Genomic DNA, 65,905 nt, shown 5'->3' on the forward strand with positions numbered 1-65,905 from the left:
GCTGCGTTTTCTTATAAAATAATTGCTAATAACCAAAACCAGCTTTGTATTTATATCATACTACACTCCCCAAATTCAGGAGAGCCTTATCTCTAGCCAGATTTAATGTCCTCCTCATAGCTGTTTTGGAAGGGAAATACAGGAAAACCCTATATGAAACCCAATATTGCCCCTGCAACACGGGTGCCATAGAAACCACAGCCCACGTTCAACATGTATTATCAGTTCTACAGGGACATCTGCCACCAGTTGATTAGCCCCCTGTTATTTATATTCCTAGGGCACTCTGATAATTTTTATTTGCATTATCTGTTAAACAACCAAGATAAACCTATTTCTCTAAAAGTAGTAAAATTCTGGCACATTATATGTAAGCTTCACCCACAAATGGTTGCCAACAATTATTGATGTTAGAGGATAATTTTGCTTTGTTTGTTTTATAGAATGTATTTTTATTGGGCAGTGACCAAAATAAAGTTTCTGTCTGTCTGTCTGTCTGACTACATTCAATGGAACCAATTTCCTGGTAGTGTAAGGCTGCAACAACTGATTTCAGTGAGACTTACTTCTAAGCAAAAATAGATATAATTGTTCTATAAGCTGAATTTATTTGCTTATTCATCCAATTATATCCCTTCCTTTTTCCCAGAGGGCACAAATAAAACAATGCCGTTAAATGAAACAATAGTCAGGATGAAATATCTGTCCTTACTTGAAGCATCTTTCTTTTGAAGTCCTGTTAATGAAGGGAGTGAAGAGTCTCAAAACAGTATAAAATGTTTGTAAGTTTCAAAAAAGTATGGAAGAGTCCAAATTGAAAGATAGCCCTATAGCCTTCTAAAATCTGCCAGTTCAACCTGTCTACCAAGCTCAGTGAAAATGATGCAGATTGTTTTGTTATTTTATCAGGAAGTGGCTGAAAGCAGTGGCCAGCAATAGTTTCCTGGCTTGCGGTAGCAGTTGGACGATCAGATAAAAAAGAGCGTTTACTTTTGAATACCTGTTCAGAGGAGCAGATATCAACACGTGCACTTTATCATGCAAGCTAGAACAGCTGAAATCCCCAATTTTCTATTGTGACTGATGATGTAGGAAGGAACTGCATCTGGTTATTTCAGGTAGCAGAACCCACTGGTGAGATCTCACATCACCGTCTCTATTGGGGAACTGGGCCAGTTTATTATTACAGTGTGCCAAAAGAGAGAAACAAGCAATCTTCTTGTTTGCAATGAAGAGGCTAAAGAGTTTGTGGGGCAGACTGTTTTCCCTCCTGGCTCCTAGGTTTAAATTAATCTATCCCCATTCTTTACCAATTTATCTGCCATGGTGTCTTGGCAGCTTTGAATTCCCCTTTGTAGCAGATGGGTCTGCATTTCCCCCTTACAAATAACATCCAGTCTTTCGTGATCCAGGCAAATCACTATAGGAAGTAAAGATGGGGTGCACAGATGATAGAACAACTGGGACTATTTTTTACACTCTATTCTTTACATTGCTGAAATGACTAACTGATTGACTGACACTATTTCTGGTATTTTAAGGTCAGTGGTAGTAAATAAAATCGCAGGTCAGCTTCAAACTGCTTCTGAGGGAACTATGAAGATGGGATGGGATGGAGATGCCCTTTGAATGGATGCAACTCAGTCCTACACACACATAAGTCCTAAGTGGTTTAAGGAGCAAGGGCAGATAGAATTGCTTAGTTCTTTGGGAGTGTTTTAATGGTTCCCTTAGCACTGATGGACCTGTACAATTGTCATTCCTAGATTATCCTTTTTAAAATCACACCAAATGGTGCAGAAGACGCTTGACAAAAAGGGTGGTCTGATGGAAATATAATGCTTGAGAGATATGAGCAGCAAATGATTTCTGAGGAAAGAAATAATATTAAACTGATGACAGCTGGTTAGAAATGTGCAGCTATTAAAAAATAAACATTCCTTCTGAAAATATCGATGTACAGATTGCTTCAGCTGGCATTCTACTCAGATGATTTGGTGTGACTGTATACTCTGAGGACAATTCTTAATATCAAAGCAGAGAGAGAGAGAAAGAGTGTGAGTGTTTTTAATAATAATAATAATAATAATTTAATTTAATTTAGTAATGGCTGTTTTTAGCACACATTGTTAATTTTTTCTTAAAAAAAGAAAGAAAATGGAGCAAATTTCAATGATTTTCACCTTGTTCACTATAAACAAAGATAATGGCAAGGTACTGTCTCTTTGAGATTCCATTATTTTCCTCAGAATGTCAAGCTTTCATTCTAAAGATGTTTAGACAGCTCAAGTTTAAGGTGAAAGGCTTGCAAGCAGAAGCAATTAAGCAATTTTATTGGAAAGTAAAACAAAAAACCCTCATGCATTATAACTAAGAACATGTGTCAAAGTGCAGTGATTATTTCAAGGTTAAAAAAGGTATTGATTAGCAAAATTAAACCACATTTTGCACAAACACTAATCAGTTTATTATCAAAGTTTTGCCAACAGCAATTTTTTTGCATCAAAAGACATACTGATCTCTTGTGTACTGCATGAATGGTTATATAAATGAGAATGACCATTTCTCCCTAGTCAGAGGAGGTGACATTTCAGATTTTTTTTATGGGAATCATAACTTTTTCTCCTGTCTGTACATATTTTCCTTTTTCTTTCTTCTGAAAGAGAACTGAAATATTTTCAGGTGTTTGTACATGGCAAATGGATTGCTTATACAAGTCCTTGGTAGCCAGCAGTCATACATTAAAACATATGGCCTTTTAATCCAGTATGTTGTTTGGCTATTCAGCTGTAGCATTATCCTTAAAATTCATCCAATTGCATGTTTGAAAAAGTGTAAGGAGGCCTCTATATGGAAATCTTTGCTTTATTATCCTTTACTGCAAACAGACTTTGAAAAGATAAGCAGAAGTTGTAAGAATTCACTGAATTATGTAACAGTGTACTTATTTTTTATTTATAATTTATATGTCATTGTCTAGCTCCAATTGCACCATCAAACAGATATTTACATCGGAAGATGGAAGAAGCCTGTTAAATTATCTCTAAAAAGTTAAACAGTTGATTTGATGTGCAGATATAATTGCTGATGTTTATTTTGAGAAGCAGGCCCCTTTTTGAAAAAGTATCTGTTTGCTAAAAATAATCATTGCTATTTTACTTATATGGCTGATATTACTGTATAGAACCTCTGAATCAGAGCAGGAGGAATTACAAAAATACATCCCATTAAATTGAATTGATTATACACTTTATCCTAAGGATGCTCATTTAGAGAACTGAAGGGGAAAGAGAAAGAGCCAATTTTATATTGGATTTACAAAAGAAATCTGTTAAAGTTTTGAAAGGTTTTGCGAGAAGGGAAAAAGGAAAAGAAATCAAGTTCTAGGACATTATTTGAAGAGATTAAATATCAAGTTTGTCAGAAGTAAAAGGAAGGAGTATAAAGTTGGTTACTTTGATCAAGGTTAAAATAGATATGTTGCTATCTCTGGTAACCCTTAATGGACTTTTGCTGACCAGCTCTGAATGATGAGGCTTTAAAGTTTTGTTTATAGATAAGCGGGAGATATGGGAAGAACAGATCATTTGTTGTATTTTAAGAAAAGCTGATAAGTTACTAAAATTGTTTATACTTGTAATGAATAAGTTATTTCTTTACATATCTCTTTTCTTTTTCTTTACTACATTCTTATTTTTTCTTTTTTCTTTTTCTTTCTATTCTTTTTTTCTTTTCTGCACTATTTTTTCTTTTTTCTAGTTTGTATTAGCTTTTATCTTTTTAATTCTAATGTTTAATAAAATTATTATTAAAAAAGAGAAAAAGAAAGAACCAATTTTTTTCTAGGTTTGTTCTGAAAGGAGTAAGCCAGTATCTTTAGTCTGGATGTGGCAAACTAAGCATCAATGAAGCTATTCCTGTTTATTAGTTTTACTCACTGGTTGGAGGACCTTGGCTACTATCAGAGTAAGATTAACTGGAACACTGCTTGTGGGTTGCTAAGCCACATTTTCATTTAATGTGTGATGGCCATTTTGTTATCGTCTGTTGTAAAGATGCAAATGGCCCTTAGATTCCTTGCTCAATATGTGAAACAGAAAAATTGATGATCAATTACCAAAAAACAAAAATCCTGACCTTTAACAAAAGATCTAAAATTTATAACTGGTACATTAATGGAAATAATATAGAGCAAGTCAAATGGTTTAATTACTTGGGAGTTATCTTTCATTCACTGGGACATTGTTTTGCCAGTTGTCAAAGCACTGGCCAGGTGCAAGACAAATGGTTCTTTTAGTTCTTTTAGATCCAGAGACAATGAACACACCATAGGTAAGGAGATTTTAATAAAAAGCCCTGGCATTACCCCTGGAATTTGGAGCAATTCATTGTAAATACATTTAAGCAGGAATACAAGAGCATAAGAGAATTAAACAGAAATATATAAGCACAGTATACAAACATAATATATCAAGCAAGATTATAAAACTCTTCCCCTACTGTCAGGAGTCACCATATGGTGGCAGCAGAGAGACCCCAAGATGGATTAGATAACACAGCACCTAGTCCCAAGGCCTGTGTCCATGCTTCAAATTCCAGAGGCAATACCAGGGCTTTTTATTAGAGTCTGGCATTGCAAAATCCCATGACTCTGTTTTGGAGTCAGGGGCTCTAAAGGTGACCTTGACCAGATGTAATACCTGCTCATCAAAAAATTCCAGAGCCTGGGAACTGTATAGATAAGCTAGTGCTTAACCTAAACAATCATGAGAGTTTTTCTCCCCTCCCCTTAAGTAAAAGTGAAAAACAAGCCAGCTAAACTTTATTATGAGTCAAAGTGAGCTTTCTTAACATGTGCAGGAGAAATCAAACTATGTCACCTAAACTCCTTGAAATAACAATGGTCTTCTGCATTGCCATTACAGACATAGACACCTACACTTGGCCACATATCACTACAGCCATACTGTCTTCTTATTCCTTTAAATGTGGATACTCTATTCCAGCTCCCTAAAACTATTTGAGGCAAAAGTTATGGCCCAATTACTACATAGGATTCAACTGGGGCCTTACACTAATCTAACTGCAGCAGAGAAGGTACAGTCCAAGTTTTTAAGATTAATCATGCAAGTCCTCAGATGTGTGTCAAATGCAGCTTTAAGATTAGAACTAGGAATTACAAAGATAGAGGACAGGATCTGGACTGTTATGTTTAACTACTGCCTAAAGCTGCTGTTTAACCCACAGGCTTGACATTTCTGGTTAACAAAGATAACTTCCAATCCACCTGGAAGATATCCATCAGAGGAAAAACTAGCAACTTATGGCTTCAATGAGGCACTACAAAGGATGGGATACAATCAGGCAAAAGGATCGCTGAAGGAGAGGATCCTTGATATAAGATGAAAACAAAATATTAGTTTAGTACCAAGGCAACATAAGTCTTGGAGACTGTCTTTTACCATCAGTCCAGTTGATTATTGCCAATCCTTAATAGATTGTAGACAACATAGAGCACTTGCTCTGGCTAGATTCAATGCACTCCCTTCAGCAGTCATTGATGGTAAACACCAAAAAATTCTCTTTCACAAATCACTTTGCCCTGTGACTCCCACACCATATGTTGGGTAATGAGATTAAGAGGAGACAAGGTATATAATATCAACCTTTATATCTACTTAAAATATACAAAAGGTAAACTTAAATATAAAATACATCCCCAACAATACAGAATTAACAACAAAGAATATAAATAATACTATACAAATATATATACCAGACAGCAGGGTAAAAGCAGTGAGCATAAAAAGGTAAAATCAGGAAAGCAGCAGAACAAGTAAGAGGAAGGATACTTCTCTTATACAGAGTTTGCCAGCTGATTCTAATAGTTCATAGCCAAAAACAATCACTATGGTTAATACTGTGTAGGTGTAGATCTTGCAAATGTCCAACACCATAGAGGATATGCAACATTGCGTTGTAATTTCTATTCAAACTTGCATGATGTATTAATTTGGCCTCTCATAAAGGAACTTCCAGGAAAAGATGATCACTGATACATTTTCTACCTTCTAGCAGATCATAAGATCACTATTACCTATAATGTAGCCAAATTATGCTACGTGGTTAAAGCAATACATATTGTCTAATAAAACTGCATTTTTGACATCTTCAAAATTGAATCTTCTCCCCTCCTTTTTCTTTTAACTCTTTTAACCTTTTTTGTTATTTTTATAATCTATGGAGAACTTAATCTATATGTCCATGCTGCTATACATGCAAGTCTAACGCTGCAACAAAGTTTACTTACTATCACAACAACATTATTTGTGATTCTGAGCTCTTTAAGGAGCCAGTTTTTTTCACAGTGGCTGGCCCTGAGTTTGAGAAACTCTTATAAAGGGAAACTGATTCTATCATCTACCTACTTATCTATCTATGCCCACCTACAGCTATATATGGCTGCCCATCTACCAAAGCACTCTGGTAGCAAAGAAAGATTAAAAACAGAACCAAAGTTACATCTATTGCAGAAAAAGTCAAGACCCTTAAAAGAAGTCTCAATAACAATATAACGGATACTCTCATACCCTCATCAGTGCTCCATTAACACCCTGATTCCAGTGCCTGGGGAATGGCTAGGTCTTCATGGCCTTCCAGAAGACAACAGGGTCAGGGCTGTCCATATCTCAGGAGCAAGGTTCTTCTACAAGACAGGCACCATGGCAGAGAAGGCATACTTCCAAGGACACATCAAGTTATGTACACTGCTTCACCCATGAGACCCAGAACATGCCCACCCTGCCCAATCTGTTTGGATGGGCAGAAACAATTGGGGTAACGCAAGCAACCAGTCCCCATTCCATGTAGGCCTTTAAAGATAACCCCCAGCACATTTAATAGCACCTGGAAGTCTACTGGGAGCCAGTGCAGTTCACTTAGTAGAGTCAACATAAGTGTGTCATGGAGTGCCCAATACTGCACCTGACTCTGCATTCTGGACCAGCTGAAGCTTCCAAATGCTCTTCAAGAACAGCCCCATGTACAGCATGTTGAAATAATCCCAATGGGAGGTGACTAAGGCATGAGTGACCATGAGCAGTTCTTCCTCATCTAGGAACAAGTACAACTGATGTAGGAGGTGTAATTGTGCAAAGACTCAAGACTTCAGCCAGGACAGTACACCGTGGTGGCAGCGTGTGCACTTGGGTGTCTGCTGCAGGAGTACCCGGGCCAGCTGAGCCACTGGGCCACCCATGTACAGTGACAGGAGCCATAGCCATTCATGGAGCGCGGAGGGCACGAGCAGCAGTCCCTCCACAGCAGCCGATAGATCCGCCAGACTCGCGCCGGGCCCATGCTTGGCAAAATGCGGTGGTGCTTTCCCAGAAAAGGGTCCCTTGACGCTGAAGTGGCCGGAGCTCAAGTGCAAGTTGGCTGGCAGCTCTTTCGCCCACTCACCTTCCCTGCCTCTTGGGAGACGCTCCCTTTCTCCACCGAAGCCGTGGCGCTTCTAGATTTCCCCTGCAGGCACCAATTCCCTGCCCTTTCTCACCTTGCTTGCCTTGCTCCCACCCCACTTCTTCCTCCTTCACAGTGACAGGTGGACTTGCCCATTGTGCTGCTTTCGTCGCCGCTGACCTTCAGTGGGCGAGAGAGCAAGCGAGCAAGCGAGCGCGTGTGCAGACGAAAACGACAGAATCACAAATTGGTGTTTCCCCTTCTGGATCTGAACATAAGTGGCACGAATCTTTGCCCCTTTTAATTAAGTTAGTTAATTAACTAACTTAATTAACTTTAATTAATTAGTTAATTGTAGTGTACAGCTCATCTCTGGGATGCGCGTGCGTGCGAGCTCTTTATTTTGGAAAAAGCACACACTCAACGCCCTGCTTCAGCCAGGCCGAGGCTGTGCGTTCTGGTTAAGTCCCAAGCCGGCTGACACATGGCTCCAGAGTCGTTTGACTTGCGAGAGCGCAACAGCCGGCCCCGATCAGTTTGGGTGTGACGTAAGGAAAGCCCAGTGGAATTCATAAGTTGTTGTTGTTGTTCAGTCGTTAAGTCGTGTCCGACTCTTCGTGACCCCATGAACCATATTGCACGAGGCCTTCCTGTCCTTCACTGCCTCCCTGAGTTTGCTCAGTTTCACACTCATTGCTTCAGCGATGCTATCTAACCATCTCATCCTCTGCCATCCTCTTCTCCTTTTGCCTTCAATCTTTCCCAGCATCAGGGTCTTTTCCAAAGAGTCCTCTCTCTGCATTAGGTGACCAAAGTATCTGAGCTTGAGCTTCATTATCAATCCTTCCAATGAGCAGTCAGGGTTGATTTCCTTTAAGATTGACTGGTTTGACCTCCTAACAGTCCAAGGGACTCTTAAGAGTCTTCTCCAGCACCACAGTTCAAAGGCATCAATCCTTTGGCGCTCATGGATAAATCTGTGGCTTTCTATTTGCCATACCCCTGAACCTTCTGCTAGGCTTGGTGCCTGCAAAGAAACCGGGACCCCTTCTACAAATCTGGGGCGGAGCCATTGCTGTAGGTTCTATATCCCATTCCTCTAAAACCTTCAGTCGCGGGATTGGCTAAGGGGCCATTTCAGGCTTAACTCTTTCCCGACCTCTTTCCCTTCCAACAGGGTTTCTAACCAATAACCTGCTTGAACTGCCTGACTTGGGAGGTGAGTTTATAAGCATCATGTTAGAGGCTGCAGAATGGGAGATCAAGGTCCATTTCTTCCAAAATCTCTCCTTCCCCCACAGTACAGACGCATGGCATGCATTGTTCCAGAAATCCTTGTCTCAAATCTAAGTAAATTACATTCATTCACTGATATGTAAATAACTGCTAATAGGTTTCGCAAAGGAGGGGAGAGTAAAGCTTTGCAAAATGTCAGTGCAGGACACATAGATGCGGGCAGCTAACCTAAAACATTATATGAGAAGAAAACAATAATATGGCTGTAGATTTTAAACATCTTTCAGGAAGGTTGTGTAATAATTATACCCAATTAGGACCGAGGTTCTAATTCTTGTCAACCGCACGCTAGTGCAAAACATTTCGCTGTATTCAGGATGAAGTAATCAGACTTAAAAAAAAAAAAAAGAAATAAAATATTCCTGCCTCTTTTGTATTGTTTGTCCGTTGGATTTTACTCCGGGGCTGCTGGGAGCCTCTGGTCTGTCCCAGAGTAAACGTGGACGGTTGGGGAAGGGAAGAGTTTTTAACGTTCAGCAACTCTTGCTACTTAACCCTGAATCGGAGTGGGAAAGTGGGTGCCCACTCGAAATCCCTTTCTCCCAGATCCTTCAGAATCCAGGTTATCCAGATCATTTGAAGGGAAGGATTTAAATCCTGGGGAACGAGATCAAAGAGGATTGGGCATCAGCCTCCGAAGATAAATGGACAGAAATTTAAGAAGGCAAGGAAAATTCTTCTCTAACGAAAGGCGCGCCCCATAATTCGTAACGGGGAGAATATTAATTTTTGGAAGCACAGTTTGGAGAAATGATTCTAATGAAATTAGCCATTTTTTTAAAAAAAAGTGACTACAAGGCCGCCTATTCTATAAATTAAAGTTTAGCTTTAATGTACTATTTTAAGAAAATACAACAAAGAGCCATTGAATCCCAATGATATTAAATGATTATACTGTACATCGATCCTTACAAACATAAATATCTAACTTTGCCCGGGGATGCAGCATCCGAAGTCTGAAGGATCAACTCTGTTGAGCGAGGAAAGAAACCGAGGGGAGTGGGGCAGGAGGTCAGGCAGGCAGGCTTTGTCCGGCCCTGGCAGGAGTGCAGGTTTAGCTCCACCCCTTCGCCCCCAGTCACCCGGCGGTGTAACTTCGGAGTTCCAGTTGGCCGCAGCGGCTCTTCCAGACAAACGCAGCCACGCCTCCTGAAAAGAGGCAGCCCGAGGGAAGCCGCATCGCTGGCTGGTCGGCCTCCCCCTGCAGACTCTCCTCCGAAGGCAGCGGGAATGGGTGCCCCACCCCTTTCGCAAGCCCCGCGCCCTTGAGTCGGGCCGCGGGGCCTTGTTCTTGCCTCTTTGCTGGGAATCAGAGTTCTGCTGCCTCCCCCTCCCCCCCCACCGCACCACTCCACAACCCCCCTCCCTTATTTGACATCATCTCCCCACAGATCCTGGTTGGCATTTCTGTGAGTGCCATGTCCCCTACCGGAGACCCTATTGCAACTTACCACCTGACGAGAACCAGTTCCATTGCTGATGGGATCCCAGCAAAAGGCTTTTCAGAAGCGGGGCCCAGGATAAACTTGGCCACATGAACTGCGTTTTCAGAGTTGTGAAGCTTTTAATTGGGAAAGGAAAGGAAAGGAAAGGAAAGGAAAGGAAAGGAAAGGAAAGGAAAGGAAAGGAAAGGAAAGGAAAGGAAAGGAGGCAATTTCAAGGTGACTAGAACGTGGTTGCTGTTTGCGCCCCGGAGAATAGCTTGAAAGGGGATGAATGGGCCAAACATGGATCCAATCAGTACAAGCAGCAGGGTGGGGCTGGGGGAGGGGGAAATGGGGTTGGGGGGACCCTAGCTCACTTGGCACAAAAGCCAGCCTCCCAGGCAAGTTAAAAGAACGGCTGAGGCAGCCAAAGTCCGCCTGAGCCACCTTTTCTTCGAAGGAAGGGTGAGAGGGTCGCCTTGATCAGGAAGGAGTAATGGAGCCCTTGAATCTGAGGCCTAGGATCCTAAAATCAACCCCCCTTCCTTTGGGTTTGATTTGGTTTCCTGTCCTTGCAGCGAGGGTTTGTGGAGGGCTTCCACCCCGCGTTTGCACCAAGCTGTTCACAGGGATAGATAGATAAGCAAACATGGCATTATGAAAAAGAAGAGCTAAATAGGGCAGAAAATGATAAACTTACTTGCTTATTAAAAGAAAACTCAAATAATTATTACCTTAAAGAATGGAAACCATTGATGGACTATTTGCAAAATGCAGGTGGGGTAAAGCTTACATGGGGGTTTGAAGATTAGATTATAAATGTAATGGGATATGTTTTGACAAAGAATTATTCCTACTTAATGCATTAAAAACTAGCACTTATGATACTCTTATTATTCCTAAGACCAGAGATAGATTGGAAGTTATCTATTTTTCATATCTTTTTTCTTTTACTTTATCTCACTTTTTCTTTTCCTTTTTTTTATAATTTGTATTTTCAATTTTCTTTTTCATTTCTAACTTTTAACTTTGTAACTTTAAAATTCCAATAAAATACTATTAAAAAAAAAGAAGAGCTAAATAGGATGCAGCTGAAGAGTACTTGGTGGGGATCACCAGGATATCTCGGGACTCTAGGGTAGACTAGGAAGTCAAAACCATCTTGGAAGAAAGGAACAGCAAACCATGTCTGGAACAGAAGGAGAAATCTTTATTATTATGGCTTGTTGCATAGTCAACCAGATGTTTAGACTGGATTTGGCATTTTTATCCATTTATTGAGTCCTTCCCAAGGACCTGGGATAGGCAGATCTTTTTATTATTATTATTATTATTATTATTAGTAGTAGTAGTAGTAGTAGTAGTAGTAGTATGCAGGTGTTCAAGTCTATCAATTTGATTCTAAGACACCTTCATATTTTAATATATTGAAATACTGGAAGCAGAGTGGGAAGAGAAAGGGCCTAGGCCAGAACTTCTGGTCAAATGTCCAGGGTCCCACTCAACAGGAGGTTTCCCAAATGTAGCAAGGCTGCCTTGTTGTCCACCAAAGTTGGTGAATTAATGGGGAGTGTGATCCAAAGAGAGGCCTCCAAAGGACCATAACATCCAGAATGCAAAAGCACCCCCGCTTGTAATTTGTTATTGTAGGCCGCCTAGGATTCTGGTGTGATGGGTGGCTACTATACATTTCAAATGAATGAATGAATACAATGAGCTGTTGTCAGCTCTAGATTGAACTTCAGTTCTTAACTAAAGCTCCATCGGAAGTGATCAAGGAAATTGAAAAATTGAAGATGTTTCCAAATCAGTGAAGAAGTAGAAAGGATTTTTAGAGCAGGCTTTCCATTTGAGAATCTGCTGACTGGTACAAACTGGCAGGTGGGGCCTGAACTTAAGACCAGTGGGCTCATTCCCACTTTTCTTGGATCACTAAAAGCAGTGGGGCTCAAAGTGAGGAAAGTTCACACGTATGTAGAAGAAATGGTGTCTGTCTTCCAGCTAATACTGTGCTGTCAGGAACGAAAAAATTACCTGTGCCTTTGAAATGCTTGCAAATGAAGGAAAGTAGCAATTTTGACTCCTCTTTAAAAGAGTGTAAAATCTGCCTCTTTCCCCTTCCTCCATCACTGAATTGATTTGAAATGTTTCACCCCAAAACTTGCATTATAGTGCAGGTCAAACATTCCTCCTTTTATTCCCCCCCCCAAAGGTGGGGCAAAAGTAGGGAAAATCCAAAGTGAAGTATAAAGTTAAGTTCCACTGCCTTTAATGGGGCTTTAAATGGACTGGTCTTCTGAGTTTGCGAGTAAAAGGTTGGAATTTGAGGATGTCAGAATGGTTTGAAGGAAAGAGATCACAGGAATCTGGGAAAGAAAGCCCAGCTATATCTCCTTAGAAATGGCTTCAGAAGAGCAGCATTTAAAATGCCCAATGCTAAAAAGTAACTCCTACTAAATATTAATATCTGAAGCAGCTGCCAAATACTTAAAGGGTCTAGCTTATTTTTTATTGGTTTCAGATGTTGGTTGGAGAGGGGATAGAATCAGAAGAGATTGGTTCGGAAAAAGGCTCAGCCAGGAAGGCTGATATCCTTCTTTTAAAACTGAAGGTGAAGCGATGCCAGGTGAGGCTCCTTCCAGTGGCATCTTCCTATCTAGTTTGGGGAGAGATAAAAAGACCTCAAGCATCAAACAGGCGCTTGGATCATTTCTGCTTGAGATCCCGTTTTCTCTGAGGAGGGAGCTCCATTCCCAGGAGGGATACAAAGAGATCAGATACACACACACACACACACACCGCTCTAAAGGAGCCATACTTTAAAGTTAAAGGGCTTTGCTCTGCCGCCACATGTTAAAGTCCATCCCACCCCACCCCACCGGAGAGATGGTATAATGGGGCAAAAGAATGAATCCCAGCTAAACGGGATAAACGATAAACAGCCGTGGAAATCTCGAGAAAATGAATAGGATTAATAAAGATCACTGATCACTAGCCGTTTATAAGTATTTCGGGACATGTTTCTTGTTCAGATTCTAACTCTGACCCCTTCCATGCCGGGACGGGGGAAGACAGAAGGCTTCTGAGTTGCAATGCTATCTGGATTCATTTGCACAAAGCAGAGGAGGGGTGGTCCATTTTCAAAATGACAATAGCATACTCTTTCCTAAGCAGGTTGGCGTTGCCGGTCGAAAGGGATGAATGCAAAAATCTCTAGGGGGACTATCCTCTAAATGCCTTCTATCTCGGGAGGCCACTTGCCTTTGAATAGACGGGCGAAGGACTGAAAAGGCGCTATTTCAGGAGAAGCTCCCGGGTGGATCGCGGGTACCGATCCTAGAGGCTTTCATTCGCCAGGAATTTATTCTGCAGCCAATAGGATCTGTGGCCGAGTGAGCGCGCGTAGGGTTTTCAGCCTACCGGGTAGGATAAAGCTGTTGTTTGTATAGACTGCGCTCCGTCTCCAAGTCCAGGTTTCCCAAGGCGGAAGAGCCATATGTCTTCTTCTCTGCTGTGCTTCAGAGGGCAACCTGGCCCAAAATATGACTTCACTTTTGTGCTCTTAAGAAACAGGAGGAGCCGAGGATTCGCTCGGGGGATTAGTTTTAGGAGCCGCGTGAGACGTATCGCAAGATCCTGATGCGGGCCTTTTTCTTGGCGACGGAGCTTCTTCCAAATCCAACTTCGGCGCTCAGCGCGCATTGACTGCTGAAGTCGGACCACCTCGCGTCCCGTTTCCCTTTCCTCAGGCCCCCTCCAGGGCTGTAAAAGAAGAATCCCACCCCGCCCCCACCAGGAGGCTCTGGTTCTGCTTTCCTAAGCCTGGCGGAGGAGACGCTGTTTTTGTGGGCTTGGTCGCTTCCCCGGAGCTGCTTGCCCGGAAGCGGGAGGGCGACTTGAGAGGCCTCCAGAGGCCCCTCATGGTCATTTCCAGACGTCTTGGCGCTCAAACAGACTTAGTGGTAAGATCAGGGTCGGGGAGCCGTCAGGGCGCTTTGGTTGGCGGCACAAAAAGGGGGCTTTTGGGAAGCCCCAGAGCGCAGGCGGTGGGGAAGGTTCTGGTTTCCAGCCTGGCAAGATTCGCTGACTTAGCTGCCCTCGCCCAGTCGCTACCCCCTCTGCAACTTTAGGCGAGGGGCCGCTTTGCTGCCCTTCTTGGAGGCTGCCGCCCCTGCCCTGCACCGGGGAGCAAAGTCTCTCAGTGTTGAAGCCGCGGCGTGGCGAGCTGCGTCAGGACGCAGAGCTGCACAGGCCCCCTCTTGGCTCCCGGAGGCCCTTCTCGGGGAAGGGCGAGGTAGGGTTGTTCAGCGGGCTCCGACCGCGAGGCTTGAGCCGGTAGAACAAGGCAGCTTCGCGGAAAAAAAGTGGCCAAGCTCTCCTGCCCTTTCACGCTCCGCCATCTACGGAGCAGCCCGGAGTATTAATGCTCTGATTGTATTAGCAGCTTTCTCCAGTCCAGCTCCTCCAGACGGGTCGACTACAAGTTCGGTAATTTCCAGTGGTCGTGTCGTGTCGTGTCGTTCGCCGTACGGGCTGAGAATTACGCCATCGGGTTAAGGGAGGATTTTAATCTGCAGTTAGGAGAGGATGCCGCCAGCTAATTCCCTAAGAGCCTTTTCTCCCTTTGGTGACTTCCCCCCCATATAGTACTATGCATACGGAATAAAAATCAGAGTTGCATTTTGGCAATGTGTTTTGTGTGTGCGCGTGTATCTCCTTTGCACCAGTGTAATTTCCTTAAACTTAAAACTGGCCATTTAAAAATGAATCAGTTGGAAGAATGCTTAATTTACCTACTTTTAAGTAAGTGCAGTTAGAATAGGCTTTAATTCTGAAATTGGGAATATAAAGTTAAATGAAACCAATAAGATTTAACTCATCCAAGGAATCGTGTGTGTGTTGGGGGGGAGCTCCCTTAATATTTGCAACTTTTTTCCTGCCAGTGTAAAAAGGCAAGTCTGCCTGTCTTGGTTCAGATTCCACATGTATTTTAACTTTAGTCAAATATATTTGTATGTAAGTACATTTTGGATGTAATATCAAGAGTAAATAGTTTACCTGTTTTTTCAACAATTCACTCTTACAATATTGTAAAGGGTTATGCTTTTTTTTGTCATTCTAGATGCTCTTAAAGATGTATTGGCTTAAAGGCTTTCAAAAGCATCTGTTACATCTCTTCACTGAAACCTCTTGCCAAAATGTGTGCCCATTAATGTAGGAAATAGGCAATGATTAATTTTTGTAACTAATGTGGTTAGGCCCATACCTGTACGAGTGACTTAGTTTCAGCCTGGATCAAGATCATAGAGTCACAAGTACATGAATGAAGAAACAAAAATAGAAGGCACTTCTAATAAAATAATGTAACGCCATAATTTACATGCTACATGCATAGAACTCATTCACTCTTCCATTAAATTATTTATGAAAGAGCCGTGATTTCTACAGGCAATTGTAAATAGGCTATACTTTGTGTATGACCAAAAGCAGTCTTAATACTGCTTTAATGGCATGAAAAAATGGAATTCAAGTTGTAAATTGTTAATAAGATATTGTGTGTCCACCAAAACAGCCCTATAAAAAAGGATGCATGTGGGAATAATAAGCTACAAATAGATTTTAAATCTCAGTTTGGTTTTCAAAGTCCTACTGTTCTTTTGAAAGCATAAAAAAAAAAAGGCACTCCACTCATTTTCTTAGGTATTACGGTGGTTTGTGCTATTGTCAACATTGGTCGTATACACAAGAAATGTATCTCCTATCTTGTTAGATAAGAGGCTCAGAACTGTCAGTTTTATGCCTCTTTGGCTCTGCTCTCTAACCCTCAGCAATGGATGTTAATTAGGAACAGAAAAACTCATTGGACTGAATTGCCTGTATAGTACCAACTCTTTGCATGACACTGACACCATGATCTAGGCTGAAGTTAGGACACATTTAATTAACATTGCCACCCCTCACTCCTAAGGTATATTTGCCCTTTCAACCAATCCTTTAAAAAGGTTAAAGGGGAAGGAATTATTTAACCACAAGAAAAGCTGAAAAGATGAGCTTCAGCAAATTTCTCAAAGGTACCAATGCAAATATTTTAGGTACAACATGCAAGCATGTAAATTAACATTTCTATCCTATAAAAATGTACATGGGCACTTTTCTCATTGGCTTCAATAAGGATAAATTCTGTTTGGATTGCACTAGTAAAGGCTGTAAACGGATTTAAGTGTTGAGGCTGTGAGGATGCTATGTTGTGAATCTGAGTTGGAATCTCTCATTTTTTGTTATTCCTTGTTTCTTCTAATTACATGCTCATTTCATTTTCTATTTTATTTTGCAACTTTCCAATGTTGTAGCAAAACAGGCAGTTCTAGATTTTTTTGTTTAAACTCCCCTGAGTAACACAAGACCCTGGAGTTTGGCAGATACTAGCTCCTCTACAGAAGTAGAGTGATGATTTTTCCACTGTTTCCTAAGGATTTTAAAGATTATTTTCTCTTTCTTAGAAACATTCACACATGGGATAACAGTAAAAGTACAACTCTCAAATTCATATATGAAAATGATCTAAGAGATACTTGAGGACACAATATTAATAGTGTAATGGAATTGCATCTCCTGTATGCAATTCCAGCTTTTCCTTTTGTGTAAAAATACTTGGTGTTATTGTGGAGGTGCTTTTGAGACATATTTGAAAATAATTAGCTTTTTTAGCTCATGTTGGTACTTGCACTCACAGATTGGGTTAAATTGAAGTAATGGTAATTGCCAATTTTTGTTTTTTATTTTTATTGCTCTTAAAATAACGGAAAAAGAATAAAGGAACAAAACACAAAGATAATCATGATAGAAATATATACATTGTCAAAGAAAAAAAACAAGTGGTTTTAAAAAAGTGAAAAAAACAAACAGTATATATAACAGTAAACAGTTTCAATTCTATATGTACTTATCTAATGCAAATATTGTGCAAGTATAAATATATTCATTTCTAATGCACTTATATAACTGTCATTATTTTTTTTTATGCTACCGTATTTTGTATAAATGAGTTCCATATTTCATTATACTTGTCCATACAAAGTCTACATCTGTAGGCAACCCCCTCAGAGTTGGCAAGAGTAATCAGGTCTTCAATCTATTGAATCAATGGGGGCCATACATTTATCTTTCTAATGCTGAAATATCAATTTTTTGGCCATAGTAAGGGCACGGAGAATCCATTTACATTGTCCAGTTGTCAAATTCCATGTAATAGGTATGTAATTCCAAAGAATATTATCCTCTAAAAAATTTAGCTTTTGTCAGATAATCGTATTTATGTAATCCACTACTTTTTCCCAAAATCTATTAAGTATAGGACACTTTGAAAACATATGTTTTAAAGAAGCATTATCCTTATTACATCTCCAACAAAATGCTTAGTGCTTTTCTATACAAACATAGTGGAGACCAATAAATTCTAAATATTATTTTTTGTTGTATAAATTGTGGTTTAAGGTCCATTGACACTCTTGGTATAGAAGTTAAGACACTCTCCCATTGTCTAGGCAATATAGAAACTTCTAATTCTTTATTCCACTCATCTCTTAGCATCTGCATATCAAATTGATTTATTGATGACAACTATAAAAATTAATCATAGGTTTTTTAGTTTTAAAGGATTTAACAACTTGTTCTAATGTCTTGGGTGTCTCAGAAGCTGAAAATGCTGCTGGTCCAAACAATGTTGTTAAATGTTATAGCTGTAAATATTACCATTGGGTTACATCTGATAGATTATATTTATCTCTTAAGACAGAGTACATTAAAAATTCATCTTCATCTATCAGTTGGTCCAAAGTCAATATCGCCACTTCCATCCAATTTTCTATATCACTATCTTTTTCCCAATTTTTAAAGTTGGGAAATAAAGTCAATTTAGCATGGGAAAAGGTATAAAATCTTCTTTTTTTAGACATTCCATTCCATAACTTTTTGACTGACATAATTGTTTCTAGAGATACTAGAGTTCTAGTGTATTTATATCCTAATACTGTCCATCCAACCAAAGGTGCTATATATGTATATTCCAAAGTTGCCCAAATCAGAAAATTAACACCAACTGTTGGCTTCCAGTATTTAATACTTGACAATAGGTAAGCTTGATGATATAGCTTACCTATTTCCCAGATTTGGGAAACCAAATCTGCCCTCATTAATTGGTAGTTGCATTTTCTGTAAAGATATTCTTGGAACTGAAGAACCCCATAGAAATTTTCTAAACAAAGAATTTACTTTCTGAAAATATTTTCCAGCTATATAGAATGGGATTGCTCTCAGAATATAAATTAATCTGGGAATAATATTCATTTTGAGAGCATTTACCTTTCCCAAAGGGTAAGATTTAATGACTCCCAGCTATCAATATCTGATAACTTTTATTTATATTGCATGTTACTAACTCAGATATATCTTTCAGTATGCACATACCTAGATATTTAATAGATTTGGTACAAATACGGGATTGATATTCCTTAAATGGATGGGTAACCAAATTTTCACCTATTGGCATCAATTCCGATTTGGACCAGTTGATAGAGTATCCTGCTATTTTACTAAAGGCATCTATTATTTGCATCAACACTGGAATAGTGATGTGAGGTTTAGAAATAAAATGTCATCTGCAAATAAAGCCAATTTATATTCAGCTGAATGATGTATTACTCTGTAGATCTCTCTGTGTTGTCTAATAGCACAAGCCAAGGGTTCCACGCAGATATTAAAAAGCAAGGGTGAAAATGGACTTCCTTGTCTAGTTCCTCTAAATAGTGGGAAAGTAGCACAGAACATGCCATTAACCTTTACATTAGATGTCGATGACTCATATAATAGCCTGATCCATTTTATGAATTCTAAAGGAAATCCGAACCTGTTTAGTATGGCAAACATGTACTGTTTATATATTTTATTAAAGGCTTTTTCAGCATCTAATAAAATTTCAAATTGATTTTTGTTTTTATTCAAGTCAATTAAATCTACAACTAATCTAATGTTATCTGCTCTTTGCCTAGTTTTTCTAAACCTTGTTTGATCATTCTTAATAAAGAATGATATCAAAGTGGTTGTAAGCAAATTTAAGTATCTTTGTGTACACTGAACTTTTGATTACATTTTATCTACAAAATAATCTACAAAATAATATTTAATTATAACTATATACTAGTCAAATGGAGGTTTTAAAAAAAAAGATTATACAAATGATTTTCCTTCAATATACTTAAGGGTAAAACTCTTATAGCACTCTGCACTGCATTGTTCTAATCTTTATCTAAGATTGCAAGTCACAAAGTGCGGAACAAATATGAAGGGAATAAGTGAACATTTTCTCAACAGTTATTTCAGCATGTGTCATCACAAAACAGGCAGACACAAATTAACACGAAGGCACTTCTTCAAGGAAATCAACAGCAGGACTTTTTTTTTTTTTTAATCACAGCTTATTCGCCATCTTCCATAACAAAATGAACTGGAAAGGTGCTGGAGTCAGAGGCCGACTCACACTCCAGCACAGCCTCGGTACTTTCATTGCTGATGGGAAAACTGCTGGGAATTGAAACCAAGCCATAATCTTGAAAATACTACAAAAGCAATGGGATAAAGGGGGAGGGGAAAGAAAAAAGAGAATGCCAAGTTAAATTACCTGGAATCGTAATATTTTACAGCCAACCTGCCTTACATACACCTATGGACAAATCAATCCAGTGTAGAACCAGAACTTGTACTTGATTAAGCACAGTTCTAGACATGTGCAAGACATTATTCTCGGAGAGGGAACCACAAAATTGGACCCAGGTTAAATGTTAGTCACAAAATATTAGTTCAGGACACCAGCCATGCCTTCTTCTAGGGATACTCAGTTTCATTTCTCTCACCCATTCTCCCAGGGATGGGTAGAGATAGAGAAGACTTCTGCCCATGGTGGGTCATAAAACATGAACTTGAATGATGGGCTGCCCATTCACAGTAATAGATTGATTGTACCTCAGATGAGCATATAAGCATAGATAGTCACATTGTTTTGTCCTTTTTAAGCCCCCTGCAAATCCACACACAAAAACTGAACAACATCTCTCCCTCTCGTGTAAGATTCTCAGAATTTTAAGAGCTGCATGATAAGAAATTTAGCAGGTGAATAAACTTCTGTCACCAAACCTGCTCCACAATGAGAAAAAACAAACCTACAAACTCTTTGCTTGTCATACAAGCTGACAATCTATGGGAAATAACCAAACTTTTGTGTATTAACTAACCTCTTCTAACTTCAATAAAACAAGTGAATGATGAGTCAATTGTATTTTATGCAGAATAAAACAAGGTCTCCTCCTTGAAGTTCTGGTTATATCTGAATAACATCTATAAAGGTTGTGTGATTATTTTATTAAGATCAAGAGGATTCTTACCTGCTTAAAGCTTAGAAGAATAAGAGTGGTAATTATTCGTATTTTAAAATAATTTCAACCTTAACGTTTTAAAAGGTGGATTACAGAAAAAACATACGATAAAACCAAAAAAGAGACATCAAACAATTGCATTACAAAACAGCAGTAACACCAGTAAACAGCAGTATCTATAAGAAGCCACAATGACCTCAAAATGACACTTGCACCATGTCATGACACAAATGATACAATTGTGTGATGTCGTAATGTATGGCACAGGTACCTAAGTTGCATTGTTTGTGTGATGATGTCATGACACACATGTCAGCTTGACTTCCTTGCCTCCAGGAAGATGTCAGTGACAGTATGACTTTAAGCAATACATTTCAGAAACAACATTAACTTCAATGTTGAGACTCATTTAGAAGCTTGGGCAAATTAGATGGCAGACAAATATTCCAGGATAAGCTATTTGCGTTCAACTTGAGAAAAATCTATGTTATCACCAACTGACTAGTTTTTGATGGTGGAAGCACCCCAGAGAAGGAAATCCTCACCAAATATGTTCATACAAAAGGTACGAAAAGGTATACAATCAAGCTTAATTTTAGATGTTCAAATGACTATATGGACACATCCATATTTTCTTGGCAACAATACAAAAGTTGATTGTGGTTGCTTTTTGGGGAATGCTCTTCAAACTTCCCAACATAGCCTACAGCCCTGGGATTTCCTGATGGTCTTTGACCCAAGGTCAAATCATCCACGTTTAACTTTGCAGGATCAAACTAGTTTAACAAGGGGCTGCCCCTTGGTTGAACAGAAAAAAAAATACTAATTTGTTATGGTCTTATTAAAGGCACTGGAGCTCATTTGGAAAAAAAGGTAGCAACGCCTGTTCTTATGCTGTTCAACTTGACTTCAACTCCATTAGAACTGGCATTGCTACTTATTTCTGAAAGGACTCCAATGCTTTTAATAGGCATATAACAGAAAAATTAAGCAATAACTCAGCAGCTGAATTTTTGGTTGCTCTTAAAGGCACAGAAAAAAGTGACAACTCAATGGGAATCACAGAACAATTCCTTTGCACATATGTACTTTGCAAATATGGACTCTTTATGAACTGGAAGAAACAACTGCATATATAAAAACAATCCATTTTGGACTATACAATTCAGGGAGAAGTCAGTAAGCACAAAGCAGATCTTTTCCCCCATGCTTATTCCATGGACATCTGGACCTCATTTCTACAAAAGTGTAATAGCACTAACAACGATCACAAGATTGAAACTGGAGGCATATTCTGCACATTGGTGTGGCTGCTGCTATGCAAGTACTCCCAGAAGTTCTAAAATCTAGTTGCCAGGGCAACTGTCCCTCCCCCAACTAAGCAATTGCCCCTTTCTTGGAAGCCTAACAGTAGTGCTGTGCTGAAGTTGCCTTTGAATTTCTCAGGAGTTTTCCTCCCATGAGAGGAACATTTTGTTTTTTCTACTTTATTCTCAAGGTGCTTGGCAAAGGCTGCAACCGCTGAGGTTATTTTCTCTTATTTATCTTTCTACCACACTTCCCTGTCTGAAAAAGCACAGGAGGAGTTCTCTTGGGGCATCTTCCTTGGAATTTAAGTAAGTGTGTGATCCCAGGGAAGTTACTGATCCCTGGAGAGATGGCTGCACCATGAAAGACAGGAGACACACATGCCATGGCCAGCTCATATTCCACCCAAGTGAGATTCACTAAAGTGCTTTTCTTTGAAAGGCAATTCAAAATTAATTTCTTTTTCTTAAATTCTTTTTCTTAAATGAGAATTGGCAAAAAAAAAAAAAAAGAGCCCCTTTTTCCTGTTCAGTAGTTTCTTTTTTATGAAGGGGGTAAGAATGCTTTTGAGTCAGTGTTGATTCCTGGCTACTGGATAAGTCCCTGCAGTTTTCTTGGCAACATTTTTGGAAGTGGTTTGCCATTTTTACGGAAATCAAAATCACCGAAGATGTCCCTTGAGGCTTAACGTGTTGGGGTCATTCTATTTTGAATGTTTATAATTTAGGGGGGAACAATATCCAGTGAAATTGACTACAGAGCCATTCTCCTCCCCTTGACTCCATTGATTTAAAGTTACTACTTTTATTGCTTTCAAGATAGAGGAAACATAGCAATGCAATCTTTTACAAGCAAGCAACATTATTAAAGAACTGAACTCTGTAATCATATTTTTATGATTTTAATTTTTTTGAGAGCCAGATTGGTGAAGTGGTTAAGGCACCAGGCTAGAGATGTAAGACCGTGAGTCCTAGTCCTGCCTTAGGAAGAAATTCAGTTTGATCACCTTGGGTCAGTCACGCTCTCTCAGCCCTAGGAAGGAGGCAATGGCAAACCACTTCCAAAAAAATCTTGCCAAGAAAATGGCAGAGATTAGTCCAGGCAGTCACCAGGAGTCAGAAACTGACTTGAAGGCACCAAAACAAACAAACAAACAAACAAACCTGCAGACAACTTTTCTTAATATATGAATGTCATCAATAAATAAAAATTATATCACCACTAACTTTATTATATTTTTAATGAAAGTAATGTGTCCTTCTGTATCTAGGCTAAGAATACCGACCCATATTCAAGAATTTACATGATATCTTTAAGAACAATTATTTTTCTGTTGTAGATATATGGACTCCATCATGCTGGGCTTACACAGACAAGAAAGCAGTCAATACCCTTACATGCTACCTAACTTCAGTCAAGGAATGAAGAAGAACAAGCTGAAATTAAATCCAGACAAGGCAGAGGTGATGTTGGGAAGGAGAGAGCTGGACTCTGCCCGGAAAGAACAGGTTCACAATTTGGAAGTGTTTCCTGATGCTCAGCTATCAGTAGATTTGCAGGTGGTGACTGTGGCGAGGAGTGTATTTGCATAACCCATGACCTGTCCTAAGCCTGTCAAACTTGCCAATAATTATCTACAGTTGGTTACAACCTTCTTGACTAATGCAATTTGCTTTATGTAAGGCTGGAAGTTCCAGTCGGCACAAAATGTCATAACTCGGCTTTTAACTGGTGCAAAGTACAATGATCTCATGATGCCTGCACTGAAAGATCTGCATGGGCTCCCAATAATTTAAATGGCTATAGCTGACTTTTAAAGCCCTAGAGAATTTAGAGACTGGTTATCTACAGGACTACTTCTTCTGCTAGGAACCTGTTTACTCAGATCAGCAGGTAAAGCCCTTCGAGGATGCTCCTCAAACCAGACGTTTGTCTGGCAGGCAAATGGGAGAGTGTCTTGTCCTGTGGAGCTTCCAGGCCAAACAGTTCATTTGTCAAAAAAGTATTTTTGGCCCCCTCTGTCCCAATACTGAGAATAAGGGAAACATTTCTATTGCCAGGCTTTTGCCTCTTAATTATTGTGATGGTATTATTTATGTTGATTTAATTTGTGATTTTAAGTGTATTGTTTTTACTATTGTTTTATTTTTGCTACTTGATGTAGACCACCTTGATTGTTTTCACAATATATAATTAATTTAATCATAAGTAAAAAAAATGCTGACGCTGGTTCAAATAGATAACGCTGAGGCTTTTTTCTTGAGACTCTAGTTATACAAGCTGAATTAATGGGAGGATTAGATTTAAGAAGGTTTAGATTTAAATTAGTCTTCTATGAAGCAATGAAAAGAGTACTGTTGCATAGCTACAGAGTAAAAGAACAAAAGCTGGATAGAGTTCTTCCTGTCAGAAGGAAGCCAGAATAGTCCTGCCTCTGGGTAGATCCAATCCAGAAAAGGATGTTCTTTCTTACTGACAAGTACTGTATGAGGAAACTTACTCAACCCCTTTTCAAAAATATTCCAGTGACAAGCAATGTGGAACTTCCTCAGATGCAATTAGATTTTAACTTCCATCAACTTTAGCCAGCCTTGCTAGTTGTGAGGGATGCTGTGAACTGAAGTTTAACACAGAAACAATAAATGTGCTTTGTTTCAAACCACTCTGGCCAGCTGAGATTTGGCAAAACTAGAATGAAATCAAGAGGTCCTATGGGTTAAGTAGGACAAGGCTGGCGTGCCTCTCACTCTCCTTTTCTATGTGGCCTCTGCAATCTTCTCAGTATCTTCCTTTCCCTATTTTCATTTGGCTTCTGCCACCACTGTAGGTTTTGGTTTCAAATGTGGCATTTCCACCCAGCCTGCCTGCTCATGTTTCTCAGTGCCTTCATTTCCCTACCTCCCCTTAACCATCACCACCACTGATGTCCTTGGTGTCAAGTGTGGCATTTCCATCAGGTTGCTTGCCTAATTGTCCTGATGCCTTCCTTTCCCTTCTTCCCCTTAGCTGTTCTGCAAGCCTAGCATCCTGACTTTTTTCACTCTCCCCTGAAAAACCTCTGCCCAGAACATGCATGTTTTGATCTATGTTCTCACCAAACATGTTTGCTTTGGTTGTTGTGAGCCAGTGAAAACTAGCTGTTCCATGCAGAGAAAGTTTTGTGCATCCCTATTAAACAATAAACCACCAAACAAGAGTTCAGATTATCCTGGTATTTGGGAAATAAACCAATCATTAGTCCACAGAATTATGTCTTGCAGAAAAACATACAGCATGTATGTAATAGCCTCCCAGGAGGCTTCCAGGTGCAATTTAAGGTGCTGGTTCCCACCTATAAAGCCCTCTTCGTGGCACACAGCTTGAGTCACCATGAAGCTTAATAGGTTAGTGGGCATAAGGCCTTTTGGTGGAAGCCTTGTATCCCTCCCTCTCTTGAGCCTTTCCCAAGAGAAATACACATGATTCCACCTTAAACAATATCTCCCTTGAATCAAACTTTACTCCAGAGAGGCACATTCCTTTTCTTCTTCTTCTTCTCTGTAACAACACGTAAGTGATTTGCCATTGCCTTCTGGAATATTCCTTCAACCTCTCCATCTAGTCGACAGCCTCCCATCCAAGCATCTGATCCTGCTTACCAGCCAATATTAGCCAAAATTGGTTAGCTGCTGCCACCACTAACTGATTGATAGATTTGTATCTTGCCTTTACTCAGGAGTTCAAGATAGCATACAAAGCACTCCCTCCGATTTTTCTTCACAACAACCCTGTGAGGTAAGTCAGACTGAGGGTAACTAGCCCAAGTCAGCTTTTGTTATGAGGGTGAACTTGAATTTGTGCCTCTCCAGCTACTTGACCTTGGTTGAGCTCAAGTTAAGAAAAAATAAACCTGGTTAATATATAGCTGGGATACAATGTCCTTCTGTTTTTAATTACATACTGTATTAATCCAAAATTACACTTTAATCTGATTTATTGCTCTAATATAAGATATTTTAGGATGACTATCTTAGAGGGAAGCCAGGTGGTTGGCAATGACTGTGAACAGAGGCAACGGAGGCAGGATAGGGATCAGCAATGGGGACAAACTTTCATACCATATAATTTTCAGCTACCTTAAGGACAGGGGGGAAGCACCTCAACTCAGCAGTGGTGAAAGGCCCTAAGAGTTGTGTAGCCAGCACTCATTCACCAATGCTGTCATCTCTGGCTAGCAGTGAACAACAAGAAAGGCCACAAATTGCCTCAAGGTTATTCTGCTTACAGACCAAGGGCTGATTTTGTCGTGCAGAGTGATAATCACAAACACTCCTGTTTGTGCAGAGCGCAGCAAAAACTCCAGGAAAATATTATCCATGAAAGCAAACACAATGCAATGTCCATTTCTTGTTTCCCAAAGAAATCCAGTCAGAAAATATATACTAACTGGTGTTTATTGATAAAAATGCAAAATTCCATAAAATGCAAATATCATACAAAATATAAAGAAAAACACATCTTCTCATTATATTGTAGCATCCAAGACTTATTCGCAACACAAGCTTAACAAAATCTCTAGCTACAAACTCTTAGAGAAGAGGTACACTACTTGGTAATTTGTTACAACTACGTAGCCCATAAAAACTACATAGTGGCTAACACTAAAACAACTAACAACTACTCAGAGAGGCTGAACATTTTCCTCTCCTTGTATTATAGCTCTATGCCACCCCCACTGGGTAACTAGCATACACACGCCAATAGGTGGCAGTAAATAGCACAATACACAACACATAATAACAGGTGTTTTTCACATGATCTCTGTAGCCAAAATATTATTTGTTATTGTTGTAAAGATAAGGGGATGAATCCTTTCCCATGAGAATGAAAATCCTGACAGATTTGTCTAAGGCACTTCTGTATGGTGGTAGATGGTGGTGAGCAGAATGCTAGCAGAAGGCTGATACTGATGTTGGCCAACTGAAGTGAGTGCTGGTGGACTCTGGTGAAGGTTCAAAACAGCTGCCAGGGGGCCAAAGAGGCTGCTGCAAGACTGGATCTGAGACTTTGGGGAGAGGTGGCAGACTAGAAATGGTGGTGGTGTAGTAGTGCTTTCAACCCAGTCATCTGGTTTCTGAGATTTCATCAGATATTAATCCCATTACTTAACACCTATCTCTATAACCTTAAGGAGTGGAAACCTGATTGAATATTGAATTCTAGGATGTTACGTTTTGCGCTCAACACAATATTGCAATCTGTGCTCTGCAGAGGCAGTGATAAACTGGCTATCAATGTAAACCAGGTTGGGATCTATAGAAGCTATAAATATATGGTCTTCTTCAAGTGGTAACTACATGTATACATCCACCTATACATTTCGGCAGCAATATGGAAGTGCTTTCTTCCGGTTTTTTGTTTTTTGTATTTGTTTTGACATCCAGTTTAGTCTACAGATGTAACCATGTGGAGGTACCCCATCCAAATACTAAACAATCACAATCCCATTTCACTTTTGTGCCAGACAAGGTTCGCCAGGTGTTGCCACCTACTGAGGTCTTTAAGCTATAAAGTTGTTAAAATTCATTCTGACATTTACAAATGGAGCATCAAACAAAGAGAATTGAAGAGTGAAATCCTTCAAACTCTTCTATTTTGATTTAAAAACATGTACAGAGTTCCACACTTCCTACATTCTTATTGCAATCACAGAGAAGACTGAAGACCTTTGTCTGCCTCTAAAATGGAAACGTATACTGTGTGGCTCGAAATGATCAATGTGTTAGGAAGATGGGGGAACTATTATTAGAAGGACCATCCAAAAAGTGTGCCATGTGGTGTTATATTCACACCCTTCATAATTTTACCTGTGCTTCTCAGGGCGGCAGGTCACCCTATTATGGAAAAATACTTTGTCAGAGCTTAGAAAAGTCTGCTTGAGCTCAGTAAATTACATCTCCCTGCTTGTCTGTTGCTGACTGATGGACTAACTTAAGGAACAATATCAGTATCTGGAATATTGCCAGAACAAGTAGTCAGTAATGATGGAAAGCACTGAACGTTTTGCAGTTTAAAAATGCACAAGGCATACCGTTCTCCTCCTTCAAATCTCTACATACAGCCTTCTCCAACTGGGTGCCCTTGAGATCTGTTGGAGAACGGCTCCCAAATTTCCTTTGCCAGGTCTGCCACATCTGGAGGGCAGCATGTTGAGGAGTCTGGAGTAAAATACCCCCCCCCAACAATTCATATGTTACAAAGTACTCAAGTTGAAGGATTTAACACTATGCCAGCAGTTGCAGACTTCAAAACCACACAGATTTTCAAGGAGGAAGAAGTCCCTAAGCATAAACATAAATCAATACTTGGGAATGTCTGCTCTCCATTAGTAATTAAGGAAAGAATAATGCTGGAGAAAAAAAAATGAGAGGAAGTACCCATTTTAGGAGTAATTCGGAAAATTTTAATAAAATGTTATCTATCTCCAATGTTACGTGCTTCTGCCTAGTTCAACCATTGGCTTTTAAGAAGCCCCAACACCTCTTCTCATGAAAGCTGACAAGATGCTTACCATTTGTTTTTCTTCCAGAGTGAGAAGGAAAAATTTGGGGAACATGGACAGGGGCCCCTACACTCTGTCCCAAATAAGAGCTGGAGAGATAGTAAGAATTTATCCTGTACCAGGAACTCAGGCTGTCGACTTTCTGGGCTTTTCACCTGTTAAGAGAAAGAGCAGAAAGAGCCCATCACACAAGCATGCAAGGAGGGAAAACCTGCATTGGATGGGGGCAATTTTCCCTACCCCAGAAGCATATTTTTGGCATATCACATTTTCCTCCCTCTGAATTCATCATTGGAACTCTCCGCCTGAGAATGCTAGGCCTGAAATTCTCAATTTGTTCCAACTCAGGCAGCATCAGCGTTACTGTTCCCATCTGGGCAGAGGCATTTTCAAGCCCCAAGTGGTGCCCAGGTCCTCATAGAGCTGAAGGTGCCTGGTAAAGTTTACCCTGCCAACACTGTTCACATCCTGTGGTTGTTACTGCTCAAGGTTTTGCAGGTCTTGGTAGCATTTCTAAATGCCTCTAGCGCTTCTTTGATTAGTCATGATCAGGAAACAAAAAAGCGGTGTGTATGCTATTGGGAAAGAACTAAGGCTGGATGCTTTCAATTCTCTTCCAAGCAACCCAGTTTCCAGCTTTCATGCGTGGACACCACTGTAAAAGGATCTCTGCCTCCAGTGTAAAGGAAGTAAGGATATCATGAGAGTATATTCCCCTGATTCCTGCCATCATATAGGATTCCATTTCTCAAACTGATCAATACCTCAATGCATAAAATGAATGTGTAACCAATCTTCACCAAACCAGGAAGACTAAAATTCTCAAGAAATTGCAGAGCACAACTACAGGAAATGAACTGCAGCAAAATAAAACCATGTGCATGGATGAATATACAAAGAAAAGTTGCATATGAGAGAACTGTGCATTTCAATGGACATTCTTTACATGGCTTCAGTTGCAGGCTTCATATATACTCTCTCTGCTGAATTGTGTAAGACCAGGCAAAAGTAACTCTCTCTCAGCCCAACCCACCTCACAGGGTTGTTGTTGTGGGGAAAGTAGGAGGCAGGAGTACTAGGTATGTTTGCCACCTTGAGTTTTTATTTATATAGGGCTGTGTAATTAATAATAAAAAATTCCCCTCTCACCCCTATGTATGTGTCTTCCTCAATCTCGGGTCTTCTACCAGAGGCCTGGGAGTTTGAGAGTTCTGTGCAGTATCATAGCTGTTCCTAGCAGTGCACTCTTCTGCACAGAGAGCTCTGATGTGGTTCCTGCGATCTCCTGAAGCCACTCTCCCAGCTTAGGAGTCACAGCCACGAGTGTTCCTACCACCACTGGGACCACTTTGGCCTTTACTTTCCACATCCTCTCAGGTTCCTCCTTCAGGCCCTGGTACTTCTCTAGCTTCTCATACTCCTTCCTGATGTTGCTGTCACTTGGCACTGCTACATCTATCACTACTGCTGTCTTCTGGTCTTTGTCTACTACCTTGATGTCTGGTTGATTGGCCAGTACCTGCCTGTCTGTCTGGGTCTGGAAGTCCCACAGGATCTTAGCCCTGTTATTCTCCATGACCTTCTGTGGAATCTCCCATCTGGATTTGGGGGGGGGGGGTGTCTAGCCCATACACTGTGCAGATGTTCCTGTATACAATGCCAGCTACTTGGTTGTGCTGTTCAGTGTATGCTGTTCCTGCCTGCATCTTACACCCTGCCACTATGTGTTGCTGTCTCTGAGGCCTCTTTGCACAATCTGCACCTTGGGTCTTGTCTAGTGTGGTAGAACCCTGCTTCTATGGATCTGGTGCTTAGTGCCTGTTCTTGCGCTGCTATGATCAGTGCCTCAGTGCTTTTAGTCCAGCCCTTTCCAGCCACTGATAGGATTTCCCAGTGTCAGCCACCGCAGCTGTCAATGGTACATCCCATGCAGGGGCTTGTCTTGCCATGGCACTTCCTCCACTTGAACTTCCTCCCCTGTCTGCTGCTGCCTCAGGCATTCTCTCAGCAGCTCATCTTTTGGTGCCATCTTAGCGATGTACTCAGAGACTGTACAGCAGCCGGAAAGAGGGTGGACAGGGTCTGGTGAGTGTCAAAGCCACTGTCCTGGACAAAACCCAGAGCATCCAGGAGCCAAAGTGGTCCCAGTGGTGGTAGGAGCATTCGAGGCTATGACTCTTAAGGAACAACATCAGAGCTCTCTGTCCAGAAGAGTGTAGTGCTAGGAGCAGCTAAGATACTACACAGAACCCTCAAACTCCCAGGCCTCCAGTAGAGAACCTGAGATTGAGGAAGACACATACCACCCAGAGGGGTGAGAGGGGATTTATATAGATAGATAAAAATCCTGATTTCATAATGGTAATAATATTTACTGCCAAGCTTTATAATGATCGTAGTTATCTATAGGTAGACCTTGCTTACCGACTGCCTTGTGCAGTGACCATTCAAAGTTACAATGGTGCTGAAAAAATAACCTTGCAAGCAAGGCACACATTTACGACATTTGCAGCATCTCTCTCTGACACGTTTGCCGTTACAGTCAGTTAGTACATGTCCTGTGCCTGACTCTTATTTTCTTTTTTCCCCTCCTCACAGAGCTGAATGATTGCTTAAACAAGCAGTCTCTTTAGGCAATTTCTCCTGTGCCTGACCTGTTTTTACTTCCCCTGAGCACACTAGGCAAACAGCCAGCACTAGTACATTCCTTTCGATGTGTATTCCCCATTGTGTGCCTTTTTATTCTCTTGTAATCCCTTCCTCTCCAAAGAATGTAAATACAAACATTAATTCCCTTCTTGCTGATTATTCCAGCACCAGAGTGAGCATTCCAAAGGGCTGGGGAGGGGGAAAAAGGAAAGCTGAAGTACAATCTTAAGCACAGTCACGGTCATGTGATTTTCCACTTAGTGACTGAGTTGCCGGTCCCAACTGTGGTCGCTAAATGAGGACTACCTGTATTGATAAAGCAATCAAATTTGTGGGTCATCAATTTTATTGAAATTCATGTGGGTCTTTCTGAAAGATATTGCTATTCCATTCCTACTTCCATAGCAGGACTTTTGGGTAAGTCAGGTAGGAACAATATAAAGGTCTTAGAAAACAGATCAATGGATTTCTGAATCTCCCTAGCCATATCCTGTCATTTTAAAGTTTTGTCCTACATCCAAACAATGTAAAATTAAAAAACAGTTGCCAACCTCATTGATTTCTATATATGGAATTGGGGGTGCCATCTTGTCCTGCTCTGTATCATTCCAGTTTTCAATAACTGGCAGTTGCTATAGAGAACTGTTTTTGTGATAATCTGGTTTCCTAGTACATAAGCATTCCCATATAATAGTGTCCTGCTGGACCCTAAGGCTTTATATTTGTTTGCTTTCCCCCCTTCTTTATAAACATTTTGGCCAGCACCTGAACATTAGCACTATCTAGTGAGTCTCTGTGCCCTCTGAGGGAAGGAAGCAAAGGCAAAAGCTAAGGGATCAGTCAAACTGGCACACACTCTTTGATCCAAATCACTTGGGCATCATTAAATAACAAAATTATATAGGAGGATACCCATTTACAGAACTCTGAATCCTGACCCTGGAAGTTATTTTTCGTCCATGAAGAAAATCCTATGTTAGAGTAACTGTTTTGTACAGGCTGGTTTTTCCACCTCGCTGCTCATGATCTCCTTTTGTTTTGCTGTGAAAAAAAAATGGCGTCTCGATTTGCTTCTGTTCTTCTCTGCCCCCTCTAAAAATAATCTCTGCAAAAGGATAAGCCCAAAGTTGCTCACTGAGATGGGCGGTGACTAAATTTGAAATATAAACAAACAAACAAATATAATTTTAGAAGCTATAAATGGCACACTACCCACTGGTGCTTAAAGGATCTCTACTTTTCTGAAGGATGTGGGAAATGACCTGTTTCCTTTCAAGCCTTCTTGTGTTTCTCCCATTCTCATTCTTTAAAAAAATCCACCTAAATTCCCAGGATCCAATGAATTATTACAACTATTATTAGTAGTACATGGTCCTTGCCTAGCAAGAGACATGGTTTATAATCTTATTATCTACACCAAGTCTGTGAACCACAGTATGACCAACAGGCTCGGCTCTGCAAACAATGTGTTAAATTAACCAGTAGAGAAACTAAAAAGCGTTAGTTTTTGCTTTATTAAACTATTTAGAATATATAACACAGTAAATTTGAACCACAAGATTTCCTTTATAAAAAGGAAGAGTTTTAAACTCTAAAATATAAACTCTAAAATAGAGTTTAGCTGCTCTATTTTAAGTAACAGTAAAGAACTAGCCAAACATTAAAATGCTTGACATGGTATTCATAAAACAGACCCAGATGATCACTTAATGTTAACAGTGAACTCTTTAGCTTGACAATGGACTTTCTTGCTTCAGTGTGCCACATACATTTCAAAGATATATCATTGACTCTGGGCATGAGGGAAGAAGGCAACAAGTTTAAGAGAGAGTTACCTTAATCTTTCCACTCTAGAAAACACATTTAAAGCACCTATACCAAATAAATGATGACTTTTGTAAACTTCATCCTATCTATTCTTGTTTCAGAGTCAGGACAGATATGAGATTAATAAAAGATGGCTTGTATATCCTAGGCATTACCAAATCCATGACTGGACATGTTACAACGGCATACTAGTTCCACCAACCTATTGTTTCAACAAAGTCTCTCAAAGGAAATCTATCCATGTACAGAACCATTTACTTTCCCATACAGGTAGTCCTTGACTTATGATGACAATTGGGACTGGAATCTCCATCACTAAGTGATGTGGTCGTAAAGTGCAACCACATTGCTTAGCGATGGCAAATCCTGCAGTCCTGGTTGCTGTTGTTAACTGAATCCCACGGTCATTAAGCAAGGCAACTTCCTGCCAGCTTCCCACAGGCAAAGTCAGTGGGGAAGCCAGCAGGAAGTTGCAAGTCCCAGGCCGGCAGGCAGGTAAGTGGCTGCTGCTGGGTCAGGAAAGGCGTGCAGGAGAAAGGCGCCATGTGGGTTGAGAAGGGTATGCAGAGGTGTGGCGCAGGTTGGGAAGGTGTGCGGGGGTGCAGGAGAGGTGCTGCACAGGTCGGGGAGGGTGTGCGGGGTGTGGCATGGGTCGGGAGTGGTGTGCAGGGGTGCCCTGCAGGTCGAGGGCACGTGAGGCATACTGCGTGGGTCAGGAAGGGTACGCAGGGGTGCTCAAGAGGTGCTGCACAGGTTGGGAAGGGTGCGTGAGGGTGCACAAATGGCTGGCACAGCGCAACCACAGAGGGACTAGGGAAGGTGCATGGGTGGGGGAGACTTACCCCAGTAACTTGTGACCTTCCCTGCCAAGCAGGGAAAGTTGCAAATGGCGATTGACCGCAGGGTGCTTGGCAACTGGTCATAAGTGGGAACAGGTTGCCAACCACCCAGATTGCGATCATGCAACCACAGGGGCACTGCAACGGCTGTAACTTCAAGGACTGGTTGTAAGTCCCTTCGTTCGGTACCATCGTAACTTCAAACGGTCACTGAACGAATGGTCCTAAATTGAGGACTACCTGTAGTATCCTGTCTTATGGATTTATTGTAGTGATCATCTACAGAAACACTCTCTAACATGACACCATCTAGACATGTTGGAACAGCAAATACTAGCAAACATATTTGCTGGAATTTAGGGAGTTGCAATTTCAATTCATCTAAAATGTGTGAAGTTAAGAAAGGTTGCTTTAAGGCAGCCTATTCCAAACAGATGCTCTTCAATTCTGCAGATTTCAGCTCCTAAAATCCCAGACAATATGGCTATTGGTGAGGATCTTGAAGGTGAACACACTGTATCTGGAGATTGCCCAAATTGGAGAAACTGCTTTGGAGTCCAGAATTATATGGAATTACCATAACAATAAGGATTACCATATGTACTGAGCATACCAGAATTACTTTTCAGTTTTAATTCTAAACCCCTGAATGACTTTTTTACCACTAAAAAATATACAATGATGCTGTGTTTGCCTCCCATGGATTCTAAGTTGAAAATTACAAGTGCCTTCTGTATCTGTCCCACCTTGACAGACAAACTTAATTAACCTTTGCTATTCTCTTCTAATCTACTGTTTTAGAAAAAAGCAGTGATTCATAAACAATATGTTACCATCAGAATCTCAATCATTGAGATACCATGAGATATAGCCCTATTAGCAGTATTGGAAAATAGATTAGCTTCTCCAAGAAATATGGATTATATTCATGTCACACTTGAGCTGTCAGAAATATTAGGTTACTTTTAGCATAAAACTGTATTGTATAATATACAATATGCTGTCTGAATGACAAACCAGAATGGATTCAGGTTGCTGAGATAATTCAACAACATGTTAATATTAAATCCAATATTTAAAATACAATTGGCTATTTTATAGATTACTCATGACTAATTTAAAAATAATGTTCACATTCAATCAGTAGAACATCTCTAACAACATTCTATTGCTCTATTTCATATGGGAATAAACAAACAATTTATACAGGGCTTTTCAAGGCAGTTTTGAACTAATTCAAACAACATTCAGCAGAAATGATCCAGCAGTCTAATATTCCCTGCTTGGATCATTCCTATGTGGCTTCTTCTCCCAGTTGGGAGAGCTAGACAAATCAAGAAACTTCCTTCTGTGGCTTTTTTACCATTATGCTAAACAAATCAATATGAATCCTGGCTTGTGTCTTTCTCAACAAGCCAGAGCCTGATTTTGTTCTTAGCTTATGACTACCACCTATAGGAGAAAACAGTCCTGGTCTGGGCATAATGCTAAAGCAAACCATAGATGGGACCATCTGGTCTTGATTAGCCATTTCAACTGACAAGAAGAACCAAGTAGGAGTGATAGACTAGGGTGTACCAGCATACTTGCTCACTGGACCACTGGCCCCGTCTATTTCTCTTTTTTCATTTGCATTACTGATTTGTTTTCACCCTCTCCTTGATCTTCATCTTGGACCTTAGACTAACACACTATTTTTATGAAATATCCTGTGTAAGTATTAGGTGAAATACAAAGCTAGTGGAATAATTTTAATTTGATTTGGGGGCTTCAATACAAATCGTTTAAGAATCTGAAGAACTGCTGTTTTTCAGGTTTAGACAGAGATGTGGGGGCAAACTGTGGCCTTTAAGTTCCTTTTCTGAAGCCCTGAGAACCCATCCCTCAAACCATGATTGCTGAAAATGCAGCTGTACCACTGGTGTTAGTGCTGCCTGCAAACAGCTCATGCCTTGCTTCAGTGACTACAGTATATGGTGCTCAAGTTTGGGGCAGTTCGCCTTCCTCTGAAGCTTCCAACCCCAGTACTGGTGATTGCAGCAGAGGATGACAATTGCCAGGGCTCTAACTGGAGGCTTCAGGATTAGGGTTTGGGAGTGAGCTGTAAACAGTCTGAGGTCAGCATCAGAATCCAACAGGCCCTCCACTGAGATTGTGAAACAGCCCTCTGAGCAGAGAAACCAGCATGAGCCATGTCCACCAGCAGAAGATGAACACCTGCTGCTGCAGCCTCACAACTAGGCTGATCCAACGTGACCCACCACAACTGAGCGAGAAGGAAGAATAAATATGTTGTGCAGACAACTGTTATGGAAAGAAGAGGGAAGACCTGCTTGTGAGAGAAAGTGGGCAATTATTCATGGGCGGCCTTCTCTACAGTGGCCCCTGCACTCCAGAATGCTTTTGAGACACTATTATAACATCTTTCAGGCACTGGTTAAAAACCTCTTTCCTTTGCCAGACTCTTCCCTATATAAATGTCAGATGGATTCTGATGTCTTTTTGCTTTCCTTTGTTCCCTTCTTTTTTATGAATATGTTTTATACTATTTAATTTGCTACAATTATTTTGTTTTAATTCTTCTACTGTAAACAAATTTGACACTGTCACAAGTGAGAAATGGGAAAGAAAAATAATACTAATAGTTAAGTGTTACTGGTATCCATCTTGGGGGAGAGTGGGTACATTACTATTGCTTTTTAAAATAACTTGTAATGTGTCATAACCCACTCAGCATTAGATTTGGGCATGCTATAAAATATAAAATAAATAGATAAATAAATACCACTACTAATAGCAGCTATGCCACTATGGTTTGTTCAACAAACCATGGTTTAAAATCTTGAGTTAGCATTTCTATAAATGCCTCTTAACCTAGCCTTTCCCTATGCTGGGACTGACATTTTCAGACTTCGCAAGATTATGGATACCCTGGTGGAAGAACAGGAACTTCTGATCACAGCCCATTGTAAGGATTCTGCAGTTTTTGTAAAAGTACTTTGGACAAGTATCGCCAGCCACTAGGGATGTGGGGCACTGAAATGGGGGCTCTCATGCAGCCAACTTCTTCCATGTGCTACTACCCTCATGTCTAGCACAGCCACCTAAATCGTTTCAGATGATTCCCCCCTGAGGTGAGTGTGGAAGGTAGAGGTGATGGGAGTAACACTTCCTTAGCTGAGATAGCAACTACATTCAGCAACCACATTCTAAAGTGCTTAAGTGATGCCTGAGTTTTCTTCAATCCTTCACACACAAATTGTTTAGGTCAACAAACTCAACACCTCTTGCAATTAATAATGTAATATATCTCTTGGTACACCCAATTAATTTTTCCTTTCAGCTTTCCATGGCAATTATTTCATATTTTCTTCCCAATCAATGCCACAGGAAGGAAATAAGAACAGAGGGCTTTGAAAAGGAAAGTGTTAATTTTGAGCATATCATTTTTTCAAATATAAAGCTTTAAAGACATGTGCAATTCATATACAGGCAGTATCATTGAAGCCTTTGAACAGCCTTTTCTTTCACCATTGTCCTTGTCAAGAAGGGAAAATTCTTACAATATCTCCAATCAAAAGGTTACCTGCCTGAGACTTGACTCCTGTTCCTGAGAATCACCTTCTTGTAAAAGGTGTTACAATTCCTCTTTGGGCTGTCTTTGAAAAACAGCTCTTCCTATTTGGATAGGTCTCTAAATGCATGAAGAGTAATCACTCCAAGGCTGCAGGCAAGTGGTAGAACAGATGCTTTGTAGACTGAAGCTCCAGGTTTTCTCTCCAGGGAGAAGGTGGAAAAATTCCAGCCTGAACCACCAAAGAGCCATTGCCAGTCATATTAGATAGAGACATGGTCTGCATCAGTATATCATACAATTTCTTATGCTTTCAAGGCAAGAATCTTTTATTCAGTGGGGCTTACATCCAATTAGAGTTCCCACCAATGCAAGCCCCAAGTCCCTGTTTTTATAATAAATGTAGGATAATGAGGGCAGATTAAACATGGCACGTCTTTATCCAGAGCTGTAGCGGCTCTGTTATTTGTTTATTCTGTACAGGTGTTCACTACATGATTTTTCTCCTCCCCAGTTTTTCTGCATACCAATCCTGTGAGGTCAAGTAAGCTGACCAAGCGTGTGTGAATGGTCCAAGCTCAACCAATGTGCTTCATGGCTAAGTGGGAATTTGAACCAATATCCTCAGTACTGGTCAAACACTCTACTACTAGTTACATTTATGTAAAATTACAAAACCAATAACAGCAAACAGCAAATGACTCTTGAGATGCTGAACTGATAAACTTATATTCCCAATAAATCTAAAGATAGAATCTCAATTAACATATACCTATTTTGAGGAGGAAAAAACAAAACAAAAGTGAGCATGACAATACTATGTTTGTTTTTTCTGATCTGCTCCTCTCTAGATGCATTGAAGTACAATGTCACTTCCTTGTGAGATGGGCTGTGTCCAAATTTGAAATATAAATAAATAAATAAATTTCCATCATCACTGACAATAAACAATAATAACTGGGAATAATGGCAGTTCTAGTCCAACACACTTAGGGAGTATGAGGTTAGGGAAGATGTCACATACTTTGAATCTGTAGAACTGCAGCAATTCCAATGATACTCAAAGAACTTAGAACAATCTTAAGGTTTACCAAACAAGGCCATGCCCTTATTCATTTACACAGTACCTGCCATTGGTTTCCCAACATATAAGTTGCTGGGAAGCTCCGGAGGCTGCTCTTAATAGGTGAGGTGGTCACAGCCATTTGATACTGAGAATAGCTGTACAGGTTGCTGTAATAAGGATACAGGGATGGCTGGTATGAACTGCTGCAGCAGGTGGAGTCCACAACTAAGTCAGATGTGCTCTTTCGATGCCCTCTGCTGGCCAGGGAAGGAATGTCTTGAATTAGCATCCGTCCTGGAAGGAGAAAAAGAAAAAGAAAAGAGAAAGAACAGAACAGATAACCAAATATTAAATAACAGATGCAACCTGCAAAATCTGCTTTTTATCCCTCGGTACATTTCAGGATATTAACAGTTGTTAGTAATCATTCATTTTTGTAGAAGGTGCTATGCACAGAGACAACACAGCTATGAAGTCAGCTATATTGCAAAACAAATGGCTCTTCCAAAGGTACAGGATGTGCCCCGATGGCAGCTACTTGGCCAGCAAAGTTTTCTGCAACAATCTCTGGAACATTTAAGAACTGGGGGTCGCAAGTCAGTCCAAGCCAGGCTTCCTCAATTTAGTACCCTCCAGATGTGCTGTATCACAACTCCCAGAATTTCCTATCAGCACCTCCACAGCTGGAGGGCACCAATACAGCCAAAGTGTCTCTGAACACATACAGTGTCTTTTCCTTTCCATACAGCAAATGGGTTAAATTTTTTTTAAGTGTACACTTTAAAAAAAGACATATTTGCAAATGCAATAATCTTGATAGGACTATTGGTTTTGCTTTTATTTAATGTGCAACCTGAGCCCATACGCTATACCTCATGCTAATGATGTGATCAGCTATAAGCTTTTGGGCTTTAGAAAATTAAATAACAGATGCCAATGAATGTCTGTATGTGTGAGGCACTGTCCTTGGGAATGTGCTGTCGATAAATCCTTCTCCTGTCACAGGAATAAATACTAAGAGTAAACTACATCATTAATGGCTGCATGCAGGTAGGGGAGGGGGGAGAGGAAATTTCAACAGTACAGTATTGTGATTAGGGAGGGAAATTTAAATCTAGTTTCCCTTCCACACTGGTGTTTTGAAAATAACTACACTGTATACTAAATATTTAATATTTTTTAAATTGCATACACAATATTATTGCTAGCCATGTCACAAATGCAACATGCTGCTAGGCTCTTAGCTGCCTAATATAAATAATCTACCTCTGCAGAGGTTAAGAACTGTCTCGAGAATAGTCCCAAGCAATTCTCTTAAACCCCTCTGTCAATGATGCTTGAAGCATTGCCTTGTATTCCAAGGACCTAACTGAACTTCTAGTTCAGAAAAGAAGTGTCTCCTAATTTAATTATTTCCTTTGTATTTTTTAGTTTCAAGCCATCACTCTTTCTTATGCTGCTGCAAGCACTGCAAATAATACCTCCCCCTCCTTCATATTATTACCTCTCAAATATTTATAGACTGTTATATTCATCCTTAGTCTCTCTTTCAACAAGCTATGCATCATTTTTGTCATCCAAGTCTTGATCTGATCAGATTTATCCATGCCCCTGTTCATAATGTAATGCCACAATCTAAAGCAGGGTTCCAACAAAGGAGGAGAGAGGCTAAGTAAGGCCAAAGTAAGGCCAACTTTCTGATTTCAGCACTTCCACATCATCCCCATTCTCACCCCTCCCAATCTCACAAGAGTAATTCAAAGCTCACCTACATCCAGCTTCACTGCCACCAACCTGAAAACAACCAGTTACCCTCAGATGACTAAGAGCAGAATATAAAGAATGTCATTGCATCAAAGCTCCACCTACTCCATATTTTTAGTTCATGCTGTATGCCTTTGTACCCAACTTCTGCTAAGAGAGAAGCTGCCAAGCTGCCAAAACACAGTCCCTCTCTGGCATTTAAAGTCCTAGAGACAGCAGTGTTTTGATATCATTATGGCAGCAATTGAACCTCCACAGGAAGACAGAAGAGACTGAAGAGCACCCAGGAGCTGGGAGGCTAGATAAAGCAACCGTTATCGCCAAAGGGAAATTGGTTCACCCCTTCTCCAAAAACTTCAACAAAGCAATTGCCTTCATAACAACTTCAGATGCAGTGCAGCAGTACTGGAAAAAAAAATGGGTTCAACTGCCGAACAGAGATGAGAGCATGAGATCACACATTCCTAGTTCTATCCTGGAGAAGGGCAAAGACCCCACGTGGTACTGGCATTCATAGCTCATTTCCTTATTACAAACTGTATCCTGGGGAAACTTCCCAATGGCCTCAAAACTTAGGCCACCCCTCTTCATCCCCACCAGATGTGTTGTTGACTACATTTCTTACACCTCCAGTTCCCAATGCATAGGGAGAATGTTAGGATAGAGAAGCCTGACAGTTGCCTAGCATTCACATGGGCCATCACTTGGGAATGAGTGTTTCAGTGCACTGACTGTTAACTGAAAATGGAATGGCATGGCTACATTCGGCACACATGCTGCATTTCTAGTAACCAATATGGCCAAGACAAATAAATATGCTAGATTTTTATTTGCTAGAGAACTGTCAGTGTTGGAAATAATTAAGAGTTATTAACCTTAGCCTCTCTCAAAGCTATTTAAAGCTTTAACAAAATGAAAACCATCTACTATTTCAGATTCTGAATTCAGATACCTATTGGTAATCAACTAGCAATGATGAAATACCTTAATACCTTACTCTCCTTGCAAAACTGGTAGCTGCACAGCATCCCAGCTGAATCTTCCAAATCATGCAGCCCCCCATATAATGGATTACAAAACACTGGTCTGAATATTTAAGTAAGGTATTTATAAATTCAGCACAGGTCTGCTCTCTCTCCTCTCTATTCTAAACAGCCCTTCCCGAGGTACTTCTCTGAAGAAGCACCATGAAGACTACAATATGTCCTTTCAATACCCAATCCTGTTAGTGTGAAGATCTAGCAATTCCAGCAATCCTTAAATCTGAATCAGTGTCAGCCTTCCCAGGTAGACCAGACAGGAAACACAACCAGATGAGCTAATTCTACTTTATTATAAGGGCTACATTAACAGAATCTTGCAAGTCTGAAAGTACAGTTCTCCTGCCGACATTTTTACAAACCGATAACTTAGGGAGAGTCCCTCCTGAACCTCTTGCTCTGCCCTCTATGCAGCTGTGGGCTATGTTCCCACTTATCTGACTGTTCCCTAGGCAGCATCTCTTCACCCAGCCTCCCAAGGTTATTCCCACATAGCATTACAATCAGTGAGGCAAGACAACATGGAAAATGTTCCATTCCTAATTTTTTCCATGTCAACTTTTCCACATGTGGAACTATATGGTTTCAAATAATCCTTGTAATTTACTTAAGTATAAACTATAGATTTCAATCATTTAAATAAATAATCATGGATGATATTTCCAGTATCACTGATTTTGGAAATAAATATCAATCTTCCTCTTTTATACACAAGTTGTGCATATATATGCTAATTTCCACTGCCCACTTACCTACTGACCATTTTCACTCCAACAGCTTTTATCTCATATGACTCTCTATGACTGAAACCATAAGCTACAGATAGCAAATGAACAAGGAAGAAATGTGGCATTTTGTGTTTTAACATTAGCACCTTTCAGATACATCAAAATAAAACTCCCAGAATTCTTAGTCAAACCATCAAAGCCTTTGGAAGGTACCAAGTCTAAAAAGGTGGCTTTCCATGTAAATGATTCACATTTCAGATGGTATCTACAGAACTGATCATGTAGAACTGTATACAGCATATAATAGTCTAATAATTAAAGCAGTCATATCTGTATGCCACTGCCTTCCTATAGGACTACAGGAAGTCCTCGACTTACGACCACAAGAGAGACGGGAAAATTCATTGTTAAGCTGTGCGGTTGTTACGCAAGGCATCACGTGACGGCACCCGATTTTACAACATGTTTTACAACAGTCACTAAGTGAATCACATGGTCGTTAAGCAAATCACACAGTTCCCCATTGATTTTGCTTGTCAGAAGCTGGCTGGGAAGGTCACAAATGGTGATCACATGATCCTGACATGCTGCAACTGTCGTAAGTACATGGTGGTTGCCAAGTGCCTGAATTTTGATCACATGACCATGGGGATGCTGCGACAGTTATAAGTGCGAGGACTGGTTGTAAGTCACCTTTCAGCACTATCGTAACTTCGAATGATCCCTAAACAAATAGTCATAAGTCAAGAACTAGTTGTATGCAGGAATTTTCCTTATCTAATTCATCTTTGCAAGAACCTGATGGGAAATGTTATTCTTTTCATTTTTTTTTTTAAAAAACGTGCCTTGGTTTGGTGCATGGTTAAGCAGATATGACTGAAAACAGATAGTAAACACAGCTATGTCCCAATTTTGTAGAACAGAACAAAGGAGCAGACAACCTTTTGCTGGCCAGATTCTACCAATATATGGAGGAGAAGGCAAAGGCCAGAGAGGGCCATACATCATACATATGAGGAAGGTCTGGATTTTCTTATTTACTTCCTGGAATTTTGGAGACTTTTTAAAAACTATCTTAAGTCTTTTTTAAGGAAGGCTTTTTGACTCTAGCTGAAACTGTATGCCAATTTTTAACAATGATGGTGGAGGGATTCCAAAAGAAGTGGATTGGGTGGCACAGATATTCCATTTTTGAGCTAAAACCAGGAATAAGTGCCACTGTATCTAAGAGCAAAACAATCATATAGATGAACCCTGCAGATGCCTCTTAGCAGATTCTGATGTCATAACCTGGTCACTCAAGGTACAAGTACTAGAAGTGAAGGCAGCAAGGGGAAGGACAGTTCAATGGTCCTTACTCATATTCTTCTTGCTCTTAAGAAGACAGAGAATTTAATCCTTCCCATTCCCCCTTTTAAACGAGGGGTGGAAATTTGCTTTATTTTCCCCCAAGAGTAGTCTGCCATTTTTCCTTCTTTTTGGCAACCAGGAGACGAACTGAGTTCTTCAAGAGGTAAGAACTGATCCCTTGCAGAAGGATCATACTGTATATGCTTTATGACTCCACATGCCATGTGACCAAGTCATATTTCAAGCACACACACAAACCCAGCAGTCACTGTCACACTTAAATTAACTTTAAGATATGATTCTGAATGGCCCAAGCCCAAGAGAACAAGAAGGATTATTTTCTCTGTCAGAATGAGGAAGATCAGTAAGAAACATAGGCACAATGAAAATACAAATCCCGTTTTCTCTTCCCACACAAACACCTTGCTTCTAAAGATTTAGCTATCAAAACACTTCATTATTTGCTTTTCTCATCTCACTCATCCAGTTTCCCCTACTTTATCATGACCCATGGTGATGTCTTTAGGCTGCAATCTTAAGACTGCATTCTTTTCAGCAGGAAGTATGGAATTTTCAGGCCCAGAACTTCCATTTTCATGCTTCCTTTCCATTCTTGTGTTTCCATTTGCATAAGCAGCTTTAAAAATAAACGTATTGAATCTCAATGACAAGACTGAGGATGCCAGAACCTGCATCACCCAACTGTTGTTGTTTTCCACTGTATTGCATTCGTTGGGAGTTGGATTGATTTGTTTCTGCCACTTGTAACTAAGGAGGGGGGGGTGGCTGTTAATGGTTGTAAGGGGAGTTGGGAAGCAGCTTAACCATATATGGGCAATTTAGACTGGCTTGATTGCCAGCCAGGCAGCTGGGGCCCAAAGAACCAGGAAGAAGCTCCGGGAGGAAGGAGAGAGGTCAACAACAGGTGAAGAGGAGTCACGACGCCAGGCAATAAGGGGAGGGGGGATAAATAGAGGGAGGTTTACCCAAGGCGTTAGTTTTAGCAATGTTCTGTTTACAAGCTACATGTACCTCTTAATAAAGAAGTATTTATCTGACCCAAGCCTGGTTGTGTGAGAATGCTTCAGAGCTGAGAGTTGGACATCGTGGACTTGACAGAGGAATGAAAATAATGGTAAGCTCCCCCCCCTTTTTTTCCTCCTCTTCTTCTTTCCCTGCTTTTTCCCTGTTTGGAAGCATAGCGTGTCACCAGAGGCTTGAAAAATTGACTCTGGCCTCTCAATGTGCCACAATATGTCTGACCTGCCAATAAAATGGATACAGCAAAAAACAAAAAAACAAAAAAAACCCTTTTCTGGTACCTTGCATGATTTGTGTGGCTCCTTCATGTCCTGCTCCTCTCTTTGTGTAGTGGCAATGCGGAAGACCATTGTTATTTCAAGGAGTTTAGGTGACATAGTTTGATTTCTCCTGCACATGTTAAGAAAGCTTATTTTGAATCATAATAATGTTTAGCTGGCTTGTTTTTCACTTTTACTTAGAAGTGGGGTGGAGGTGAAGGAAAACCCTCAGGATTGTTTAGGTTAAGCACTAGCTTATCCATACAGTTCTCAGGCTCTGGAATTTTTTGATGAGCAGGTATCACATCTGATCAACGTCACTTTTAGAGCCCCTGACTCCAAAACAGAGTCATGGGATTGCAGTGCCAGACTTTAATAAAAGCCCTGGCATTGCCCCTGGAATTTGGAGTATGGACACAGGCCTTGGGACTAGGTGCTGTGTTATCTAAACCATCTTGGGGTCTCTCTGCTGCCACCACATGGTGACTCCAGACAGTAGGGGAAGAGTTTTATCATCTTGCTTGGTATGTTTTTATACTATGCTTACTTGTTTCATTCTATCTTATGCTCTTGTATTCCTGTTTAAATCTGTTTGCTAGAGTTAACACTAAAGCTTAACATCTCCTTACCTAGGGTGTGTTCATTGTCTCTGGATCTAAAGGAACTAAAGGAACCACTTGTCTTGCACCTGGCCAGTGCTTTGACAATTGGCAAAACACTCGGTAAACCATGTACAGTGTGGTGAAGTCTGAAAGAAAAACTGCTTCACAAGACAGAAATGAACTCGCTGCTTTCTGGACTTGTCAGATGAAAAATCTGGTGTCATGGACCTGTGGACAATAATGGTGGCTGCTCAAACTATCTTGACTAGGGAAAAGAGTGAAACACAAATTTTGAAACTGCTTTCAACTTCTGTGACATATCTGAGCCATTCCTGGACATTTTTTGCTGGTATCCAATTCGGCTCAAACTCAGAGGAACCGATCACTAAGAAATCATATACAGCACTCTGCTGACTGTTGTTAACAGGCCCTTACTGGCAATATAACTTAGAAAGCAGAAATTGAAATTCTGCATAATCCATAGACTCACAGGGAGTGTAATCTTTCAAGGTAACTAAACACACACTGCAGTTAAAATTGCCTGGAGTTTTATGCTAAAGACAGCTGAGATCTGAAGCTTACCAGCAGTCACTGAACTACAATTTGCAGCATCCCTCACCATGGTTCACATTGGTTGAGGCTCTGGGTTTCAGCCAAAATGGGAAGCTTAAGGAGTCAATCCACTCCTTAAGAGACATTAAGTGTCTCTTAATGTAGCCACAACTTTCTTCAGGCTCATGCAGAAACCAGAAAAAAGACAGCTGCTGTAATGAATACCCGAGATGTGCCATACTTGCATAAAGTCTAAAGCAAGGTTTTTCAAACAGTGAGAACTTGATGGGGTTCTGTGAGAGACTAAGGGTCCAAAAAAAAAAAAAAAAAAAAGCTCATGCAAATACAGCTAATTTTAATCACTAGTGCTTTGCCTCTTGATCAGGGGTCCCAGGAACTTTTTTTTTTTTTTTAACTAACAGGTTTTCTGGCTGAAAAGTTTGAAACCCCTAGTCTAAAGGACTTCTTCTGAATCATTGTCAGAGCCTGAAGAAATAATACTGAGCTATATGGACAAATAATCCAATCTGATTAAGCAAGGCTCTCCAGCCTTAACTAAAATGATACCTTAAAAAGAATGTACACCGTGAAGATGTAACATAAAACAAGATTATTGAACACCCTTTTATATACATAGCCCATGTTTACTGTAATCAGATTACATCTGCCTGAGTCCAAGAAGCCCACGACAATCCAATTCTTTCCAGATGCAAAGACTATGAAGGCAGGTCCCTTTGCAGGGCATTACCTGTAGATAAGGTAGACACTACAGTCGCTGTGGTTGTGGACTGTGGTGGGCCAGTGCTTTCCAACAACAGGCAGGAACTGTTGGCATTGTTCTCTTTCTTAACGTAAATTTCTGGGGCCCTGGGCAAAGGGATTGGGTGGCTGATCCCCAGCTCTTCTTCTTGGGCTTGCTGCCTTCTCAATGCAATCTGGAAAAGGGAAAGTTGCACTGTTATCTGAAAAACAGCAAGAGCAAAATTGGGTGGAAAACTCCAGTTTTATCTTAACATGCATGAAGGTTTATCAACACAGAATTAAGATGTAATTTTAAAGCTATGTCATAAGATAAAGAAATTAAACAGAAATAAAAGGTAAGCATCTACCAACAAGTTTTCTAATTTGGCAACTATCTAAACTTAGTTAAGTCTTGGACACTGCTTTTTTTCAAACTCTTTGCCTTAGTGAATTTGGAAACACCCTGAAATACAGACAAACTGAGATCCTTGGAATTTCAAGGAACAGTTTCAACTGTAATTAAATGAATGGTTACTACTGAAAACCAGAGATGGGGATCCTTTGGAGAGTCTTTTGGTTCATTTTTTTACAACAAAGGATTTCATCTAGTGGAGTGAGTAGGATTAACAGCACCTACCCTTCATAACAACATAATTTTTCACCTTTATCTCATATTCATACCATATGAGTCCTTTGGGCATCCCAGGATGTGAGCCTTATTAAGGCAAAAGAACACATGGTACTTGATACAGTATTTCTGTGATAAATGTGAGGTTTTCAAAGCCCTATTCTGCTATGGAAGAGAATTAAAATTGCATTTCAGGTTCAGAGCACTCATTTTACAGAAATCTTACTGAAGCCAATCCAGGCACATCTTTCCTGAACATTATTTTATAGATTATCTGATGCTGCTGCAATGCAAGCAAAGGGAAGTAAGGCTAGAGTAGACTATACACGCAAGTCATACTTCTCCATTTCAGTCAAGACATATAAAATACATCTGCATACAGTTCAAAAGAAGTGCTCCGGACCTGACACAAACACAAGCACAGCACCCCCTGTTATTTATTAAGGCAGCCACACTGTTTCTTACCTTTTCATGAGAAAAAAGTGCAGCTGCTTTAACACTTGCATTAACTTTAATGAACAGAGTCCTTAAAGCAGTTGCACCTTTTTTTCAGATTCACACAGAAGCCTGAAAAAGGCTGCTTTAATGAACAGCAGATATGCTGTGATTGCATGAAGTCTGTTTCTGTTAATCTGCGTGTCAACACTTAATTAAGAACTTGCAGGACTGATACTAAAGAACATGATACCAAAGAACATTTTTTTTGTAGAGAGGAAGTTTGGTGTGGTGGTTAAGGTATCAAGCTAGAAACCAAGCACACTGTGAGTTCTAGTCCTGCCTTAGGCCTGAAGCCAGCTGGGCAACCTTGGGCCAGTCACTTTGCCTCAGCCCTTGGAAGGAGGCAATGGCAAGCTACTGCTGAAAAATGTTGCCAAAAAGACTGCAGGGACTCATCCAGGCAGTTGCTAGGAGTCAGATAAATTTTTAAACAGTTGAATTTAACAAAGACTAAGATAGAAACATTAGTTAATCTTCCCTTCCTTCCATGTTTTCAGAACAGCGATTGCTGAAGATTATTTTCTTATAATTTTTTCTTATAATTAACTTCAGGTGAGTACAGTGCCTAAAAGGCCTTCAGGTGTATGTAGATAATTGAAGTACGCACAGTAGATAGTCAGAATACCTTACAAAAATAAGTAAAGATTACAAGTATAAAAATGTAAATCACACCATGTTTTATTACTGCCTAAATTTATAAGTTTCCTTTATTTCTGAAAGACAATCGCTTTCTGATAAAGAAAGATAAGTCCATAGATTACAATCCACTATAGAGATTGTTTTGTCGCAGATCTTTATATTTGTGGGCTACTAACAAAGAAATATCTTTCACTTCTCTTAATTTTCTTCCATTACAGTAGTTGCAGAATAACACTTTTTAATGTCATAGTCAGTGGTTTAATTTTTGAAATATTATGTCTCATTTGATAAGCTTCTGACAATTTGTGAAGAGATTTGACAATGTTATAAAAAAGTCCTTGTGGCTGAATTTATGTTTCAAGAATCTCAGAAATAATTCCCTGATTCTTGATGTTGAATTAAAAAAAAAAATCATACTGCTCACAGGTATCTATATAGATAGCTGTCACCACATCAGCTCAAATACTACTGTAATGGCAAACATTTTTGCAACACACTTGAGTATTTTTGTAGTTTATACATGCTATTACAAAATAACTCCAGCTCCATGGCATATGTTTTATTTGAGAAACATCGGGGGACAAACACCAGCCTAATGTTTTTCAAAGAAAATGTTATGAAGTTTCCTATCCTTCTTATGGTTTTGGAGCATTAGTTCCCTGAAAACAAAAGCCCTGAAGCATTTTTTTCTTTCCAGACTATCAGACTTGAAACAGTGGATTTTTATATATATATAAATGTATATAAATGTATATATATAATGTATTTTATAAAATATATAAAATACATTATATATATACATTATATTATTATATAATACACATTATATATATACATATATATATATAATATATATATACACATTAGAAAAATCTAATGTAAAAAAGATGATTGCAGTAAATGGGCTGGACGTTAAGTGTTTCTTTTTTAGAATAAAGATCTGCTTTTCAAATGTTTTCTTTTGTAAAGTTCTTTTCCTGCAGCTGCTACTGTTAGGAAAAAGTGGTAACTCCTCTCAAGAAGACCTAGGCAATCTCAGAGAAGCAATAGCTCAGAGAAGGGGGGAGGGAAGTACATTTTTTGCCCTATTGCTTAATTGCTGTGCTGCCCCCAAGAGTGCTTTCCATTTCAGCTTTTATCAGCAATCTCATCCTCTGCCTTGCAACAAGAATCCAGGATTGGCCCTAAAGGGGGTCTTCTCGTATTTTACCTTTAAAACTAAATAGGTTATGAGGAGAAGTTTACTAGGTTTCATTTTTGTCCCTCAATATAGATATCATGAATAAGAGGGAAACAGTGTTTAGGACAGTATTTGATAGAGCCTCCATGGATTGGTATGGTCTATCTGAAAACAAAAGAAAAATATTTTTAACAACTTTTGGCTCTGGAAGCAATTCAGACACTCTATAAATTCTTATGTCAATGTAGATTTCTTCCTCCCATCTTTGCAAATTCTCATTCTAGGAAATTATTAGGAATGAGAAGGTATTAAAGTCCTTAGCAGTTGAAGTATATAATAATGTCTTCATCTAAGTAGGAATGTGATGAACCGTCCAAGTTTTGTCTCAGGGCCGCTTGCATTCACCCATACTCTGTCATAGTATGAGGGCCTGCTATCTGGGTATGCATTACTACAATTATGCTAACCTTTCATAATTTGTCTTCCCTATGGTAGTAAGAATCAGCCTAGCGGCTTCATCTTACGCTGCATGATCAGGTAATTAATCCTAACAAGGCTCAAGGATCCCTATGCAGACGTGAGAGTGCCCAGCGACATCAGTATCAATAACAGACTTGGCACTACTGGGCACAGATGTACAGGGAGGATGTAACAGACCCTGGCTACCAAGGAATGCTTCTCCACCTAGACCCAGAGAGACCTGAAATGAGCCTCACAGCAGAAGAGAGAGAGGTGCAACTGATCGCCTTCCCTCAGATGGTAAGAGGTAGCTTGTAGGGGTGGATTGCCTTGTATTCAACTGCCTAACCCATTTTCCTTCTCCCTTCTGAAGGCGTGCGCTGTTTCAATTTATCTGATAATTCCAGGTTAATAAAAGGAAATATACAGGATTTAAACACTTTGATTCACAACGTTGGCTACAGTCATGGCTTCTTTGATTTCCCATGGCTTACCTCCTGGTTACCAAAGTTTGCTTGGCTGAAGACAATATTTCTGGGAATTATGGGCTTGGTGGTAATGGGAATATTTGCTTGCTGTTTTGCTCAATGTTTGATACTCTTTGATACCTTTTTGATACTCAGTGTTTGATACTCTTTGATACCAAGATCAGTCTCCCCTTCCCCGAAGGAGATACCTTTCATGATTTATAACTATAAAAATTCCGTATCTGGTTGTGCATAAAATATTCTATTTTGGCACAAAATAAAAAAAGGAGGGATTGCGTGAAGGAAATCATACTCTTCCTCCATGAAAGCAGGAAGCCAAACCTTCCCGCTTGTCCTACCCTGCCATTCAATCTTTTCACAGCAATCAAGGTAAAATTTACAATTAGAAGGGGCTCACCCAAAAGATTAAAATGTGGCAGGAAGAGTCAAGGTTCCTTTACTCCAGCCAAAAGATCAAATAATAATAATAATATAATCAAATAACAAAAGATCTCTTTGGGGAAGAATTAGATAGTGCTAGACAAGGAAAACACAGGATGCCTGATTAAAAGGAAGGCACAGCTTAGACCCAGAGTGCTCCCTTTTGGAGATCCGGCTAACTACGCTTTCACCTAAGAGCGCCCTCTCTTGGAACTCCGGCTAACTACACTTTCTAAGAATTCTTAAGAGGGCGGGCATTGTTTCGCGCCTTGTAAATAGCACAATCTTTAGGACTTTTTCGGAATTCTTGCTTGTGGCCACCTCCGAGACCCGATTCGGTGTGCTGTGCTCTTCGAAATAAACTTTTACCTCTGTTTCAAGCAACTGCCTGTGCATTTTATTCCCGGCTCGGAAATGAACTTGGTAAGATTTCTTTCCAACGGTGGTTACTAGAATTTCACATGATTACGTTTTTATTGACAAAAACTGAACTAACGGTAGGAGTCTTTCATAGACCTAGTTATGAATTCAAAGTTTTCATCTTGAAAGAAGCCATTCCCTGCCCCCCAACTAACTTATGAAGCATTATTTTCACTATAAAAATCAGTCTTACACTTCCCAATGCTTTTAAATGCAACTATGCAATTGGATTATCCATTTCAGGATTTCTTTCATTAGCATCTAATTTTTGTTTTTCCTTTTAGATACCGAACTCTACTTAACGAGCATTATTATTTCCAAGTAAATCATAGAAAATTAGGAAGCCCTCTGGGACCAATGCTCCGTGTAAGAAAGGAAAAGTGTGGTAACAAACAATAATGACAAATTACATGGTGGGTATTATTTTAGCAATAAAAATGTTAAGCATACTTTGGTTGAAAGTCAGAACAGTATCTTTCCCCCCAATTTATACTCAACTCCAGCAACGAAGTTAAGTGTTCTTGCAGAAAAAAGTCCCCACCATTTCTTCCTGAACGCTGACTATATAAATGTGACAGATAAATAAATAAATAAATAAGCAAGCAAGCTCCCATCGCTTACCTGGGCTGCCATCACCTGTTGCAGCTCCCCAGGCAGGCTGCATTTTTTACACTGACAATCTCTCCACACGCAGAACCTCTTGTGGCCTTTCAGGGGCGAGGAATATCCGTGGTTCCTGCATCGCGCGCACGTACGGAGACGCGGAAACTTTTTGACCGCAGCGCTGGCGGAACCAACAGATCCCTGGTTTAACACCCCCACGTCGCTGCCAAATCCGGTGGCCATTAGGTCAGCAGATTTCCCAGGAGGGCCCATTTTAGCCCCCTGGGCATGATGCTCCAACGAAGTCGACGGCTTGCTGAAGGAGGACTCGTTGGGCAGAGCGTCTTTGGGAGCAAGGCGTGGGTGAAATGGGGAATGTGTTGGACTTTTTGCTATTTTTATAAGGTACATATTCCAGAACACAGACCCGCCCCCCGGGCGCTCTAGGCTCCACCCCCAAGCCTACCCGCCTAAGCCTCTGCAGAGAGGTGTCTGAGGCAGCAGTTTTAACCTATTTACGGTATTTGCAGTCTGCTGAAACTTTGTGGCACAGTTCTTAAAATTACCAGGTTAGTCTTGAAGGTGCCACAAAACTCTTCGTTGATTTTGCTGGTGGGCACGTTTCAGTAGGAAACGTTTCAATAGCCTTGCCGAGTCTAACCCGGGTGACTCCTCCGGATGGATGTAAGCAAGGGCAAGCCCGCTCCACCGCAGGGTGTATTCCTGCAACAAACCTCTCACAGCAAAAAGGGATCCAGAAGTTGTTTTGTGGAATGGAAGGCAAATTGAACGGATGGCATTGTTATTTGTAATTGGGTGGGGGCGGAGACGTAAACATAAAATATTACTCGTTTTTCTCCTCTTAGGACAGAGTTTGTCCCCGATTTCTCTGCACGCCTTTTTCTGCATTCGTTCCCGGAGAACTTTCAGGCTGAGATTGTAAGGATCATTTGGGAATAAGTCTTAACGGGGTCTTAATTTTGACCTTGGGAAGCATGGGATGGGGGGGCGGGGCAGGGGAGCAGCAGAAATATGCCTCGGGCCAGACGATTTATGGAGAACAGCTGCATAACTCCCTGAACTTCCTCCCACTACATGGGATGGGAGTGGAGCTTTCCTTTCAATTAGTCTGTGATTAGTTGCTAAAACCACCACCTCCACCTGGAAAATTCAAGGTTTCTTCCTCGTTGGGATTCAGAAATAGACCAAAACCAAACCATTTCGCTTAGGCAGCCTTTGAACCCAGGCGGTCTTGGTTTTATTAAATAGATGATGGTAAAGTCAACAAGATAATCTAAAGTAGATTTCACTACTTTCATTTTGAAACTTCAATGGAAAGTAGAAAGGTTCTCTGCAGGGAACCTGGATATTTCTTTGGGTCTGATGCCACCTTTAATACAAAAGGTTTCTTTAAAATATATCAGAAGCTTTTTACCAGTGATGAGTGAGCAGCACTTGCTTTTAATAACTATTAAGAAAAGAACAAAAATGTATTTCAGTGTCTGAATCAGTGTTCATTCTCTGCACTGAAAGGAAGGAAAATGTCTTTTAGCTTCTAACTTTTTAAAGACATGTGAATACAATTAATGTAGCATGGAACACAAGATACAACTATGTTTAACTTGAATAATTTGGCTTCTGTGAGTAGGACCTGGGGAAGGCTTTCTTCCAAGCCTTGGAGTTCCCTGAAAAGAAAAAGAAAGGAGGAGGAGGAGGAGGAGGAGGAAGAAGTGGTAAGGATCAGAGCACAAAGTCACAGAACCATTTAGCATATTGAATTAATACTGTATGCTGGAACAGTGCAGCTCTGCTAACTTAGTATATGCTTGAAGCAAAAAGAGTTATACAGGGCATGGTTTCAAAAAAATGTGGCTGTAGGAAACATAACAATAGAAAGGGACAAGAATGGATTTCTGCTCCTTTTTGCTGGAGCTGTAGTCTGGATTGGAGAGCGCATGACCTCCACCCTGGAGATAAGACTGCAGTCTTAACTCATCACTGCTTCTCTTTGTTTCCTACAATCAATTGTAGCTCTCTGATTTGTTCCAACTAATAGATACATTTCAAAGAGCTCACAGGACCTCTCAGCACTCAGCCATAGGTATCTTGTGGTTGCACAAACCTTAGAACAATAAGTGGAATACAAATTATGTCACTCACTGGGGAGTGAGTTTTTGAAAAGTTTATGTGAGGGTAGAGGAGAACAGCAATCAAAGTACTGTGCTGTCATCCTTCAGAAAAAGAATAAATAAAACATGTCTGTATTTTAAATCATTGCTTTCCCAACCTGGCACTAGAACTACAACTCTCAGAATTCCTTGTTGTGATTAAAGGAGTTACAGGAGTTACAGTGCCAGCATATTTGGAAGAAAATTGGTATATTCTTTTCAAAACATCCACAAGAACCTTCATATCCTAAAAGCTGCTGTGGTTAAGTTCCAGTTATATAAGCCAGCCAAAATAATAAACTCCTTAAAAAAAAAACTACTTAATTTTAATTAAGGGATAAACTCTGTGATTCTGTTTTATGAAGCAATCCAGCAGTCACCATGGGTTTCAAATTTCTCCCAACCAAGGTGCTGAATTATTACCATAAGAACCCTGGTTTAATTTCCAGTGCTTCCAAAGAGCTGTTTTTTATTTACATGTATGAATATCATATTTGTTATTTGCTGAAAAAAGCCATGGTACATTGGAGTTGAACATAATTAAAGCCTCCACTGGAGGACTTTGTTTTAATAGAGCATTTACCTTTATTTCAGCTACAATCTCTCTCTGTTTCATCTACCTATTTACCAACCGTGACCTAAAACGTGATCTGAGCTTCATCTAAATGTAATAGAATATCTATTAATAGAGAGAGATACTGATTAAAAATAACAGCAAAGAGGTGCATTGTGGCATGTGTTTATTGAACACACTGAGCCAATATTCACAGATTTGGAAAAATTATGTGAAGCCTTAGGACATTTTTTAAGAGAGTAGTTTGAGTTAGATTTCCTATCAATAAGATAACAGGTGTGAATTTGAAGGTCCATTCTCCTATAAAAAATAATGTTGGTTGCCACCATCAGAGTCTGCTCTTCATAACACAGGTTTCTGGTGAATTATGCCTTGGTCAGGAGAGATCTCTGTGGAACTCAATAAAACATTGTTGATGCTTATCATGCTGGAAAGGGCTATAGCATCTTTGTCGAAAATGCTGGCCTCCATCAATCTGCAGTCAGACAAATAGCATGTGATCAGAGAAAATGCACCACCACTGTAAAAGAAGCAGTACAGAGAGGAAGCCTAGGCCAGACCCAAAGCACTTTGCTTGCTTCAGATCCAAATACTATACGCCTCTATGTGCAAGTGGCAACCAAACAGAATTCAAGTACTTTAATGACAGCTGGATTTCAGACACTTTAGACGCATATTTTCAATCTACTTAGTTCTACCCTAAAACAGTTTCAGCCATGATAAAGTGGAATGTGATGAAGTACTGACAGTCTATAGAGGTAACTGAGAGCCAGTTTGATATAGTGGTTAAGATGCTGGACTAGCAACTGGGAGACCATGAGTTCTATCTAGTCCTCCCTTCATATGAAAGCTGGCAGTCATTCTGTCAACCTAACTTACCACACAGCATTATTGCTGTGGGAAAAACAGGAGACAGGAGTATTTTGAGTTGTACAAAATAAAGGTGTTAATTAATGTTTGTATTTACATTCATTGAAAAGGAAAAGATTACAAGAGAGTAAGCAAGCACACAATGGGAACACCCATTGAAAGGAATGCCTTGGCGCTCACTGTTTGCTTAGTGTGCTGGCGGCTGCAATCCCTCCCAAAAAAACCTTTAGGATGAAACCGAATAAGGTCTTTGCCACTCTCAGATAGCAGCACAAGCCGGCCAAGGGTGCTAATAAACTTGCGGCCGGCACTTTTTAGAGAAGCGCTGCATGACAAAAGCACTTCAGGAAGAGATAGCTTGTTTAAGCAGTCTCTCCCCTCTGCAAGGGGGAAATTCTGGAAAGAGGGAAAGGGAAGAAACAAAGATACAAAGTAGGGAGTCAGACACAGGACACTCATCAAGTTTCTTCATTTAATCCTACGTGAGTTCTTCCAAATTCTATTTTTTCCAATTACATGACATTATAATAAAAGCTGCTGTTAATAAATGCATAAAACATTACTGTACAACTAAGAACTGCATATGTCGATCTGATTGGGGTAAATTGTAGGGGTGATACAGAAATATGTATTTTCTTTTAATTTTGCCTTTTACTCTGTTATACATGGTCTTATCTTGTATGTTGTGTTCTGATATGGTCTTGTGGCTAAAGTATTATATTCTATTGCATGCATAATCATTTAAATAGCTTGTTTATGGGCTAGATCAGGCATCTCAAATTTGGTGCCTTCCAACTGTATTGGAATTTCAGTTTTATAATTCCCAGACAACACGGCAAAGATTGTCTCTGCAGTGATTATATCAATTGGAATATAGAAGGAAAAACCAAATGGACAAAGGGGGTCAGATCTTTTTCTCTTCTCTAACAGCTTATCCATGAGATTATCTCTAAGACACATTCAATGATCAGGGTCCTCACAGAGTTCTTTGTATAGTATATTTTCTTTTGCATATTGGTATCTAGATATACATAGTCGGACCACTGTCAGTAATATCAAGTTCAACCAAGTTTATTTTGTAACTTGGGCAAAGCAATTGTTTCCCATGTTCTGCCACATCTTGAACACAAATTCAAAACTACTAACACAGTTGTTTTGACCCTGTAGATGCCCTTGGAACACTGTTTTTAGACAGGCACGTTGGACTTAACTGTATTTTTAAGGCCTGTTTGATAGTGGCAGCAAAAGCTTCAACAGTATCTCTGTACATAGAACAATTTCTCATTAAAAGGTATGTAATCAGTTGAAGGAAAGCTTCCCACAATGGCTAAGACCATTCTGTTCATTTGCATACCACAAACACACTTTCAAAAATGAAGAGATGGAAAGACTGTGTATTCTATTTTTGGTAACACAGAGAGTATATTCCACATCAAAACACAGATACATTTTCATAGTGAAGTGGAACATTCACTTTCTACCCCAGATCAAGAGCATGACTAAGTGGATAATTTTTATTTTTATTTTTAATCTGCACTCAGTTGTAACCGACCCTGCAGTGACTGCTTTGGACGAGTCCTTTGCAGTTTTCAAGGCAAGGTGTTTCGGAAGTGGTTTGCTAGTGCCTCCTTCCTAGAGCAGAGCCCAGCTGGCGAGCACAGGAGGTGGGGTTTCCGTTGCTTCATGCCCTTTTTGGGCGAGCGCGGTTGTGCTACCCAGCAACTGCTCCCGACTCCTTTTGCAAGGCACCGCCAGCATTTTTCCTCCCACCGGAGTGAGAGTACCCATTTATCTACTCATGTGAGTTTTCGAACTGTTGGGTTGACAGGAACTGGGGAGGAAACAGGAGCTCACCCTGTTAACGCGAAGGCTGGACTCGAACCGCTGAAGCGTCAACCGTTTCTGGCCAGCAACTTTCAGCGCCATTAAGCCGCTGCACCACCGCATCCCCAAGTGGGTAATATTGTTGCTTTTAAATGCAATGAGATTTCACCCAAGTCTCTGCAATACCTTTTTAGTATATATTTTGACTGTCCCACTTACGTGCAAACATTCAACTTGACTGTGAATATATTATGTTGGTTTTATATGGTCATCACTGGCTCCCTGTTAGTTTCTGGTCCCAATTCAAGGAGCTGGTGTTAATGTCTAAAACCCTTTCTAGCTTGGGACCACAGTAACTGATGGAACACCTCTATGTTCCTGTATATTTCTACCTGAACCCTGGGATGAACTTTGGAGGCTTTATTCATGCTGAGATACTGGGAGTGGGGCTGGGCCATTTCAGTGATGGCCCACCAAGTCTGGTATGCTGGGAGTAACATTATTTCTCTTTTCAGTACCAGGCCAAGACATTTTTATTCTCCCAAGCATTTAAATCAATGAATGTGTGAATTTTAAACATATATGCAGCTTTGAACCATTTTGATTACTCTGGCTGCTAAGCTTTTGCGGTTTATAGCATGTTGTATTTTCATTATTGTGTTTTATTACATAGTTCAATTATTGTTTGGAGTTTTTATTTTGTGATTTCTGGGTACAGTTAGCCACCCTGGAAAAACCTGGTTTGGAAAGGTGGTGCATAGATCTTAAAAACAGATTAAGCATATATCAAAATACACATATAGCTATGCCATATAACTATGCCAGAAGTAGAATATTATTTACTAATTATTTATTAAGACAGATGGAGCCTCTTGTTGGAAGTGTTTTATCTATGTTTTTGTACAGAGCAACTAGATCCCATCTTGTTTTGTTTCGTAGTGTGTGTTTTCTTTGTTTATTATAGGTAGTCCTCCCTTGGCAACCACAACTGGGACCAGCAAATCTGTCACTAAGCGCCACAGTCGCTAAGCAGAAAATCACATGACTGTGACAGGCTTACGACGTCACTTCCCATTGGGTCATTAAGTGAATCACTGCAGTTGTTAAGTGAGACATCATGTGACTTGTGATTTTACTTCTGCGTTCTCCATTAATTCTGCTTGTCGGAAGCCGGTTGTGAAGCATGCGAATGGCAATCATATGACCACGGAACACTGCAATGGTTGTAAATGCACGGCAGTTGTGAAACACCTGAATGGCGATCACGTGACCATGGGACACTGTGACACTCATAAATGTGAGGACTGTTCATAAAGCTATTTTGTTTTTACACCATTGTAACTTCGAACAGTTGCTAAACAAGGCAGTTGGTGAGCAAGGACTACCTGTATATTGTGAGCCACCCAAAGTTGGTTTGGAGTTGGATGGCACTTAAATTGAATCAATCAGTTAATTAAATATTAACAGCCGTAATGGCAACATTTAATAAATGGCATGTAATTAAAATAATTCATTATGGATTAATGTAAATTGTTTTTTGATAGCTACCAAAATATGAAAACCAAGGCATTTCTTAGTTTATTTCCTCCATTTTTGTGCTTTTATTCTTTCAAATATTGTGACATGCTCTTATCTCTACACATTAGTAAAATCTTGCAAATTCAATACTGTAGGTGTTTCACATGGTCTCATTTGCAACCCATATTTCTTACTCTTATATCTATACTTAGAGTGCAGGAAATAATAAAACACATTATACTCTGCTTTAAGGGGGATGCGGTGGCGCAGCGGCTTAATGATGCTGAAAGTTGCCGGCCAGAAATGGTCGACGCTTCAGCGGTTCGAGTCCAGCCTTCGTGTTAAACAGGGTGAGCTCCTGTTTCCTCCCCAGTTCCTGTCAACCCAACAGTTCGAAAACTTATGTGAGTAGATAAATGGGGACTCTCACTCCGGTGGGAGGAAAAATGCTGGCGGCGCCTTGCAAAAAAGGAGTTGGGAGCAGTTGCCGGTAAGCGCGAAAAATCACACACGCCCGAAAAGGGCACGAAGCAACGGAAAACCCACCTCCTGCGCTCGCCAGCTGGGCTCTGCCCTAGGAAGGAGGCTCTGGCAAACCACTTCCGAAAAACAGTTGCCTTGAAAACTGCAAGGACTCGTCCAAGCAGTCACTGCAGGGTCAGCAATGACTGAGCGCAGACAAAAAAAAACAAACAAACTCTGCTTTATCTGTTGTATCTCAAATAGCTACTTAATATGATTTACTAATGCAAAATGTTCAGTGGCAACAATTTGACATTCACACAATGTGCATTTTCTCTCAGATTTACCAGATCCTTGATCTATTCTTTATTTGTAAGGGGGAAAATCTCAAACTATGTAAGAACATAGTTGCTAATTGGGCAACTGCACACAGATCAAATCCCCTCTGCCCACATATAGAATATCCTCTATTAGATACCTCAGGCAGTGCTTTCCTTCCTATGATGTTCTGTCAACACACCCATACACAGACATGCGCATAAGGGTCCCAGCTTTTGTTGTGGTCTGCATAGCATTACTGCATAATGACACATAATCATATAGAGAGCAAGATAGAAAGTTGATTGCAGAGTTATCCTATTTTTCTCGGTGCAGATGCTATGAACCTTCTGACTAGAGCCATACATTGGTAAATTAGGGTAACAAGCCAACCACTGAAATCATCACTATATGCAGGTCAATATGAACTCCTAAAAACAACTCAAGAAAATGTAGGTTTTGTACCCCAAGATTAGAAGAGTAAGAGGTAAACCCAGCTGAAAGAAGAAAAGCAGAAATTACTCTGAGCATTTGGAGGGAAAAGAGTTGGGCAGGACCATTTGTCTCTGGTAGGATATCTGGGCATGCCCAAGTTATGCTGATTATATAAATTAGGTGTGCTGACTATATAAGTTTAGCATGCACTAAACTTTAACATCGGCCTGATATATTGACCCTATCACAATAGAGTTTGTTTCTCAATTTAACAAAAGTAGCCATGGATAACAATCTCAAAAATAACGAGCTTTCACTGTTCTCAGATGCTCCATATTCCTGTTAATGCAGTGGCTTCCATGTGCATTATGACTGAAGTTAAAGGATTATGAGTTTGTTCCAGTGGAGACTGAACAGAACTCTGGTTATACACTGGGGGCGTTTTCCACCACCCTATAAGCTACTGCTAAATGGCAATGAAAATTCTATGGAATGGTATGAAGTAGGGTGTGGAAAGGTGCTGAAGAATGGGGACACTGGAAGAATTAGATAAGATACTTTTTACTAACCAACCAGTAGCCTCTCCAAACCTTTGAGTGTGGCCCCTAGAGCTTATCCAAAAGTTGGTTCTAGGTTTTAATTTGAATGTGACAGGAATTAATCACATTCTATATTTAAATTAAATCACAACAACATTTAGCTTTTGTCCTAGCCCTGTCCACATTTCCAGCACATCCTCTGGTATGCCACTGAAGGGTAAAGTATAGCTGTCAGCTGCCCCAAACATATATGTCTATGTATTATACAAAACAAAAATGTGTTCTATTTTCATAAGACATCTTTGGTTATCTGGTTATTTGGAAGTTAGGATTATGGTAAATGGATGAATATGTAGAACATAAAATTTAAATACTGCAACTGAAAAATGCAGATTTTTTAACAAAATAATACTTTTAAAATACAGGTTCCCTAGACCCAAGTAAGTTCACCATAACAATCAATATTGTATTTACAAAGAGACTTCAGTATCTGTTTTGCTGTTTATTAAACATGAAACAATTTGGAAGCTTTAGCATACAACTTTTCGTTTGTGAACACAGGTCTTAAGCTACTTACAAAAAAAAAAAATTAAGAATACAGGTAGATCAAAAACGATAAATTTTAGATAATCAAAATGTGCTCTAATTTCTGCATTATGCAGAAAATATATCATACTTTTCAGATTTCTACTTTCTCAGGTTTAGGCTCTTGAACACACATTATATCTTCTGCTGGAACAGATATAACATCTTTTCTGTTTAATCTATGCTTTTGTTCCCTTTCAGGCAAGCTGGAATTTTCAATCTGAACGTAATGATTCCCAACACATTCATCATCAGACTCTTTTTATTAATGTACCATTAAATATATATTCAGAGTTAACGCAACTAGTTTGCAATATCTCAGCTTTCTCCAGTTTAGTGCCTTACAGATATACTAGACTTGGGAAGTGTCAGTGCTTTGAGGTTGTCCAGATCAAGAAATAGACTCCCCAGAAAGACTAGAAGTAGGCTTTATTGATATACTGTAGGCTATATTAACAGAATCTTGCAAGTCTGTTTTTCCTCCCCTCCCTCTTATACCCCAGTGAGTCAGGGAGGGGAGGAAACACAGACTGGCAAGATTGAGTCAGCCTGAGTCTTTTCCTAAAACCACCTCCTTCCCCAGGGATCAAGGAATGCTTCTGCCTTTTTTGTTTTTATAACAGCTTCTAAATGTTTGTGTCCCATGACTCTCTATAGGAAAGCTGCGGAATGTAGGTTTCCAACTCAAGTTTGCTCATAGAATAGTTTTATGTTGGAGAATTACCTGGAAATCTGTGACATCTTTCCATAGTGTTTTAAAAGTTACATTAGTGGCAAAGCTCATGCCTCAACAGGCAAAGCACCATTTGATGCTCCACAAAATGATGTTAACAAGCTGATTGATACAACCCAGTAGTAATGGAAGTGCAACAATTCATCAAATGAGCAATGAGAAACCTGATTTGTGTAAATTATTAAGTAATCAGGTAAAGTTTATTTTGTGGGTATGAAAAAACTCTCAAAGAAATTATAAACTATCTCAGTTGCTTCCATATATTGGAAGAAAAGAGCTCTTTTGTTTGATAAAATCAATTTGATTTTTAAAATTACAGCTTCTCTAGAGGGAGCATGTTGAACTGGGAGAAAAACAGAAGTATAGTCTCATTTTAAGGAATTCTCAAAAACCTCAACTGAAAAAAAATAAGCTATGATTAAAACATTCCAGTCCCAAAATATTGCTGCTGGAGGATCAGGAAAACTAGAATGTACATGCAACCACTATGTTCAGATAAAGATATCAGGGACCCTCTCAACATCTCTTATGGGGAGAAAATGGCCTGGAAAGATACTGTTATAAGATCTGGTTTTCACTGAAATTATGTACCTTTGATTAGATAAGTGTTTTTATATTTTATGATATTTTATTTTTATAATCAAATGTCAATTCATGACTATAATTTTTCTTCTGTAAAACTGGAAAAGAGAACAAAATCTAATTTCAGAACTGTAACGTCTTACTCTCCATTTATACCAACAAACTGCAAATTCTGCTTTGTACTCTCATCTTTTTTCCCCATCTTTTTTCTTCATGATAGACTTCAACATGCCATCATTTGCACATACTATCAAAAAGAGCACAGCTATTATGTTAGTAAAGATTTGCATCATCATTGTTAATACCTTGAAGTCAAGCTGTTCTGGATTATGACAAATCTAAAATGCACAATATGCTTATGGACAGAGGGCTCAGACTTCCCACACCCCACATCAGGGCCATATGGTCAAACTCACCAGTGCATTGTTATATGCATGTATGGTGGCATTGCTGCCAAGCTATTGGAAGTTTGCATGATGCTAGCCTCCTCCCCACTCACATGTTTAATATCTTTATGCTGGCCTTTAGTCTTTAACAGGTTTTTTTGGGGGGGAGGGGTGCTTCCAAGCCAGTGTTGACTCCTGGTGACTGGCTGGACTAGTCCCTGCAGTTTTCTTGGTAAGAGTTTGGAAGTGGTTTGCCACTGTCTCCTTCCTAGAGCTGAGTGATTGCCCCAAGGTCACCCAGATGACTTTGTGTCTAAGGCAGGACTAGAACTCATGGTCTCCTGGTTTTCTAGCCTGGTATCTTAACTGCTACACCAAACTGGCTCTCTAGTCTTTAGCAATAAACTAAACTAATTTTTAGTAGGTGTATAGGTCATTTGGGTGTTTTTAAAAACTGAGCAGAGAGTTTGAACGTATTTCCAAATTATTAAAATAATTCCGGAGTATAAATTATATATCCAACTTTCTGACCAAAGTCTATTTTTGTTGTAAAGGAATTCCTGAATCGTATCATAAAAAGGCAATTAAATGCCAATTGAAACCTCTGCTCTAATTTGTGCACAGGACCATATATAGGATGATCATGCAGATATAATAAATCAAAAACAATGGTGCAAAAAGCTATAGATATACATAAAATATCCTTTTGTTAGCTAAATTTGAGAGTTTTTGACTCTCCTCAATTCGGATTCAGTCTGGCAGAAGATCAGACACGAAAATACCAGCTGAGATTTTAAAGTTTTATTGAAAGCTTGCCAATAGAGTCAGCTGGGGTCTCCCCTTAAGACAGAGAAGAACCCCGGTCACACCCGAAGATGATTTTATACATGTTTCTTACAAAGAGGTACAGAAATTAACAAATGATTGGCTGAAATTGGCATAAGTTTTGGATCCTCCTTATTACTGGGGGAAACTTATCTTTCTGATGACCTATTGGTTACTAGTCAGAGTTCGGGAGCACCCCCCTCTGATATTCTGAATGTTATTGTTTCCTAGAATGCAGATTGGGGTCACTTCCTCCCATATCTTTATGGCCTCGACACTTAAGGAGACAGGATATCTGCCTAAAGCTTTCAACATAACAGAGATGAGGGAAATGTGTGAAGGTTCATGAACATGTTTCCTTGTTATCCCTTTGGCTTTCTAATGTAAGAAAATAAAGATGAGGGAAACAGAGCCCTTTTTCATAAGATTTCACTTTCATGAACAAAATGCACAAGTTCCTCTCCCTACCTCATAAGTTATTGAGATGCAGTAGAAAATATACTGTCCATGTATGTACCCTTTTTTCAAAATTATGACAAATTATAGTCAGCATATTTTGGTTTGGAAACAGAGAACAAATATATTAAAACCATCCAAGTATAAATATAGTTCTCCAAAGGCCAATTATAATTTTCCTACATGAGTTACCTAACTTTATATACCATTTTACTTGAGAACTACACTAGAAAATGACCAACCCCATTTAAAAAAATTAACATAACCAAGAGCAAATGTGTCTACAGTATACACAGAATTATCATAAAGCCCAGAGGCAAGCTTCAAGATTAATTGAAGATATTGTGCTATCTGGGAAGCCAAAATTTTTTGGTGCTGTCTCATTCCAACTCTTGCAGTCTTCTCATTTATGGTCCCAATCTCCAGTCCCAGCTTCAACTTTAAAGAGTCTGAAATTAGATGGGAATTACCGTGTGGCCATGTGGAACATCACACCAATTATCTTCTATTGGCAAAAAAGGCATGAGTTATTAAACAATATTTTGCCAAATAAAAATGCTTTTGGTTAGTATTTCTTCTATACACAAATTCAAACATTTCAATATTTCAGACGGTGAATAATAGTCACTAAAATGATTTCTACTTGATAATCATCTTGGAAGTCACAGTCATCTTGAATTAGTAAAAGTAACTTTCCTGTTTTGTTTTTTTTCTAGTGAGGGACAAAAGTAATATATTTTACACATACAAACACACAAATAACAATATAAATGCATTAATAAATAGCATCACATCTTTTTTTCAGCCACTACAGGGAAGCCAGGACATGAGCTCAAAACAATTTCAGATGGTAACATTTGAAACTTTATTAATTCATTTTTAAAACTACAATCTTTTCTTTTTCTAAAACAGGAATTCAATAAAAAATGTGAAAATTTATTACCTGATGCTGTTTTACAACTTTTTAACCCAACCCACAGTACAAATTGTTTACCTGAATGTTTATCATCAAGAAGCTATGAGAACCAGAGTGAGTGAAAATAAATAATATGATTTAAAAAACACCTCAGTCAATCTTCTGTCATAATATTTAACATTAAGGAGACACAATATCCCTTTATCATATCAATTAGAATTATTTCTAGTTTTTTCCTGTAGATATATCTGCAGCATGCCATAAAAGGCTAGCTTGGAAAGTAAATTAAGAGATTATACAAATAATTAATATCTTGAAATGGAGTAAAATGCCAATTCCTAGTTTTAGAAAACTTCTTGGAAGACACTAAAGGCAGCTGGGAGAAGCTGAATTTATCTTTCACATTTTCTCCTCATGAATAAGAGGCAGAGCATTCATCAGTTTTGTTTTGCTTTTTCACCTAGTTAAGTGCCCTAAACAATTGCAGGTGGATAACAGGAAGTTTCCACTGCAGCTACTTCCTTACCAGGAAAAAGGAAAACACTTTGAGGATTATGGGAATGCAACTGCAGAACAGTCCCAGATTGCAAAAGAACATGGATGCTTGTTTGATGCATGAAACTACTGTTAATGTATGCTTTGATAGAATGGCTAATTGTTCATTGTATAGCCTTTAAGTATGAGGTCTGGGCAAAACAAGAAGGAAAATACATCCAACTAGTTACTAAGTTTTTAGTATTCAAGGAACTGTTTTTGGTACATTTGACTAAAGCAAAGAAAGGCAACATTTTTTCTTGCTCAGATTTTAAAACAAAAAACTTACACAGTCCCTTAAATCCTGTTTTTAAAAACTGCTTTATACAATCTTTACTACACTATCAGTATTGCT

The 65,905-nt window shown here is 39.7% G+C and overlaps 1 pseudogene; it reads right to left on the reverse strand.

Moving 5' to 3' along the window:
* Positions 1 to 19,654: 19,654 nt before the first annotated feature.
* LOC103063995 (doublesex- and mab-3-related transcription factor 1-like) lies at positions 19,655 to 52,113 on the reverse strand (annotated as a pseudogene).
* Positions 52,114 to 65,905: the final 13,792 nt, after the last annotated feature.

Source organism: Python bivittatus, unplaced genomic scaffold (genome assembly GCF_059951505.1).
Source record: "Python bivittatus isolate LINGU-HERP-01145 unplaced genomic scaffold, Pbiv_v1 ctg000610_np1212, whole genome shotgun sequence".
In the NCBI taxonomy this organism is placed as follows: Eukaryota; Metazoa; Chordata; class Lepidosauria; order Squamata; family Pythonidae; genus Python; species Python bivittatus.